General features: G+C 38.1%; 1 long non-coding RNA gene across 1 annotated transcript; it reads left to right on the top strand.

Moving 5' to 3' along the window:
• Window positions 1-42,476: 42,476 nt before the first annotated feature.
• Window positions 42,477-64,247, top strand: LOC128643492 (uncharacterized). Its single transcript, XR_008399824.1, has 3 exons — window positions 42,477-42,515; window positions 44,475-44,563; window positions 64,212-64,247. It is a non-coding gene; the product is annotated as an uncharacterized LOC128643492 (long non-coding RNA).
• The last annotated feature ends 7,842 nt before the right edge of the window (window positions 64,248-72,089 follow it).

The following is a 72,089-nucleotide window of genomic DNA, read 5'->3' as shown; positions in this document are numbered from 1 at the left end:
ACTATATTCAAAACCTTCGGCTAGATTTAGAGTTTGGCGTTAGCCGTCAAAAGCAGCGTTAAGGGGTCCTAACGCTGCTTTTGGCCGCCCGCTGGTATTTAGAGTCAGGCAGTAAAGGGTCTACCGCTCACTTCCCTACCGCGATTCCAGGCTACCGCAGATCCCCTTACGCCAATTGCGTATCCTATCTTTTCAATGGGATCTGCCTAACGCTGGTATTTGGAGTCTTGGGAGAAGTGAGCGGTAGACCCTCTACCGACAAGACTCCTAACGCCAAAAAAAGTCAGTAGTTAAGAGCTTTATGGGCTAACGCCGGAATATAAAGCTCTTAACTACTGTGCTCCAAAGTACACTAACATCCATAAACTACCTATGTACCCCACATCGCTGCCACGCTAATAAAATGTTTTAACCCCTAATCTCCCGACCGGACACCGCCGCCACCTACATTATACCTATAAACCCCTAATCTGCTGCCCCTAACATCGCCAACCCCTATATTATATTTATTAACCCCTAATCTGCCCCCCCAATGTCGCCGCTACCTATCTACACTTATTAACCCCTAATCTGCCGACCGGACCTCGCCGCCACAATAATAATTGCATTAACCCCTAAACCGCCGCACTCCCGCCTCGCAAACACTATAATAAATTGTATTAACCCCTAATCTGCCCTCCCTAACATCACCGCCACCTACCTACAATTATTAACCCCTAATCTCCAGCCCGCACCGTCGCCGCTACTATAATAAAGTTATTAACCCCTAAACCTAACTCTAACCCTAACACCCCCCTAACATAAATATAATTTAAATTAAACGAAATAATATTCCTAAAATTAAATAAATTAATCCTATTTAAAACTAAATACTTACCTATAAAATAAACCCTAATATAGATACAATATAACTAATAATTACATTGTAGCTATTTTAGGATTTATATTTATTTTACAGGCAACTTTGTATTTATTTTAACTAGGAACAATAGCTATTAAATAGTTAATAACTATTTAATAGCTACCTAGTTAAAATAAATACAAAATTACCTGTAAAATAAATCCTAACCTAAGTTACAAATACACCTAACACTACACTATCATTAAATTAATTAAATAAATTACCTACAATTACCTAAAATAAAATACAATAAAATAAACTATTCTATAATACAAAAAAATAAAAACACTAAATTACAAAAAATAAAAAAGAATTACAAGCAGTTTAAACTAGTTACACCTAATCTAAGCCCCCTAATAAAATAAAAAGCCCCCCAAAATAAAAAATTCCCTACCCTATTCTAAAATACAAAAGTAATCAGCTCTTTTACCAGCCCTTAAAAGGGCTTTTTGCGGGGCCTTGCCCCAAAGTAATCAGCTCTTTTACCTGAAAATAAAATACAATACCCCCACTAACATTACAACCCACCACCCACATACCCCTACTCTAACCCACCCAAACCCCCCTTAAAAAAAACCTATCGCTAACCCCCTGAAGATCATCCTACCTTGAGTCGTCTTCACTCAGCCGAGCCGAATTCTTCATCCAAGGTGTGCAGAGGAGGTCCTTGATCCGGTAGAAGTCTTCATCCAAGCGGGGCAAGAAGAGGTCCTCCATCCGGTAGAAGTGTTCATCCAGGCGGCGTCTTCAATCTTCATCCATCCGGAGCGGAGCCATCTTCAAAGGAGCCGACGTGGAGCCATCCTCTTCTACCGACGGACTAACGACTAATAAAGGTTCCTTTAAGGGACGTCATCCAAGATGGCGTCCCTTCAATTCCGATTGGCTGATAGAATTCTATCAGCCGAGCAGTCCTTTATAGACTGTTCACTATATTACAGAAGGGAGCCAATTTGCTAAGATTTCCTTAAGTGTTTCATGTGTTGGGGTGAACTGTACAAATACTGTCTCAATCATGGAGGCCGTGGACAAGTGGGAAAGCACAGTGACGCAGCTCCTAAATAATCATTTCCGGAGATTAGAAGAAGAACTGTGTAGAATACTCTTTAGTACCGGAGCTGCGGCAGTCCCTATGAGAGATACTACTGGACAACTTGTTTCCGCGGCTGGGCTGATTCAACCTTTCTTACCGGCCACTACACGATAAAAGAGCCCAACTGTGTGAAATTTACGCCTATCAGAGACGATCATCAGGAGAATGCCGCGACAGGCAACCTAGAGCTAACGCCTAACCACCGGCAGGGCTGGGAGATAGATACGGAGCCTAATATGGTATTGACAGAGGCACTGGACACCACATGGGACACCCGAGAGATGGAAATAGATGAATACAGGGGACAAACTTAAATCTTTATTGGAGATGGGAAGCCTGTTACGTTTGTGGCAGCAAGGAGAGGCTCGAGTGGCAAGCGGCCCCTCACCCACAGCATTAACGGCTCCATGTTGGTAGGACTAGCACCGGACTGTACCCTAGGATATGGTAGCAGACTAAACAGGAGTTTGCTATGCTTGATGCCTCCTTTAACAGACAATGAGTGGAAACGGAGACTTTTTGATCCAGGGGGGGAGGCATGCCCCGGCATGGCTCAGAGAGACAACTTCCTGGCATTATTGCTACAGAGTCATAGCTGGCTAGAAAAGTCTGCTTGCCGGACCAAGTCTGGGACATGTGTACTGATTTGACATCGGTGTTCACGGCATGTATGTATGAACAGTCGGATGGGAGTAGGGTGACACCTCAATTTGAACAATTTATGCTTGCACTCTGTTTTGTGTGCTCTCTTTGTGATGATTCTAAGATCAGATAAATGAGGTTGATATGTAACTGACTATACTCTATTCAGACACAAGACTACTCTTCATTGTACCCTCCTGATATTCGTTACTGTCTATGATATAGCCTTTATTTCCCAGTGCTGTATGGCTGATATATTTTAGACCATATCCTTAGTAATTTAGTCAGATGATAGTATCTATTAAATTATAGGATCCCCCCCCTACTTGTATTCATGTTCTGTTTTTTTTTTTGTTTGTTTTTTTTTAGGGGGCGCTACAACTAGTCCTTAACTTTTCCCATACTCCACAGCCTGCTCACTATCGACTAGATTTAGAGTTTTGTCGGTAACGACCCGCGTAGCTAACGCTGGCTTTTTTCTGGCCGCACCTTTAAAATAACTCTGGTATTGAGAGTCCACAGAATGGCTGCGTTAGGCTCCAAAAAAGGAGCATAGAGCATTTTTAACGCAACTGCAACTCTCGATACCAGAGTTGCTTACGGACGCGGCCAGCCTCAAAAACGTGCTCGTGCACGATTCCCCCATAGGAAACAATGGGGCTGTTTGAGCTGAAAAAAAACCTAACACCTGCAAAAAAGCCGCGTTCAGCTCCTAACGCAGCCCCATTGTTTGCTATGGGGAAACACTTCCTACGTCTGCACCTAACACCCTAACATGTACCCCGAGTCTAAACACCCCTAATCTTACACTTATTAATCCCTATTCTGCCGCCCCCGCTATCGCTGACCCCTGCATATTATTTTTAACCCCTAATCTGCCACTCCGTAAACCGCCGCTACTTACATTATCCTTATGTACCCCTAATCTGCTGCCCCTAACACCGCCGACCCCTATATTATATTTATTAACCCCTAATCTGCCCCCCACAACGTCGCCTCCACCTGCCTACACTTATTAACCCCTAATCTGCCGAGCGGACCGCAACGCTATCATAATAAAGTTATTAACCCCTAATCCGCCTCACTAACCCTATAATAAATAGTATTAACCCCTAATCTGCCCTCCTTAACATCGCCGACACCTAACTTCAAAAATTAACCCCTAATCTGCCGACTCGAGCTCACCGCTATTCTAATAAATGTATTAACCCCTAAAGCTAAGTCTAACCCTAACACTAACACCCCCCTAAATTAAATATAATTTAAATCTAACGAAATAAATTAACTCTTATTAAATAAATTATTCCTATTTAAAGCTAAATACTTACCTGTAAAATAAATCCTAATATAGCTACAATATAAATTATAATTATATTATAGCTATTTTAGGATTAATATTTATTTTACAGGTAACTTTGTATTTATTTTAACCAGGTACAATAGCTATTAAATAGTTAAGAACTATTTAATAGCTAAAATAGTTAAAATAATTACAAAATTACCTGTAAAATAAATCCTAACCTAAGTTACAATTAAACCTAACACTATACTATCATTAAATTAATTAAATAAAATACCTACAATTACCTACAATTAAACCTAACACTACACTATCAATACATTAATTAAATACAATACCTACAAATAACTACAATGAAATAAACTAACTAAAGTACAAAAAATAAAAAAGAACTAAGTTACAAAAAATAAAAAAATATTTACAAACATAAGAAAAATGTTACAACAATTTTAAACTAATTACACCTACTCTAAGCCCCCTAATAAAATAACAAAGACCCCCAAAATAAAAAATGCCCTACCCTATTCTAAATTACTAAAGTTCAAAGCTCTTTTACCTTACCAGCCCTGAACAGGGCCCTTTGCGGGGCATGCCCCAAAGAATTAAGCTCTTTTGCCTGTAAAAAAAAACATACAATACCCCCCCCAACATTACAACCCACCACCCACATACCCCTAATCTAACCCAAACCCCCTTAAATAAACCTAACACTAAGCCCCTGAAGATCATCCTACCTTGTCTTCACCATACCAGGTTCACCGATCGGTCCTGGCTCCAAAATCTTCATCCAACCCAAGCGGGGGTTGGCGATCCATCATCCGGCGGCTGAAGAGGTCCAGAAGAGGCTCCAAAGTCTTCATCCTATCGGGGAAGAAGAGTAGATCCGGACCGGCAACCATCATCTTCCAAGCGGCATCTTCTATCTTCATCCGATGAGGACCGGCTCCATCCTGAAGACCTCCACCGCGGACCCATCTTCATCCGGCGACGTCCAACTGAAGAATGACGGTTCCTTTAAGGGACGTCATCCAAGATGGCGTCCCTCGAATTCCGATTGGCTGATAGGATTCTATCAGCCAATCGGAATTAAGGTAGGAATATTCTGATTGGCTGATGGAATCAGCCAATCAGAATCAAGATCAATCAGATTGGTTGATCCAATCAGCCAATCAGATTGAGCTCGCATTCTATTGGCTGATCGGAACAGCCAATAGAATGCGAGCTCAATCTGATTGGCTGATTGGATCAGCCAATCGGATTGAACTTGATTCTGATTGGCTGATTCCATCAGCCAATCAGAATATTCCTACCTTAATTCCGATTGGCTACTAGAATCCTATCAGTCAATCGGAATTCGAGGGACGCCATCTTGGATGACATCATTTAAAGGAACCGTCATTCGTCGTTCAGTCGTCGGCCAGGATGGATGTTCCGCGTCGGAGGTCTTCAGGATGCTGCCGCTCCGCTCCGGATGGATGACGATAGAAGATGCCGCTTGGATGAAGACTTCAATCGGATGGAAGACCTCTTCTGCCCCGCTTGGATGAAGACTTCTACCGGATCATGGACATCTTCAGCCCCCCGCTTGGGCTTGGATCAGGACATCGGAGGAGCTCTTCTGGACCGATCGGTGAACCTGGTATGGTGAAGATAAGGTAGGAAGATCTTCAGGGGCTTAGTGTTAGGTTTATTTAAGGGGGGTTTGGGTTAGATTAGGGGTATGTGGGTGGTGGGTTGTAATGTTGGGGGGGGTATTGTATGTTTTTTTTTACAGGCAAAAGAGCTGAACTTCTTGGGGCATGCCCCGCAAAGGGCCCTGTTCAGGGCTGGTAAGGTAAAAGAGCTTTGAACTTTAGTAATTTAGAATAGGGTAGGGTATTTTTTTATTTTGGGGGGCTTTGTTATTTTATTAGGGGGCTTAGAGTAGGTGTAATTAGTTTAAAATTGTTGTAAGATTTTCCTTATGTTTGTAAATATTTTTTTATTTTTTGTAACTTAGTTCTTTTTTATTTTTTGTACTTTAGTTAGTTTATTTCATTGTAGTTATTTGTAGATATTGTATTTAACTAATGTATTGATAGTGTAGTGTTAGGTTTAATTGTAGGTAATTGTAGATATTTTATTTAATTAATTTAATGATAGTGTAGTGTTAGGTTTAATTGTAACTTAGGTTAGGATTTATTTTACAGGTAATTTTGTTATTAGGGGTTAATAATTGTAGGTAGGTGGCTGCGATGTTAGGGAGGGCAGATTAGGGGTTAATACTATTTATTATAGTGTTTGCGAGGCGGGAGTGTGGCGGTTTAGGGGTTAGTACATTTATTATAGTGGCGGCGATGTCCGGTTGGCAGATTAGGGGTTAATAAGTGTAGGTAAGGTAGCGGCGACGTTGGGGGGGCAGATTAGGGGTTAATAAATATAATATGGGGGTCGGCGGTGTTAGGGGCAGCAGATTAGGGGTTCATAGGGATAATGTAGGTTGCGGAGGTGTCCGGAGCGGCAAATTAGGGGTTAATAATAAAATGCAGGTCTCAGCGATAGCGGGGGCGGCAGATTAGGGGTTTATAAGTGTAAGGTTAGGGGTGTTTAGACTCGGGGTTCATGTTAGGGTGTTAGGTGCAGACTTAGAGAGTGTTTCCCCATAGGAAACAATGGGGCTGCGTTTTTTTTCAGCCCAAACTGCCCCATTGTTTCCTATGGGGATATCGTGCACGAGCACGTTTTCCCAGCTTACTGCTACTGTAAGCAACGCTGGTATTGAGGGTTGAAGTGGAGCTAAGTTAGGCTCAACGCCCCCTTTTTTGAGCCTAACCCAGCCCCTCAGACAACTCTAAATACCAGCATTGTTGGAAGGGTGCGTTGGGAAAAAAAAGCAGCGTTAGCTACGCGGGTCTTTACTGACAAAACTCTAAATCTAGCCGCTTGTTTCCTCATTGACTGATAGGACACACTATAGACAACACAACTAGACACACTATAGACAACACAGCTAGACACACTATAGACAACACAGCTAGACACACTATAGACAACACAACTAGAAAACACTATAGACAACACAGCTAGACACATTATAGACAACACAACTAGACACACTATAGACAACACAGCTAGACACACTATAGACAACACAGCTAGACACACTATAGACAACACAGCTAGACACATTATAGACAACACAGCTAGACACATTATAGACAACACAACTAGACACACTATAGACCCTGGTTTCTCAAAAGCCGGGCCGTGGCCCAGTACCGGGCCGTGATAGCCCTGCTGGTGGGCCCTGACCTGTCATGCCCCCACTGCACACAAGGGGCAGACTGAGACCAATCAAGGCCCCAGGAAAACTGTCTCACACTGACCCAAATGTATTCAAATTTATGCAAATTAACATGGTAGCCTCCCTGCCCTAACCCCAACAGGCCCATCAACCTCCAGAGCCAGGACCCCCAACATTAAGGGCCAAAGAAAGGGCCCCCAACCTCCAGGGCCAGACCTCACACTCCATGGCCCTCACAGCGACAGACCCTCGGCAGGACCCCCACACTCCAGGGCCCCCACTAAACCCACACTGAACTGCTTAGTTACTGATAGGACAAATCCCTATATATATATATATATATATATATATATATATAATAAAATAAAACTACCGGGCCCTGGACATGTCCAGCTAAAATTTACCGGGCCTTGAGGTCACTTTGGTTGAGAACCACTGCTATAGACAACACAGCTAGACACACTATAGACAACACAACTAGACACACTATAGACAACACAGCTAGACACACTATAGACAACACAGCTAGACACATTATAGACAACACAGCTAGACTCATTATAGACAACAAAACTAGACAAATTATAGACAACACAACTAGACACACTATAGACAACACAACTAGACACACTATAGACAACACAACTAGACACACTATAGACAACAGAGCTAGACACACTATAGACAACACAGCTAGACACACTATAGACAACACAACTAGACACACTATAGACAACACAGCTAGACACACTATAGACAACACAGCTAGACACACTATAGACAACACAACTAGACACACTATAGACAACACAGCTAGACACATTATAGACAACACAGCTAGACACACTATAGACAACACAGCTAGACACACTATAGACAACACAACTAGACACATTATAGACAACACAGCTAAACACACTATAGACAACACAGCTAGACACATTATAGACAACACAGCTAGACACATTATAGACAACACAGATAGACACACTATAGACAACACAGCTAGACACACTATAGACAACACAACTAGACACATTATAGACAACACAGCTAGACACACTATAGACAACACAGCTAGACACATTATAGACAACACAGCTAGACACACTATAGACAACACAGCTAGACACATTATAGACAACACAAATAGACACATTATAGACAACACAGCTAGACACATTATAGACAACACAGCTAGACACACTATAGACAACACAGCTAGACACATAATAGACAACACAGCTAGACACATTATAGACAACACAGCTAGACACATTATAGACAACACAGATAGACACACTATAGACAACACAGCTAGACACATAATAGACAACACAGCTAGACACACTATAGACAACACAGCTAGACACACTATAGACAACACAGCTAGACACACTATAGACAACACAACTAGACACACTATAGACAACACAGCTAGACACATTATAGACAACACAGCTAGACACACTATAGACAACACAGCTACACACACTATAGACAACACAGATAGACACATTATAGACAACACAGATAGACACACTATAGACAACACAGCTAGACACACTATAGACAACACAGCTAGACACACTATAGACAACACAGATAGACACATTATAGACAACACAGATAGACACATTATAGACAACACAGCTAGACACACTATAGACAACACAGCTAGACACAATATAGTCTAGACAGCTAGACACACTATAGACAACACAACTAGACACACTATAGACAACACAGATAGACACATTATAGACAACACAGCTAGACACACTATAGACAACACAGCTAGACACATTATAGACAACAGCTAGACACACTATAGACAACACAGCTAGACACATTATAGACAACACAGCTAGACACACTATAGACAACACAGCTAGACACACTATAGACAACACAACTAGACACATTATAGACAACACAGCTAGACACATTATAGACAACACAGCTAGACACACTATAGACAACACAGCTAGACACACTATAGACTACACAGCTAGACACACTATAGACAACACAGCTAGACACACTATAGACAACACAGCTAGACACATTATAGACAACACAACTAGACACACTATAGACAACACAGCTAGGCACACTATAGACAACACAGATAGACACATTATAGACAACACAGCTAGACACACTATAGACAACACAGCTAGATGCACTATAGACAACACAGCTAGACACATTATAGACAACACAGCTAGACACACTATAGACAACACAGCTAGACACATTATAGACACATTATAGACAACACAGCTAGACACACTATAGACAACACAGCTAGACACATTATAGACAACACAGCTAGACACACTATAGACAACACAGCTAGACACATTATAGACAACACAGCTAGACACACTATAGACAACACAGCTAGACACACGTTCTCCACTGTGACCCTGTTTGTACCCTAACATTGGATTGTACAATAAACATTTCTTACCATAACAGACGCTACGACTCATTGGTGCTATTTTCCTTTTCTGACCTGATGTTCCTAAGCGGTTGGGTTTACCGCTTCAAGCACCATATACCAGCATAAGCCACCTCCGGGTTACAGAGCCGTTATTATTCTGCCTTTACGGATCACTTCCCCCCCCCCCAGGAAACACCACTTGGTCCAGCCTTGCAACGTCACGGGTGAGGTACTGAGGAAACGTCCTTGCGTCGGATCGACTGACACGCCGAGAAGGGAAACACAGACTGCACCCCCCCGAAGGGGTTCACCGCCCATTCGAGGAGAAGTACAGGAGTGTTCCCAGGCACCCCACCATCGGATTGGAGGGTAAGAATTGATCGGAGACGCAATACTGTGATTTAACACTGCCACCCGTGACTACTAGGCTTTTGAGACACCTGGAAACTGTGGAACTTTACTTTCATTTCACTTTATACTTTGTCCATAAGGCACAACGAACTCTGTTCCTACCCCAGTGACTTTACATACTGACTTTTTTTGGTTCTTTACTAATACACAATTAATTTGGACCGAGAATTTCCCCACGACTGGGTGCTTTGTTACACGTTTTTAAGCACCAGGGGATCATTTGATTCTGAACACAGTTTTTTTTCCTTTGGATGATTTATTGACATTATAGACAACACAGCTAGACACATTATAGACAACACAGCTAGACACATTATAGACAACACAGCTAGACACACTATTGACAACACAGCTAGACACATTATAGACAACACAGCTAGACACACTATAGACAACACAGCTAGACACACTATAGACAACACAGCTAGACACACTATAGACAACATAGCTAGACACACTATAGACAACACAGCTAGACACACTATAGACAACACAGCTAGACACATTATAGACAACACAGCTAGACACACTATAGAAAACACAGCTAGATGCACTATAGACAACACAGGTAGACACACTATAGACAACACAACTAGACACATTATAGACAACACAGCTAGACACACTATAGACAACACAGCTAGACACATTATAGACAACACAGCTAGACACACTATAGACAACACAGCTAGACACATTATAGACAACACAGCTAGACACACTATAGACAACACAACTAGACACATTATAGACAACACAGCTAGACACACTATAGACAACACAGCTAGACACATTATAGACAACACAGCTAGACACACTATAGACAACACAGCTAGACACATTATAGACAACACAACTAGGCACACTATAGACAACACAGCTAAACACATTATAGACAACACAACTAGACACATTATAGACAACACAGCTAGACACACTATAGACAACACAGCTAGACACACTAAAGACAACACAGCTAGACACATTATAGACAACACAGCTAGACACACTATAGACAACACAGCTAGACACATTATAGACAACACAGCTAGACACACTATAGACAACACAGCTAGACACACTATAGACAACACAGCTAGACACATTATAGACAACACAGATAGACACATTATAGACAACACAGATAGAAACACTATAGACAACACAGCTAGACACACTATAGACAACACAACTAGACACACTATAGACAACACAGCTAGACACACTATAGACAACACAACTAGACACATTATAGACAACACAGCTAGACACATTATAGACAACACAACTAGACACATTATAGACAACACAGCTAGACACACTATAGACAACACAGCTAGACACACTATAGACAACACAGCTAGACACATTATAGACAACACAGCTAGACACACTATAGACAACACAGCTAGACACACTATAGACAACACAGCTAGACACATTATAGACAACACAGCTAGACACACTATAGACAACACAGCTAGACACATTATAGACAACACAGCTAAACACATTATAGACAACACAACTAGACACACTATAGACAACACAGCTAGACACACTATAGACAACACAGCTAGACACACTATAGACAACACAACTAGACACACTATAGACAACACAGCTAGACACTATGCAGGTAAAGACCAGGAGGAGACAATATGCAGGTTAGAACATATAAAACACAGACAGAAGAAGTATAGATGCTACCAGTGGGAGAGAGATGAATATGTTGAATTTCAGCTACAAGGCTGGGAAGTGCTCCACCTGACACACTGTAAACTATAAAGGGGAGAGAGAGGTTCTTACTCCCCTAGCAAGAGTGCCACTGGCAGCTTGGCACCCGCATAAAGAATGTGGTATTCCCCTGGCAGAATGACGTATAGACATTAAAATGTAACCTTTATTTCTGCACAACAGCTTAATATCTCAGTATAAATATAACTTAAATAAAGGAGTTGGAATAACATTGTCAGCATCAGATATGGTGACAGGATCTAATAAAATAGAACACAGGCATTTTAAATGATCTGCTAAAGGTATAATCAATATGATTATTTAACAGGACATGACATTCAATTTCATGATTCCAATAGAGACTTTTTAATTGACTTCTATCATTAAATGTACTTTGTTTAATGGTATTCTTTGCTAAAAAAAGCATACCTAGGTAGGCTCAGGAGTAGCAGTACACTACTGGGAGCTAGCTGATAAAAGGTGGATGTGCACATACTGTATGACTGTTGTTATTTTTCTACCAGTTTTGTTCAGCTAGCTCCCAGCAGTGCATTGCTTCTCTGTAGCTGTATTTAACTATGGCCTAGATTTAGAGTTTTGCGGTAGCCGTCAAAAGCAGCGTTAAGGGGTTCTAACGCTGGTTTTGGCCGGCCGCTGGTATTTAGAGTCGTGTAGGTAAGGGTCTAACGCTCACTTTCCAGCCGCGACTTTTCCATACCGCAGATCCCCTTATTCAACTGCGTATCCTATCTTTTCAATGGGATCGTCCTAACGCTGGTATTTAGAGTCTTGGCTGAAGTGAGTGGTAGAGCCTCTACCGACAGAAAAAAATCAGTAGTTAAGAGCTTTCTTGGCTAACGCCGGTTTATAAAGCTCTTAACTACTGTGCTCTAAAGTACACTAACACCCATAAACTACCTATGTACCCCTAAACCGAGGTCCCCCCACATCGCCGCCACTATATTAAATATTTTTAACCCCTAATCTTCCGACCGCACACCGCCGCCACCTACATTATCCCTATGAACCCCTAATCTGCTGCCCCTAACATCGCCGACCCCTATATTATATTTATATTAGCCAATCAGATTGAGCTCGCATTCTATTGGCTGTTCCGTTCTATTGGCTGTAGAATGCGAGCTCAATCTGATTGGCTGATTGGATCAGCCAATCCGATTGAACTTGAATCTGATTGGCTGATTCAATCAGCCAATCAGATTTTTCTTACCTTAATTCCGATTGGCTGATAGAATCCTATCAGCCAATCGGAATTCGAGGGACGCCATCTTGGATGACGTCCCTTAAAGGAACCTTCATACGCCGGATAGGATGAAAACTTCTGCCGCTCCGGATGTCATCTTTTGGTCCATCGGTGCCCGGCTGGGTGAACACGACTCAAGGTAGGGAGATCTTCAGGGGGGGTAGTGTTAGGTTTATTTAAGGGGGGTTTGGGTTAGAGTAGAGGTATGTGGGTGGTGGGTTGTAATGTTGGGGGGTGGTATTGTGATTTTTTTTACAGGCAAAAGAGCTGTTTACTTTGGGGCATGACACTCAAAAAGCCCCTTTAAGGGCTGGTAAAAGAGCTGGTTACTTTTAAATTTAGAATAGGGTAGGGACCTTTATTATTTTGGGGGGCTTTGTTATTTTATTAGGGGGCTTAGAGTAGGTGTAATTAGCTTAAAATTCTTGTAATCTTTTTTTATTTTTTGTAATTTAGTGTTTGTTTTTTTGTAATTTAGTTTAGTTTATTTAATTGTAGGTAATTGTAGGTAATTGATTTAATTTATTTATTGATAGTGTAGTGTTAGGTTAGGATTTATTTTACAGGTAATTTTGTAATTATTTTAACTAGGTAGCTATTAAATAGTAAATAACTATTTAATAGGTATTGTACCTAGTTAAAATAAATACAAAGTTGCCTGTAAAATAAATATAAATCCTAAAATAGCTACAATATAATTATTTGTTATATTGTAGCTATATTACGGTTTATTTTACAGGTAAGTATTTAGATTTAAATAGGAATACTTTAGTTAATAATATTTAATTTATTTTGTTAGATTAAAATTATATTTAATTTAGGGGGGTGTTAGGGTTAGGGTTAGACTTAGCTTTAGGGGTTAATACATTTATTATAGTAGCGGCGAGGTCCGGTCGGCAGATTAGGGGTTAATACTTGAAGTTAGGTGGTGGCGATGTTAGGGAGGGCAGATTAGGGGTTAATACTATTTATTATAGGGTTTGCGAGGCGGGAGTGCGGCGGTTTAGGGGCTAATAACTTTATTAGAGTAGCGGCGAGGTCCGGTCGGCAGATTTGGGGTTAATAAGTGTAGGCAAGGTAGCGGCGACGTTGGGGGGGGCAGATTAGGGGTTAATGAATATAATATAGGGGTGGGCGGTGTTAGGGGCAGCAGATTAGGGGTACATAGGTATAATGTAGGTTGCAGCGGTGTACGGAGCGGCAGATTAGGGGTTAATAATATAATGCAGGTGTCAGCAATAGCGGGGGCGGCAGATTAGGGGTTAATAAGTGTAAGGTTAGGGGTGTTTAGACTCGGGGTTCGTGTTAGGTGCAGACTTAGAGAGTGTTTCCCCATAGGAAACAATGGGGCTGCGTTGGGAGCTGAATGCTGCTTTTTTGCAGGTGTTAGGTTTTTTTTCAGCCCAAACTGCCCCATTGTTTCCTATGGGGGAATCGTGCACAAGCACGTTTTAGCTGCTTACCGCTACCGTAAGCAACGCTGGTATTGAGGGTTGAAGTGGCGGCACATTAGGCTCAACACACCCTTTTTGGAGCCTAACGCAGCCCCTCAGACAACTCTAAATACCAGCGTTGTCTTAAGGGTGCATTGGGAAAAAAAGCGGCGTTAGCTACGCGGGTCTTTACCGACAAAACTCTAAATCTAGGTGTATGTGTTTAATCCCATTAGCAGCTGCAAGCACAAAGTTAAATTCAAGCAATAGCGCTATAATAACATGCTCTATATAACATGTATTTATATATAATTACACAGAGGTGAATTCCCTTTTTACAACAATTATATATACAAACTGTGAACAAAGGCCGGGTACAGGAGCTGCACCACACTCGTGGGAGCTCATATATATGTATTGCAATGTGTATATATATATATGTGTGTGTGTGTATTGGAGTATATATATATATATATACATATATATATATATATATTTATATATGTATTGCAATATATATATATATATATATATATATATATATATATATTACACTATGTGGATTTATTAACTGCCAGCCTTTTCCTGGGGAAAAAAAAGATATTTTTAAAAAATTCTGAGAAAAAAAAGGGGGGTTAAAAGAGGAGGGGGTAGAATAATTTTGAGTGCCTACGGCAGCACAAAACCTAAATATGCCACTGCTATATATATATATACACACACAGGTGTACCTCATTTTATTGAGCTTTGCAGATATTTTTTTTAAATATTGAAGGTTAATGATTATGACTCACTAATGCCTCAGTGATTTTTAGCATTTTTTAGCAATAAGGTATTTTTAAATTAAGGTATTTACATTAATTTTTTTAGACATAATGCTATTGCACACTTAATAGACTACAGTATAGTATAAACATAACTTTATTAAGCAACGGAAACCAAAAAATTGCCGGTATATGTATATTGCCTGGTATTTTGGCGCTGGACTGACCGTAATAGGCGCAATCAGACTGATATACTACAGGAAAGTTCTACTCTGTGAAAAGCATTACTGCACCCAGGTGGTAAATCGCCATAGAACCGGCTAACAATGTTACTGAGCTGGTTGTTCATTCCTGTAAGTGCACTTCTCTGTGTGTAATAAGTCTCCCTAAGGGAAAAAGGGGCAACCAGACATGGATTCCTTGCTCAGTGTTGTGCTTAGAGGAATATGGCTACACCTCACTAACGAGGCCCAATGAAGGACAAAACGATCATCTGGGGTTGCTGTGTTCCTTGTTCAGAGAGGAATTGCCTGGTATTTCGGTGCTGGACTGACCGTAATAGGCGGCATCAGACTGATATACTACAGGAAAGTTCTACTCTGTGAAAAGCATTACTGGGCTAAAAAGAAGCTGTACCCATGTGCTAAATCGCTATAGAACAGGCTAATTGAGCTGGTTGTTCGTTCTTGTGAGTGCGCTTCTCTGTCTGTAATAAGTCTCCCTAAGGGAAAAAGCGGCAACCAGACGTGGATTCCTTGCTCAGTGTTGTGCTTAAAGGAATATGGCTACACCTCACTATATATATATATACACACACACACACATTATATATATATATATATATATATATATATATATATACAACTTTAACAGGTAAGTCCAGCACCTTTCTTAATGCTATTTTTTCAGCATTTTTTCAGCAACCTTTTTTAAGATTATAGCAGTGCACGACCACTGAGTGGGGTCTGCCAGCCCACATATATGGATATGATAAAGCAAGATAGCGTCAGCACTTCTTCATACAAAATTCCACTTTATTGAGGTTTCAGACAAAGATAAAAACAGCGACGTTTCGAGTCAACACAGACCCTTAGTCATGCAATGGATTATGGGAAAAAATCACCTTCTTTTATAACACCTGTGTATCAATTAACTTGATTTACCTGCATACATTCAAATTACCATTTTGGATTTTTGACCCCTAACAGGTCAGAATGGTCAGTAAATGATCTTTGTATCTAAATCACAGTTTTTCATTATATGATAAAAAGTTCCTATCTAGTGATTATAACCCAAGACTATATTACAACACATATTATTAAAAACATTTCATACAAAATTACAGGATTACTATACATTAATACTTATAAAAACAAATGAAGATCATAGTCTTTGTTTAGACCATTTGGACTAAGTGTTTTTAGATGCTGTATCCACCATACCTCTCTTTTCTTTAACAGTAACTCTCTGTTACCCCCTCTTCTTTGTTTTGGTATGTGGTCAATTACTTGGAATCGTAACTGGCTAACTGTATGTCCAGCATTGATAAAATGGGATGACACAGGCAGTGTCATATCCTTACATCTAATGGAAGACTTATGGGCACTTATCCTATCTTTAATGGGGTTAATGGTCTCTCCCACATAGCCCCGCCCACATGGACACTTAAGGATATACACCACATGATCAGTGTTACATGTATATAAGCCTTTAATTTCACGTTTTTTATTATCATTTATCTGTGCTATGTATTTCCCCTTGATCATGGAATTACATTGAGCACAGTTGAGACAGGGGTATGATCCTTTATTAGCTGTTGTAAGGTAATTTATAGTATCTTTCTTACTAGTACCCACATCTGATTTTACCACTAGGTCTCTAATATTTTTGACCCTCTTAAAGGAATTAATTGGTGGTTTACTAAATTCCTCAATATGTGGATTCATTTTATTTAGTATATACCAGTGTTTTTTAACAATTCTTGTGATGTTATTACTGAATTGATTATATACTGAAGAAAAGATAAGTTGTTTTTTATCAATCTGATTTTTATTTTTACTCTTATTTGATATAAGGTCATTAGTTTCTCTAGTTTTCAATTTAACTGTTTGTTCATTAGTGGTTATGACAGCTTGAGGGTAACCCCTATCAGTAAATTTTTTTCCCATTTGCTTTAGTCTTACTTCTTGCAGAACTTTTTCTTTTACATTGCGCCTCGTTCTAAGGAACTGGCTCTTAGGGATAGCATTAAATACCCTATCTGGATGGTAGCTGTCAAAGTGAAGTAATGTATTACGGTCTGTTGGTTTGCAGTATAGGTCTGTTACTAAATGGTCATCTTTTTTATATACCAGAGTGTCAAGATAACTTACTTTAGCTTGTGAGTAACTAATGGTGAATTGCAGACTTGTTGTACAATTGTTTAATTCCTCCACAAAGTTCTCAAGGGTCTCCAATGTGTCCCCCCATACGCCAAATATATCATCTATATAACGTAGCCATATCTTGCAGTGGCTTTGATATTTATTGCTAGGATAAACATATCTGTTTTCAAATTGACTTACGAATATGTTGGCGTATGAGGGGGCCACATTGGAGCCCATGGCGGTTCCCTTCCTCTGTATATAATATGTGTCTTGGAACAAAAAATAGTTAAGATGTAATATTATATTCAGCATATCTTCTATGAAGTCACATTGAGCATTAGTATATACCTGATCTTTTTTGATAAGATCCAATACAGATTGTACTCCTGATTCATGTGGGATTGAAGTGTATAGACTCACTATATCTAGTGTGAATAGTATATCATTTTCACTCACTCTTACTTCATCTATTCTAGTTAGAAAGTCCCCTGTATCTTTTAGAAAAGATTGCTGGCCTGCCGCTATTGGTTTCAAAATTTTATCTAGAAAAATTGCTATATTTGCAAAAACTGATTCCGTACTTGCCACTATGGGTCTACCCGGTGGCTCCTTTAGGTTTTTGTGGATTTTAGGAGTTGTATAAAATACAGGTGTGATGGGGTCTATTTTTATGAGAAATGTGGCTAAATTCTTAGTAATGACTTTATTTACTAAAGCCTTGTCAATTACTGCCGCTATTTCTTTTTTGATATCAGGTAAAGGATCATGGTCTAATATTAAATATATTCTACCATCTGATAGTTGAGACAAAATTTCCTGTATATAATATTCCTTGTCAAGCACCACTACCGCACCACCCTTGTCTGCATTTTTGATCTCAATTAGGTTATTATTAGATAAATTTTTCAAAGCTTTACGTTCTGCTGTGGTGACATTAGAACTCATTCCATGTTTAGGTGTTGTATATAGTTTATGAATATCCTCTTGAACTAGCTTAATATATGTTTCTACTCCAGAGTTGGAAGTACTGGGTACATACTTAGATTTGTTTGTCAGTCCTAACTGTCTGGTGTCAAATGTCTCCCTCTCATTCACTGTATTGCTAAATACTTTATCCTTATCAGTATCTACGATATTACCAAAGTATGCTTTCAGCCTTAAGTTTCTAAAAAAGCGATATAAATCCTTCTCTATGGTAAATTGATTAGCATATACAGTTGGACAACAGGATAACCCTTTATTTAGAACACTTAGTTCATCTTTAGTGAGTTCATATTTGGAAATGTTAATGACTAATGTCTCTGCCGGGACTGGCGTCTCGCACTGATTAGTGACGTTGCATATCGTATCATTTGATGTTATACTATATACGTTACCACTTTTACCACTCCCGGCAGTTTGTTGTAATACATCGAAAGTCCGATTTATTTCTTGCGGCCCTTCGGGAATCGTCTGTTCCTCAGCCTGTTGGATTGTCGGGGGTCGGGGTTTCCAACTCTTGTGTTTCCGTCCTCCCCTTCGGTATCGGTGTCTGTGACCATGTATAAAAAATCTTCCGATGAGGATGAATCAGTAGCTGTCGTTGTCTTTTCCATCGCGTGTCTCCTTCCTCGCCATGTTCCGCGTCCTCTTCCTAGTCGCCTCCTTCCGACGTCATGGACCTCTTCCTCATTGGTCCAGCGGTACACGTGATTTGCTTTGTAATCCTCGTCGTCTCGATTGAACTTATTTCTCTTAATATCTTTTAACTCCTTCTGGTAGTCGTCAAGGATCTTGTCTATCTCTTTCTTTGTTTTCAGCAAATCATCAGCAGAGAAGTGAGTATTTACTTTGTTTTCACTTTCAGATACCACTCTTTTTTGTATCTCGATTTCTTCCTGCAGGCATTCCACTGTCCAAACAATGATATCGAATGAACACTTATTCAGTATACATTCAAATCTTTTTTTATATTTATCATTATTGGTCATAATTGTCGGTCTCAGCTTTATTCTTAAGCCCCTTGGGATTCGTCTTACACGGAAATATTCCGCAAGGGTGACACTGTGTAGTTCATATGACAAAAGCTTTTTCCTTGCCTTTTCCCACACTTTAACAATGCTGGCATTTGATATTCCTTTCAAAAAGTCTCTTGGACCTCTGGCTAAAGCCGTAATTCGTGAAGCATCTAAGTCCGAATATGAAAAAACATCCGTGTCTTCATCTGTTACCTCCATTCTGTTCCCAGGTGCACGTAACTTGTAGCAGGAAAGTATAGACACAACTTTAACAGGTAAGTCCAGCACCTTTCTTAATGCTATTTTTTCAGCATTTTTTCAGCAACCTTTTTCAAGATTATAGCAGTGCACGACCACTGAGTGGGGTCTGCCAGCCCACATATATGGATATGATAAAGCAAGATAGCGTCAGCACTTCTTCATACAAAATTCCACTTTATTGAGGTTTCAGACAAAGATAAAAACAGCGACGTTTCGAGTCAACACAGACCCTTAGTCATGCAATGGATTATGGGAAAAAATCACCTTCTTTTATAACACCTGTGTATCAATTAACTTGATTTACCTGCATACATTCAAATTACCATTTTGGATTTTTGACCCCTAACAGGTCAGAATGGTCAGTAAATGATCTTTGTATCTAAATCACAGTTTTTCATTATATGATAAAAAGTTCCTATCTAGTGATTATAACCCAAGACTATATTACAACACATATTATTAAAAACATTTCATACAAAATTACAGGATTACTATACATTAATACTTATAAAAACAAATGAAGATCATAGTCTTTGTTTAGACCATTCGGACTAAGTGTTTTTAGATGCTGTATCCACCATACCTCTCTTTTCTTTAACAGTAACTCTCTGTTATCCCCTCTTCTTTGTTTTGGTATGTGGTCAATTACTTGGAATCGTAACTGGCTAACTGTATGTCCAGCATTGATAAAATGGGATGACACGGGCAGTGTCATATCCTTACATCTAATGGAAGACTTATGGGCACTTATCCTATCTTTAATGGGGTTAATGGTCTCTCCCACATAGCCCCGCCCACATGGACACTTAAGGATATACACCACATGATCAGTGTTACATGTATATAAGCCTTTAATTTCACGTTTTTTATTATCATTTATCTGTGCTATGTATTTCCCCTTGATCATGGAATTACATTGAGCACAGTTGAGACAGGGGTATGATCCTTTATTAGCTGTTGTAAGGTAATTTATAGTATCTTTCTTACTAGTACCCACATCTGATTTTACCACTAGGTCTCTAATATTTTTGACCCTCTTAAAGGAACTAATTGGTGGTTTACTAAATTCCTCAATATGTGGATTCATTTTATTTAGTATATACCAGTGTTTTTTAACAATTCTTGTGATGTTATTACTGAATTGATTATATACTGAAGAAAAGATAAGTTGTTTTTTATCAATCTGATTTTTATTTTTACTCTTATTTGATATAAGGTCATTAGTTTCTCTAGTTTTCAATTTAACTGTTTGTTCATTAGTGGTTATGACAGCTTGAGGGTAACCCCTATCAGTAAATTTTTTTCCCATTTTCTTTAGTCTTACTTCTTGCAGATCTTTTTCTTTTACATTGCGCCTCGTTCTAAGGAACTGGCTCTTAGGGATAGCATTAAATACCCTATCTGGATGGTAGCTGTCAAAGTGAAGTAATGTATTACGGTCTGTTGGTTTGCAGTATAGGTCTGTTACTAAATGGTCATCTTTTTTATATACCAGAGTGTCAAGATAACTTACTTTAGCTTGTGAGTAACTAATGGTGAATTGCAGACTTGTTGTACAATTGTTTAATTCCTCCACAAAGTTCTCAAGGGTCTCCAATGTGTCCCCCCATACGCCAAATATATCATCTATATAACGTAGCCATATCTTGCAGTGGCTTTGATATTTATTGCTAGGATAAACATATCTGTTTTCAAATTGACTTACGAATATGTTGGCGTATGAGGGGGCCACATTGGAGCCCATGGCGGTTCCCTTCCTCTGTATATAATATGTGTCTTGGAACAAAAAATAGTTAAGATGTAATATTATATTCAGCATATCTTCTATGAAGTCACATTGAGCATTAGTATATACCTGATCTTTTTTGATAAGATCCAATACAGATTGTACTCCTGATTCATGTGGGATTGAAGTGTATAGACTCACTATATCTAGTGTGAATAGTATATCATTTTCACTCACTCTTACTTCATCTATTCTAGTTAGAAAGTCCCCTGTATCTTTTAGAAAAGATTGCTGGCCTGCCGCTATTGGATTCAAAATTTTATCTAGAAAAATTGCTATATTTGCAAAAACTGATTCCGTACTTGCCACTATGGGTCTACCCGGTGGCTCCTTTAGGTTTTTGTGGATTTTAGGAGTTGTATAAAATACAGGTGTGATGGGGTCTATTTTTATGAGAAATGTGGCTAAATTCTTAGTAATGACTTTATTTACTAAAGCCTTGTCAATTACTGCCGCTATTTCTTTTTTGATATCAGGTAAAGGATCATGGTCTAATATTAAATATATTCCACCATCTGATAGTTGAGACAAAATTTCCTGTATATAATATTCCTTTTAAAGAAAAGAGAGGTATGGTGGATACCGATTTATTTCTTGCGGCCCTTCGGGAATCGTCTGTTCCTCAGCCTGTTGGATTGTCGGGGGTCGGGGTTTCCAACTCTTGTGTTTCCGTCCTCCCCTTCGGTATCGGTGTCTGTGACCATGTATAAAAAATCCTCCGATGAGGATGAATCAGTAGCTGTCGTTGTCTTTTCCATCGCGTGTCTCCTTCCTCGCCATGTTCCGCGTCCTCTTCCTGGTCGCCTCCTTCCGACGTCATGGACCTCTTCCTCATTGGTCCAGCGGTACACGTGATTTGCTTTGTAATCCTCGTCGTCTCGATTGAACTTATTTCTCTTAATATCTTTTAACTCCTTCTGGTAGTCGTCAAGGATCTTGTCTATCTCTTTCTTTGTTTTCAGCAAATCATCAGCAGAGAAGTGAGTATTTACTTTGTTTTCACTTTCAGATACCACTCTTTTTTGTATCTCGATTTCTTCCTGCAGGCATTCCACTGTCCAAACAATGATATCGAATGAACACTTATTCAGTATACATTCAAATCTTTTTTTATATTTATCATTATTGGTCATAATTGTCGGTCTCAGCTTTATTCTTAAGCCCCTTGGGATTCGTCTTACACGGAAATATTCCGCAAGGGTGACACTGTGTAGTTCATATGACAAAAGCTTTTTCCTTGCCTTTTCCCACACTTTAACAATGCTGGCATTTGATATTCCTTTCAAAAAGTCTCTTGGACCTCTGGCTAAAGCCGTAATTCGTGAAGCATCTAAGTCCGAATATGAAAAAACATCCGTGTCTTCATCTGTTACCTCCATTCTGTTCCCAGGTGCACGTAACTTGTAGCAGGAAAGTATAGACACAACTTTAACAGGTAAGTCCAGCACCTTTCTTAATGCTATTTTTTCAGCATTTTTTCAGCAACCTTTTTCAAGATTATAGCAGTGCACGACCACTGAGTGGGGTCTGCCAGCCCACATATATGGATATGATAAAGCAAGATAGCGTCAGCACTTCTTCATACAAAATTCCACTTTATTGAGGTTTCAGACAAAGATAAAAACAGCGACGTTTCGAGTCAACACAGACCCTTAGTCATGCAATGGATTATGGGGAAAAATCACCTTCTTTTATAACACCTGTGTATCAATTAACTTGATTTACCTGCATACATTCAAATTACCATTTTGGATTTTTGACCCCTAACAGGTCAGAATGGTCAGTAAATGATCTTTGTATCTAAATCACAGTTTTTCATTATATGATAAAAAGTTCCTATCTAGTGATTATAACCCAAGACTATATTACAACACATATTATTAAAAACATTTCATACAAAATTACAGGATTACTATACATTAATACTTATAAAAACAAATGAAGATCATAGTCTTTGTTTAGACCATTCGGACTAAGTGTTTTTAGATGCTGTATCCACCATACCTCTCTTTTCTTTAACAGTAACTCTCTGTTACCCCCTCTTCTTTGTTTTGGTATGTGGTCAATTACTTGGAATCGTAACTGGCTAACTGTATGTCCAGCATTGATAAAATGGGATGGCACGGGCAGTGTCATATCCTTACATCTAATGGAAGACTTATGGGCACTTATCCTATCTTTAATGGGGTTAATGGTCTCTCCCACATAGCCCCGCCCACATGGACACTTAAGGATATACACCACATGATCAGTGTTACATGTATATAAGCCTTTAATTTCACGTTTTTTATTATCATTTATCTGTGCTATGTATTTCCCCTTGATCATGGAATTACATTGAGCACAGTTGAGACAGGGGTATGATCCTTTATTAGCTGTTGTAAGGTAATTTATAGTATCTTTCTTACTAGTACCCACATCTGATTTTACCACTAGGTCTCTAATATTTTTGACCCTCTTAAAGGAATTAATTGGTGGTTTACTAAATTCCTCAATATGTGGATTCATTTTATTTAGTATATACCAGTGTTTTTTAACAATTCTTGTGATGTTATTACTGAATTGATTATATACTGAAGAAAAGATAAGTTGTTTTTTATCAATCTGATTTTTATTTTTACTCTTATTTGATATAAGGTCATTAGTTTCTCTAGTTTTCAATTTAACTGTTTGTTCATTAGTGGTTATGACAGCTTGAGGGTAACCCCTATCAGTAAATTTTTTTCCCATTTGCTTTAGTCTTACTTCTTGCAGATCTTTTTCTTTTACATTGCGCCTCGTTCTAAGGAACTGGCTCTTAGGGATAGCATTAAATACCCTATCTGGATGGTAGCTGTCAAAGTGAAGTAATGTATTACGGTCTGTTGGTTTGCAGTATAGGTCTGTTACTAAATGGTCATCTTTTTTATATACCAGAGTGTCAAGATAACTTACTTTAGCTTGTGAGTAACTAATGGTGAATTGCAGACTTGTTGTACAATTGTTTAATTCCTCCACAAAGTTCTCAAGGGTCTCCAATGTGTCCCCCCATACGCCAAATATATCATCTATATAACGTAGCCATATCTTGCAGTGGCTTTGATATTTATTGCTAGGATAAACATATCTGTTTTCAAATTGACTTACGAATATGTTGGCGTATGAGGGGGCCACATTGGAGCCCATGGCGGTTCCCTTCCTCTGTATATAATATGTGTCTTGGAACAAAAAATAGTTAAGATGTAATATTATATTCAGCATATCTTCTATGAAGTCACATTGAGCATTAGTATATACCTGATCTTTTTTGATAAGATCCAATACAGATTGTACTCCTGATTCATGTGGGATTGAAGTGTATAGACTCACTATATCTAGTGTGAATAGTATATCATTTTCACTCACTCTTACTTCATCTATTCTAGTTAGAAAGTCCCCTGTATCTTTTAGAAAAGATTGCTGGCCTGCCGCTATTGGATTCAAAATTTTATCTAGAAAAATTGCTATATTTGCAAAAACTGATTCCGTACTTGCCACTATGGGTCTACCCGGTGGCTCCTTTAGGTTTTTGTGGATTTTAGGAGTTGTATAAAATACAGGTGTGATGGGGTCTATTTTTATGAGAAATGTATTTCCCCTTGATCATGGAATTACATTGAGCACAGTTGAGACAGGGGTATGATCCTTTATTAGCTGTTGTAAGGTAATTTATAGTATCTTTCTTACTAGTACCCACATCTGATTTTACCACTAGGTCTCTAATATTTTTGACCCTCTTAAAGGAATTAATTGGTGGTTTACTAAATTCCTCAATATGTGGATTCGTTTTATTTAGTATATACCAGTGTTTTTTAACAATTCTTGTGCGGCAGGCCAGCAATCTTTTCTAAAAGATACAGGGGACTTTCTAACTAGAATAGATCTTATCAAAAAAGATCAGGTATATACTAATGCTCAATGTGACTTCATAGAAGATCCACATATTGAGGAATTTAGTAAACCACCAATTAATTCCTTTAAGAGGGTCAAAAATATTAGAGACCTAGTGGTAAAATCAGATGTGGGTACTAGTAAGAAAGATACTATAAATTACCTTACAACAGCTAATAAAGGATCATACCCCTGTCTCAACTGTGCTCAATGAAATTCCATGATCAAGGGGAAATACATAGCACAGATAAATGATAATAAAAAACGTGAAATTAAAGGCTTATATACATGTAACACTGATCATGTGGTGTATATCCTTAAGTGTCCATGTGGGCGGGGCTATGTGGGAGAGACCATTAACCCCATTAAAGATAGGATAAGTGCCCATAAGTCTTCCATTAGTCGTAAGGATATGACACTGCCCGTGTCATCCCATTTTATCAATGCTGGACATACAGTTAGCCAGTTACGATTCCAAGTAATTGACCACATACCAAAACAAAGAAGAGGGGGTAACAGAGAGTTACTGTTAAAGAAAAGAGAGGTATGGTGGATACAGCATCTAAAAACACTTAGTCCGAATGGTCTAAACAAAGACTATGATCTTCATTTGTTTTTATAAGTATTAATGTATAGTAATCCTGTAATTTTGTATGAAATGTTTTTAATAATATGTGTTGTAATATAGTCTTGGGTTATAATCACTAGATAGGAACTTTTTATCATATAATGAAAAACTGTGATTTAGATACAAAGATCATTTACTGACCATTCTGACCTGTTAGGGGTCAAAAATCCAAAATGGTAATTTGAATGTATGCAGGTAAATCAAGTTAATTGATACACAGGTGTTATAAAAGAAGGTGATTTTTTCCCATAATCCATTGCATGACTAAGGGTCTGTGTTGACTCGAAACGTCGCTATATATATATATATATATATATATATATATATATACAGTGGATATAAAAAGTCTACACACCCCTGTTAAAATGTCAGGTTTCTGTGATGTAAAAAAATGAGACAAAGATAAATAATTTCAGAACTTTTTCCACCTTTTATCTGACCTATAAACTGTACAACTCAATTGAAAAACAAACTGAAATGTTTTAGGTAGAGGGAAGAAAAAATATAAAAATAAAATAATATGGTTGCATAAGTGTGCACACCCTTAAACTAATACTTTGTTGAAGCACATTTTGATTTTATTACAGCACATAGGCCTAGATTTGGAGTTTGGCGTTAGCCGTGAAAACCAGCGTTAGAGGCTCCTAACGCTGGTTTTAGGCTACCGCCGGTATTTGGAGTCAGTGATTAAAGGGTCTAACGCTCACTTTTCAGCCGCGACTTTTCCATACCGCAGATCCCCTTACGTCAATTGCGTATCCTATCTTTTCAATGGGATCTTTCTATCTCCGGTATTTAGAGTCGTTTCTGAAGTGAGCGTTAGAGCTCTAACGACAAAACTCCAGCCGCAGGAAAAAAGCAGGAGTTAAGAGCTTTCTGGGCTAACGCCGGTTCATAAAGCTCTTAACTACTGTACCCTAAAGTACACTAACACCCATAAACTACCTATGTACCCCTAAACCGAGGTCCCCCCACATCGCCGCCACTCGATTAAATTTTTTTAACCCCTAATCTGCCGACCGCCACCTACGTTATACTTATGTACCCCTAATCTGCTGCCCCTAACCCCGCCGACCCCTGTATTATATTTATTAACCCCTAACCTGCCCCCCACAACGTCGCCGCCAGCTACTTACAATAATTAACCCCTAATCTGCCGACCGCAAAGCGCCGCCACCTACGTTATCCTTATGTACCCCTAATCTGCTGCCCCTAACACCGCCGACCCCTATATTATATTTATTAACCCCTAATCTGCCCCCCTCAACGTCGCCGACACCTGCCTACACTTATTAACCCCTAATCTGCCGAGCGGACCTGAGCGCTACTATAATAAAGTTATTAACCCCTAATCCGCCTCACTAACCCTATCATAAATAGTATTAACCCCTAATCTGCCCTCCCTAACATCGCCGACACCTAACTTCAATTATTAACCCCTAATCTGACGACCGGAGCTCACCGCTACTATAATAAATGGATTAACCCCTAAAGCTAAGTCTAACCCTAACACTAACACCCCCCTAACTTAAATATAATTTAAATCTAACGAAATTAATTAACTCTTATTAAATAAATTATTCCTATTTAAAGCTAAATACTTACCTGTAAAATACATCCTAATATAGCTACAATATAAATTATAATTATATTGTAGCTATTTTAGGATTAATATTTATTTTACAGGCAACTTGGTAATTATTTTAACCAGGTACAATAGCTATTAAATAGTTAAGAACTATTTAATAGTTACCTAGTTAAAATAATAACAAAATTACCTGTAAAATAAATCCTAACCTAAGTTATAATTAAACCTAACACTACCCTATCAATAAATTAGTTAAATAAAATACCTACAATTACCTACAATTAACCTAACACTACACTATCAATAAATAAATTAAATACAATTGCTACAAATAACTACAATTACATAAACTAACTAAAGTACAAAAAATAAAAAAGAACTAAGTTACAAAAAATAAAAAAATATTTACAAACATAAGAAAAATATTACAACAATTTTAAACTAATTACACCTACTCTAAGCCCCCTAATAAAATAACAAAGACCCCCAAAATAAAAAAATGCCCTACCATATTCTAAATTAATAGAGTTAAAAGCTCTTTTACCTTACCAGCCCTGAACAGGGCCCTTTGCGGGGCATGCCCCAAGAAAATCAGCTCTTTTGCCTGTAAAAAAAAACATACAATACCCCCCCCCAACATTACAACCCACCACCCACATACCCCTAATCTAACCCAAACCCCCCTAAAATAAACCTAACACTAAGCCCCTGAAGATCTTCCTACCTTATCTTCACCTCACCGGGTTCAACGATCTGTCCTGGCATCCGGTGCTGAAGAGGTCCAGAAGAGGCTCCAAAGTCTTCCTCCTATCCGGCAAGAAGAGGACATCCGGACCGGCAAACATCTTCATCCAAGCGGCATCTTCGATCTTCTTCCATCCGGTGCGAAGCGGGTCCATCTTGAAGCAGCCGACGCGGATCCATCCTCTTCTTCCGGCGTCTCCCGACGAATGACGGTTCCTTTAAGGGACGTCATCCAAGATGGCGTCCCTCGAATTCCGATTGGCTGATAGGATTCTATCAGCCAATCGGAATTAAGGTAGGAATATTCTGATTGGCTGATGGAATCAGCCAATCAGAATCAAGTTCAATCCTATTGGCTGATCCAATCAGCCAATCAGATTGAGCTCGCATTCTATTGGCTGTTCCGATCAGCCAATAGAATGCGAGCTCAATCTGATTGGCTGATTGGATCAGCCAATAGGATTGAACTTGATTCTGATTGGCTGATTCCATCAGCCAATCAGAATTTTCCTACCTTAATTCCGATTGGCTGATAGAATCCTATCAGCCAATCGGAATTCGAGGGACGCCATCTTGGATGACGTCCCTTAAAGGAACCGTCATTCGTCGGGAGACGCCGGAAGAAGAGGATGGATCCGCGTCGGCTGCTTCAAGATGGACCCGCTCCGCACCGGATGGAAGAAGATCGAAGATGCCGCTTGGATGAAGATGTTTGCCGGTCCGGATGTCCTCTTCTTGCCGGATAGGAGGAAGACTTTGGAGCCTCTTCTGGACCTCTTCAGCACCGGATGCCAGGACGGATCGGTGATACCTGGATGGTGAAGACAAGGTAGGAAGATCTTCAGGGGCTTAGTGTTAGGTTTATTAAAGGGGGGTTTGGGTGGTGGGTTGTAATGTTGGGGGGGGTATTGTATGTTTTTTTTTTACAGGCAAAAGAGCTGATTTTCTTGGGGCATGCCCCGCAAAGGGCCCTGTTCAGGGCTGGTAAGGTAAAAGAGCTTTTAACTCTATTAATTTAGAATAGGGTAGGGCATTTTTTTTATTTTGGGGGTCTTTGTTATTTTATTAGGGGGCTTAGAGTAGGTGTAATTAGTTTAAAATTGTTGTAATATTTTTCTTATGTTTGTAAATATTTTTTTATTTTTTGTAACTTAGTTCTTTTTTATTTTTTGTACTTTAGTTAGTTTATGTAATTGTAGTTATTTGTAGCAATTGTATTTAATTTATTTATTGATAGTGTAGTGTTAGGTTAATTGTAGATAATTGTAGGTATTTTATTTAATTAATTTATTGATAGGGTAGTGTTAGGTTTAATTATAACTTAGGTTAGGATTTATTTTACAGGTAATTTTGTTATTATTTTAACTAGGTAACTATTAAATAGTTCTTAACTATTTAATAGCTATTGTACCTGGTTAAAATAATTACCAAGTTGCCTGTAAAATAAATATTAATCCTAAAATAGCTACAATATAATTATAATTTATATTGTAGCTATATTAGGATGTATTTTACAGGTAAGTATTTAGCTTTAAATAGGAATAATTTATTTAATAAGAGTTAATTAATTTCGTTAGATTTAAATTATATTTAAGTTAGGGGGGTGTTAGTATTAGGGTTAGACTTAGCTTTAGGGGTTAATACATTTATTAGAATAGCGGTGAGCTCCGGTCATCAGATTAGGGGTTAATAATTGAAGTTAGATGTCGGCGATGTTAGGGAGGGCAGATTAGGGGTTAATACTATTTATGATAGGGTTAGTGAGGCGGATTAGGGGTTAATAACTTTATTATAGTAGCGCTCAGGTCCGCTCGGCAGATTAGGGGTTAATTATTGTAAGTAGCTGACGGCGACGTTGTGGGGGGCAGGTTAGGGGTTAATAAATATAATATAGGGGTCGGCGGTGTTAGGGGCAGCAGATTAGGGGTACATAGGGATAATGTAAGTTGCGGCGGTTTACGGAGCGGAAGATTAGGGGTTAATAATATAATGCAGGGGTCAGCGATAGCGGGGGCGGCAGAATAGGGGTTAATAAGTGTAAGGGTAGGGGTGTTTAGACTCGGGGTACATGTTAGAGTGTTAGGTGCAGACGTAGGAAGTGTTTCCCCATAGGAAACAATGGGGCTGCGTTAGCAGCTGAACGCTGCTTTTTTGCAGGTGTTAGGTTTTTTTTCAGCTCAAACAGCCCCATTGTATCCTATGGGAGAATCGTGCACGAGCACGTTTTTTAGGCTGGCCGCGTCCGTAAGCAACTCTGGTATCGAGAGTTGCATTTGCGGTAAAAATGCTCTACGCTCCTTTTTTGGAGCCTAACGCAGCATTTTTTGGGACTCTCGATACCAGAGTTAATTTTATGGTGCGGCCAGAAAAAAGCCTGCGTAGCGTTAACAGCCCATCTACCGCCAAACTCCAAATCTAGGCCTTAGTCTTTTTGGGTATGAGTCTATCAGCATGGCACATTTTGACTTGGCAAGATTTGCCCACTCTTCTTTGCAAAAACACTCCAAATCTGTCAGATTGCAAGGGCATCTCCTGTGCACAGCCCTCTTCACCCCACAGATTTTCAATCGGATTCGGGTCTGGGCTCTGTCTGGGCCATTCCAAAACTTTAATCTTCTTCTGGTGAAGCCATTCCTTTGTTGATTTGGATGTATGCTTTGGGTCGTTGTAATGCTGAAAGATGAAGTTCCTCTTCATGTTCAGCTTTCTAGCAGAAGCCTGAAGGTTTTGTGCCAATATTGACTGGTATTTGGAACTGTTCATAATTCCCTCTAGCTTAACCAAGGCCCCAGTTCCAGCTGAAGAAAAACAGCCCCAAAGCATGATGCTGCCACCACCATGCTTCACTGTGGGTATGGTGTTCTATTGGTGATGTGCAGTGTTGTTTTTGTGCCAAACATATCTTTTGGAATTGTGGCCAAAAAGTTCAACCTTGCTTTCATCAGACCATAACACCTTTTCCCACATGTTTTTGGGAGACTTCAGATATGTTTTTGCAAAATGTAGCCTGGCTTGGATGTTTTTCTTCGTAAGAAAAGGCTTTCGTCTTGCCACTCTACCCCATAGCCCAGACATATGAAGAATACGTGAGATTGTTGTCACATGTACCACACAGCCAGTACTTGCCAGATATTCCTGCAGCTCATTTAATGTTGCTGTAGGCCTCTTGGCAGCCTCCCAGACCAGTTTTCGTCACTGTGTTCCATGGTATATCTAATGCCTTGGAAATTCTTTTGTACCCTTCTCCTGACTGATACCTTTTACAAATGAGATCCCTCTGATGCTTTGGAAGCTGTCTGTGGACCATGGCTTTTGCTGTGGGATGCGACTAAGAAAATTTCAGGAAAGACCAACTAGAGCAGCTGAACTTTATTTGGGGTTAATCAGAGGCACTTTAGATGATGGCAGGTGTATGCTGACTCCTATTTAACATGATTTTAAATGTGATTGCTTAATTCTGAACACAGCTAAATCCCCAGTTATGCAACCACATTATTTTAGTTTTTTTTGTTTTCTTCCCTCCATCTAAAGATTTCAGTTTGTTTTTCAATTGAGTTGTACAGTTTATTGGTCACATTAAAGGTGGAAAAAGTTCTGAAATGATTTATCTTTGTCTCATTTTTTTACATCACAGAAACCTGACATTTTAACAGGGGTGTGTAGACTTTTTATATCCACTGTATATATATATATGTTATGGGTAAAGTTAGAAATCCGGTAAAACGGACATTACCCAAGCGGTTCAAGGATGGCGCCCCACCGATCCTCTGGTAGCCACCAAATGAACCTTGGGGAATGAGGTTTACAAGGGGGCTTTGCCCACGTTGAACCCACGAGTGGGACGGCAAAAAAAGATAGTGAAGATGGGGGAATTACAGTGCATGCTACATATGTTTTATATGGTGACCCTGCACTCTAAGGGATTTAAGAGCACACATCGGGCCTTACTCACAGTCGCTTGGGTAATGTCCGTTTTACCAGGGTAATCCTAGGATTACCCAATATCTGACTTTACCCACAACATATACTGTATATACACAAAGTTGTTGCTATGTTATTGAAAACTAGTGTTAGTGATAGTGTTAATAGGAAATGGAACTCTTTGACATTAAATATAAAGCGTAGAATATACATTCCTTATTTACTTTCCTCATTATTTGTGGGCTTTCCAAATTCTATAAGTGTTGGAAGTATAGACTCCAGTCTTCACAAGCTTAACACTGCTATATTCAGCACAGCCATTGTTTTAACTACAGTAACTCATTTATATCTGTCTCTAACTAGCCCCAGCGCAAGAGATAAGATAAGGGAATCTTAGGTTAGAATTTGGTGGGAAAAATTGCTTTATGGAGACTAAAACTTTACACTCAATATTTAAACAAATCAGAATTCAATCCTCGGTCAGAAATTGCACGCGCTTGCAATTTCTGACCGAGGATTGAAATCTGATTTGCTTATCATTTGAAGAAGAAGGCAGCTACGTAACAGTGGGGGGAGTTTGGCTGCCATATTTACCCGGTATTAGAGAAGTTAGCCACTCTGATTAGTACAGAAGCAAGGCGGCAAGGCAGAAGGGGTATAGTGCAGCAGGCGGATCATCTGGTTTTAATTTTCAATATGAAATAATGTTCATTGTTCACGGAAGTGTTGACTGTCCCTTTAAAAGTAATGCTAATGCTAAGTAATGCTAATACCCTGTAAAGTCATACATGTGATGTATAATTGGACTACCTGGCATTAAATTATCTGTAAATTTTAATGTTTACAAAATTCTCTTAAATATATGATAAAAATTTGCCTTTGAACTGCCCTTTTAATTTTTGTGTCTCTTGTTATAAACTTGCATATTTGTTTTTACAAATGAAAAAAAAATCAATACCGTAATTTAATGTGTATATTCAATTAGTACAAAGAAAAGCACAAATTACAACAAAATCAATGGCATTAAACTAAATGTAATGAAGCACGGTATTCTCAACTATCTTTCCTCAACTGGTTTATCACTAACAATTCTGCTTGTCCAAAAAAACTATGTGACTGCTTTGGGTGTGTTACTATCCATTTGATTTAATTTACTATAGACTCATCGATTCATTGTCATTGGTTTTCAATATATTTTACTTAGTAACAGGCTGCCATGAAATACAACTGCATCTTTTTAAATATGTGTGTCATGTATTGACATTTAATTTTATGTAAAATAAATACCCGTTAGAGAATGTGATGCTTCCATTTTTATCGACAAGGGATGACAATGTTCTTAACGCAACTTAAAGGGAGATTATACACTAGATTTTCTTTGCATAAATGTTTTGTAGATGATCCATTTATATAGCCCATACAGTTTAGTTTGTATTTTAAATGGATAGTTTTGCTTATTTTTTAATAACATTGCTCCGATTTTCAGACTCCTAACCAAGCCCCAAAGTTTTAGGAGAATACCGATGTATACCTACTCCAACTTGCTTCTGTTTGTGTAAAGGGTCTTTTAATATAAAAAGGAATGGGGAGGGGGGAGTGTCTGGTATTTCCCACTTGCAGTGGGTGTTCCAGTAACCTTTTAAACAGAGCTAAACTGGAAGCTTCTAAGTAAGATTTTAAACAGTTTTATACTGGATTTTTATATCAGTATCTGTCAATCTTATTCTTTATAGTAGTGTATATTACATGCAGTTATATGAAAATCAGTGTATACTGTCCCTTTAAAGGGACTTGAAATAGTCTGTTTCATTATTATAATGAAAAAACACTAAGCAATAGCTCATACTTAAAGTGAAGGTAAAGTTTTAAGATTTGGAAGACATCAATGCATTATTTAATCTCACCATAATCTAATCGCTACCTTTTTTTTATATATTACTTTTATATTTATCAATTTATATATATTTATCAATCCCTACCATTTCTAGTGTGACTCCTCCCAACCTCTATTTTCGGCTTTGCAGGTCTGTGACATATAGAGCGGTCCCACCAGCTCTATACGTCTCTGAAAAGCGCGTTCACAATGCTAAGTTCAACTGCGCCTGCACAAATCACAATTGCACTCTCTATTGCGCATGCGCAAATTGGCAAACCCCTTATCCAATGCGCATGCGTTAATCTGCTTGTAAACATAGTATTTAATGAATAACTATATTCATTCAGTACTATGTTATGTGAGACAGAAAGCAGCTGCATTCTTCATATCGCTCAGCCGATGACATAGTATGGGAATTCCAACATTATACAAATACGCATGCGCGAAACGGGAGCGCACATGGATTCCTATGTGTTGGGAAAAAAGGATAGCGCATGCGCAGAAGCAGATGACGTGGAGTGACGGCCGCCTAACGGCCAGATTTTCAATTGGGTAATCTGAAAACGTGATTGAGACAAAAAAAAAACACGGGTTGAATTTGCGGAGCTTAAAAAATTGATTTATTACAGTGATTACTTTATTTACACTGAAATTTAAAAAAAATTATGAATGAAAGTCATATTGATTTGGGACAAAGAATGTTTTTCAAGATCGACAATAAGGTAAGTTTACCTTCACTTTAATATTAATCATTGCAACACGTATTATTTATAATTTTAAATTTTACCTTTTATTTCTTTTTTTTATAACTTTTTTTGTGTCATTTACTTTCTGTCACTGCCCTAAAAGAAGGCTGTTACTTCTAGAGTAACATGACCTGGTTTACTATTAAGTGAATAAGCTAGATAAACAGGGAGTCAGATTTGTTCATGCTCAGAACAGGCAGAATGCAACCTAAGTTGTCAACATGTTAGCTCTCTTATCACCCTGAGGGCAGTGGCTACACTGATAATTTCTAAGTGCTAATTTTGCAAAAAAACAATTAAGTTGTTTGCTATTTTTTACACACTCTGGGGCCCATTTATCAAGCTCCGGATGGAGCTTGAGGGCCCGTGTTTCTGGCGAGCCTAGAAACAGCAGTTATAAAGCAGCGGTCTTAAGACGACTGCTCCATAACCTGTCCGCCTACTCTGAGCAGGCGGACAGACATCGCTGCAATTCAACCCGATCAAGTACGATCGAGTTGATTGACACCCCCTGCTGGCGGCCGATTGGCCGCGAATCTGCAGGGGGCGGCGTTGCACCAGCAGGACACAAGAGCTGCTGGTGCAATGCTGAATACGGAGAGCGTATTGCTCTCCGCATTCAGCGAGGTCTGGAGCACCTGATCCGCACTGTTGGATCAGGTCCGCCAGACCTTTGATAAATATGCCCCTCTGTTTCTTTTTATGTTTAATTCTGTTTTTATTTTATCAAAGGAGCACTGTTTAATATCCCTTTAACTTCTGAAGAGAATGTTTGCTGCAGGAACAATATTCTGACCGAAAACTTTCATCCAAACACAATAATATTGAATGATAAATATTTAAAGAAATAGTCTAGTCAAAATTAAACTTTCATGATTCTGATAGAGCATGCAATTTTAAGCAACGTTCAAATGTACTCCTATTATCAATTTTTCTTTGTACTCTTGGTATCTTTATTTGAAAAGGCTGCAATGTAAGCTTAGTAAATGGCCCATTTTTGGTTTAGCCCCCGGTAGCGCTTGTTGATTGGTGGCTACATTTAGACACCAATCAGCAAGCGCTACCCAAGTGCTAAACCAAAAATTAGCCGGCTCCTGATCTTATATTCTTGCTTTTTCAAATAAAAATACCAAAGAACAAAGAAAATTTGATAATATGAGTAAATTAAACAGTTGCTTAAAATTGCCTGCTCTATCTGAATCATGAAAGTTTCGTTTTGAAATTGTGTATTGGCTAATTGTGCAACACAAGTATGTATTTGTATGCCCTCTACATGTCTCCAGGTTTGCTGCTTCACGTCATTGGCTTCAAAGCACAGTATACACTTGCCTTTGCCTCCTGACTGGAGAAACTATTTAATGGCATTTATGGTTGACAGAGCTGTCTGTGTTGTATGATGATTGAAAGACTTGCTAAACCTTAAATCATATATTTGTATAGAAACATAGATTTTGACAGTAGGTAAGAAGTAGAAGGCCTGACAGATCTGCCCATATTTCCTTTCAAAGTGTAAGCTTAAAGGGACACTGAACCCAATTTTTTTCTTTCAGGATTCAGATAGAGTATGCGATTTTAAGCAACTTTATAATTTACTCCTATTATCAATTTTTCTTCCTTCTCTTGCTTTTTTTTTCTATTAAAAAATAGAAAAATTATTGAATCAGCCAATAGAATGCGAGCTCAATCCTATTGGCTGATTGCATCAGCCAATAGGATATTTTCTACCTTAATTCCGATTGGCTGATAGAATTCTATCAGCCAATCGGAATTCGAGGGACGCCATCTTGGATGACGTCATTTAAAGGAACCTTCATTCGTCGTTAGTCCGTAGGCAGAGGAGGATGTTCCGCGTTGGAGGTCTTGAAGATGGAGCCGCGGATGGATGAAGACTTCTGCCGGATGGAGGACCTTTTCTGGCCCGCTTGGATGAAGACTTCTGCCAGATGGAGGACCACATCGCCCAGATTGGATAAAGAATTCGGCCCGGCTGGGTGAACATGGCTCAAGGTAGGGTGATCTTCAGGGGGTTAGTGTTAGGTTTATTTAAGGGGGAATCGGGTGGGTTTTAGAGGAGGGGTGTGTGGGTGGTGGGTTGTAATGTTGGGGGGGTCTTGTATTTTTTATTACAGGTAAAAGAGCTTATTACTTTGGGGCAATGCCCCGCAAAAAGCCCTTTTAAGGGCTGGTAAAAGAGCTGATTACTTTTGTAATTTAGTATAGGGTAGGAAATTTTATTATTTTGGGGGGCTTTTTATTTTATAAGGGTGGATTAGATTAGGTGTAATTAGATTAAAATTCTTGTAATATTTTTTTATTTTTTGTAATTTAGTATTTGTTTTTTGTACTATAGTTTAGTTTATTTAATTGTATTTTATTTTAGATAATTGTAGTTAATTTATTTAATTAATTTATTGATAGTGTAGTTTTAGGTGTATTTGTAACTTAGGTTAGGATTTATTTTACAGGCAATTTTGTAATTATTTTAACTAGGTAGCTATTAAATAGTTATTAACTATTTAATAGCTATTGTACCTAGTTAAAATAAATACATAGTTGCCTGTAAAATAAATATAAATCCAAAAATAGCTACAATGTAATTATTAGTTATATTGTAGCTATATTAGGGTTTATTTTATAGGTAAGTATTTAGTTTTAAATAGGATTAATTTATTTAATGATAGTAATTTTATTTCGTTTTATTTAAATTATATTTAAGTTGGGGGGGTGTTAGGGTTAGGGTTAGACTTAGGTTTAGGGGTTAATAACTTTATTATAGTAGCGGCGACGGGGGCGGGATATAAGGGGTTAATAATTGTAGGTAGGTGTCTGCGACGTGGGGGGGGGGCAAATTAGGGGTTAATAAAATGTTTTATAGTGTTTGTGAGGCGGGAGTGCGGCGGTTTAGGGGTTAATACATTTATTATAGTGGCGGCGATGTCTGGTCAGCAGATTAGGGGTTAATAAGTGTAGGTAGGTGGTGGCGACGTTGGGGGGCAGATTAGGGGTTAATAAATATAATGTAGGTGTCGGCGATGTTAGGGTCAGCAGATTAGGGGTTCATAGGGATAATGTAGGTGGCGGCGATGTCCGGTCGGCAGATTAGGGGTTAAATAATTTTATTACAGTGTTTGCGATGTGGGGGGGCCTCGGTTTAGGGGTTCATAGGTAGTTTATGGGTGTTAGTGTACTTTGTAGCACTGTAGTTAAGAGCTTTATGTTCCGGCATTAGCCCATAAAACTCTTAACTACTGACTTTTAAATGCGGTAGGAGTCTTGGAGGTAGAGGCTGTACCGCTCACTTTCTCCAAGACTTGTAATACCAGCGTTAGGCAAATCCCATTAAAAAGATAGGATACGCAATTGACGCAAGGGGATTTGCGGTAGCCAAACGTTGTGGAAGAAAAGTGAGTGGTAGACCCTTTCCTGCCTGACTCGTAATACCAGCGGGCGTTAAAAAGCAGGGTTGGGACCTCTCAACGCTGCTTTTTAAGGCTAGCGCAGAACTCGTAATCTAGCCGAGAGTTATTTGATGTCTTATTTTATATCAGAAAATGCAGGAACGCAAGTAACTACTGAATACCACAAGGAAAGTACCTTTAACTTGCCAGACGTACTTGGACGTACTTGGAAGTGGAGAGGCGTAGGTCACTGCTGTACTATTGTTACTAGTTGAAACGGTAGCCACCGGAAGTCCTTGAGAGGAGAAGTCATAGACAAAAACCTGAGGTTAATATGAAAGATTACGTCACAACTGGAGATCGTAAGAAACAAACAAAAGTTCTTAATTAAAGCCAGATGGATTAAGGTAGGTTGAATATTAGGCAAACATTAAGCGCAACATAGTAGCTTCGTATGAATAACATTAAAGGAATACTTGCGTTCTTATTTCTGAGTCCGTGAACTACCAACAGCTGATTGACAACGAGCGATGTTGTTACTATGGGGCATATGTATCAAGCTCCGTATGGAGCTTGATGCCCCGTGTTTCTGGCGAGTCATCAGACTCGCCAGAAACAGCAGTTATGAAGCAGCGGTCACAAAGACTTCTGTTCCATAACCTGTCCGCCTGCTCTGAGCAGGCGGACAGACATCGCCACAATTCAACCCGATCGAGTACGATCGGGTTGATTGACACCCCCCTGCTGGCGGCCTATTGGCCACGAGTCTGCAGGGGGCGGCGTTGCACCAGCAGCTCTTGTGAGCTGCTGGTGCAATGATGCATACAGCGAGCATATTGCTCACCGTATTCAGCAAAGTCTGGCGGACCTGATCAGGTCCGCCAGACTTTCATAACTAGAGGCCAATGTATCCAAGTAATTTTCAAGGGATAAGGTTCATGTAAGTGGCAAGACTTCGGTGTAGGAAGTTTGGTGCAAATAAGGAGACGTAACTCCTAGCAGGTTTGCAGAAATTGAATAGAATATCAGCTCAGGTCCAGAGGAGAATACTAAGCAATGTGTGATAGTTAGTTGGTGGTTTTAAAGGAGCAGTAACCAATCAAACACGTCAGGAAGAATGAAGGCAGTTAAAGAGACAGTGACAGAGGTCCTGAGAAGTTTTACTGTCTCCACAACTCTTCTCCAGACACTTGGTTGTTTTGAGCAGCCCCTTACACTTTCAGTTCCTGTAGTGATCCGGATACGCTTAGGAGTGCCAAAGGGATCGGGTGATTTGTAACACACTCTCAACTACCTACGGAAGGAGCCGGATGTGGTGACTTACTTGATTAAGTTCATGTCTGTTTGTTTTTTTTACATTGTACGTGTGTTTTTATTTGCGCACAAGTATTGTATATTAAAATACAGTTTTACCCTTAGAGTGGTTTGCCCTCTGGTTTGCACTCTGTCTCGTTTGTTTCTATCTCTACAGCCTCTTTTGGGAATCAGATCACAGTCTTCCCTGTAATCTCAGAGCAGCAGCCGTTTCTCATTTCACCCTTGGAAGCGAATTTTCGCCAGTTATACCATTTCCTCAGTGCTGTAAGGTGGTATGCTATACCAGTTAATCTCTTCTGGTTTATAGCACGTTATATGGACATTTTTTTAAAAGTTTCATTTGTTGGACTTTTCTTGGAGATATTATTCAATGATGTGTGCAGACTAAGTTTAATTGTTTTATTTTATTTTTGTTTATCCATTACTAATTCCTTTCGAATACTAGTGAGAGAAGCGCAGCTTATTTTTCTTTTGTATCTTTTAGCTACAATATAACTATTATTCATATTGTAGCTAGCTTAGGTTTTATTTTACAGGTATTTAGTTTTAACTAGGAATTATTTGGTTAATAATATTAACTTTTATTTAGATCTAATTTCATTATGTTACAGTTAGGGGGTGTTAGGGTAAGGTTTAGGGTTACGTTAGGGTTAGGTTTAGGGGTTAATATAGTTTAATTTAGGTTGCTGCGATGTTGGGGGCTCGCGGTTTAGGGGTTAATAGGTATTATTTAGTTAATAATTGTAAGTTTAATTTAGATCTATTTTAATTATGTTAGGGGTGTTAGGGTTACGTTAGGGTTAGGGGTTAATAGTTTAATATAGGTTGTTGCAATGTGGGGGGCTGGCGGTTTAGGGGTTAATAGTTTTATTTAGTGGTAGTGATGTGGGAGGCCAGAGGTTTCGGGGTTTATAGCTTTATTTAGGTGGCGGCGATATCGGGAACGGCAGATTAGGGGTTATTAACTTTAATATAGTTGCAGCGATGTTGGGGTGCGGCGGATAAGGGGTTAATAACTTTAGTATAGTGGCGGCAATATTGGGAGTGACAGATTAGGGGTTAATACCTTTATTTAGATGGTGGCAATATCGGGAGCGGCAGATTAGGGGTTAATAACTGTAGGCAGGCGTCGGCGATGTCAGAGGCAGCAGATTAGGGGTGTTTAGATTTGGGGTTTATGTTAGGGTGCTAGGTTTATACGTTAGTTTTATTTTCCCCATAGATATCAATGGGTCTGCGTTACGGAGCTTTTGTTTGAGCGATCGCAGGTGTTAGATTTTTTTTTGCCGGCTCTCCCCATTAATGTCTATGGGGAAAGCGTGCACAAGCAAATCAAAACACCCCTGCTTTTGTGTGCGGTATGGAGCTCAACGCAGCCATATCGCCCGCACAAGCCGTTTTTTTTTAAACTTGTAATGGCAGAGCTATAGGAAATTAAATAACGTAACTTTTGTTGCGTTCGTTAATTTCTCTAGTGTTCAAAACTCGTAATCTAGCTGTATGTGACATCTGAAGGTAATTGGTTGTGCAAGATCTTATTTAGGGGCTTCATAGCAAAGGGGGTGAATACATACGCACCACTTTTCAGTTTTTTATTTTTTAGAAATTTTTAAAACAAGTTATTTTCTTCATTTCACTTCACCAATTTGGACTTTTTTGTGTATGCCCATTACATGTAATCCAAATGAAAATACATTTTTATTCCAGGTTGTAATGCAACAAAATAGGGAAAATGCCAAGGGGGTGAATACTTTTGCTAGGCACTGTAATAAGATAAGCTGCATGCATCAGTGTGTCTAAACAGAGAGCTGGTTGTGCCTTGTATTACATTGATAATTACTTAATTTACATGATAGAAGTCAGTATTGGTTCTCTGAGCGGACACACTGGTGTATGAAGTATATTTAGATATGCTTCACATGCATATTAACCCCTTAAGGACCACAACATACCCGTTACGACGCTGGTCAATAAGGTTTTTTTTTTTATATAATTGCGCTATTATACCCTCCCTCCAGCTGGCCACCAGAAATAGATGCTGGCAGCGAGACCACGCTATTAAAAATCCAAACCCTATAGAAAAACCAGCAACATACAGGGTACATCGCCGGTCTTTAAGGGGTTAAAAGCCCTCATTGAAAACAGTGATAGCTTTTATTAGAGACATTTCTGCTGTTACAAAAGTATTGCAAAAATACATATATTGAGAAATAAAATGTATTGATGTGCATTATAATTTTGGCTGGAAAATGTCCTTCAAAAAGTGTTTCCATAAATTATTACAAAGTTTACTGTGCTCCAGTTTGACATCATAACCTTTTGTTCTGGTGTTGTGGTCTCTGTGAAAAATGCTTCTATTTTACCATCTCCGTCCTTTCTCTACTCTGATATATATGACAAGCCTTGACAAATCCTGGGAATATGATCCGATTCCTTAGCAGGGGGAGAGGTGATTGGCTTGCAGTTTAACGTCTTCCCTTCATACAGCACGCACTAGCACAGTTATGCATTATGTCCACCCTGCTGCTTAGCATCCTCTTCTTTTGCTCTGTCTCACTTTTCAGTTACCCCACAAAGAACTGGCAGAAGCAGCATAGCACACAGGGCTAACTTGGATCTTGTCTTACAGAAGCAGCATACAACAGAAGGCAGACCAGGATATGGACTCATGAAGATAAATATCAGTGAAGGGGTTAAATTGCTTGTGCGTGAGTTCTGATTAATAAAGGGATTACATTTCTGTCAAGTGTGTAGCCAATCAAGGGATATGTCACATTTTAATTGTATTTACATTATTAAAATCCAAAAATGATTACTGTACGAGATGCCACTTCAGTAAGTCAGTAGTACAGATCATGCTTCTGATTTCAAGCATACAAAAACAAAATGTATGCTTACCCGATAAATTAATTTCATTCATGTTGGTAAGTCCACAATCCATTACTCTTGGGATTTAACTGCTGGCCACCCGGAGGAGGAAAAAATACCCTAACATTCTAAAATCTTTTAATGCCTTTTCTACCTCTCTGTTTTCTCAGTCTAACATATAGCCAAGAAAAGATAAAAAACAGAAAAGTAGGAAAGGACAAAGCAGAGTAAATGAGGTGCAAACTAGAACTGCCGCCAATTGAAAGTATAAATGTGGGCGATCTTGTGGATTCTCACCACCATGAAATTAATCAGGCAAACATACATTTTGTTTTCTTTCATAAGCTGATGAGAGTCCATCAGATATTACTCCTAAAAAATAATAACCAAGCTGTGGAGTCAACGAATAGATGGGTGGGACAAAAGTAAGGCAGACAGGCTCCAATTTGCCAAAAGCTGCCTTTGAAGAGACAAAAAAAACATTAAATTGATAGAACTAAGTGAAAGTGTTAAGGAAGACCAGGTTGCAGCACTGCAAATTTGATCAATAGAATCCTAATTTTAAAACGCCCAAAAAGAGGAAACTGATCTAATAGAAGGGGTTGTAATGCATTTTGGGGGAGACTTTCCCACCTCTAAACTATGTAAAAGTCTCTTTATATAATTCTTAGGATTAGGACAGAAAGAACAATCTCTAGATGAAATGTTTCAGAGGAGGCCATTTTAGGTAAAAAAATATATAAGATTCTTAAAACCGACTTATTTTGACAAAAACTAGACATGTGAATGGGCAAATTGTTCAGTTCTGCTGAATTTTTCATTCTGAATATTCAAAATACTTTGTATTTAAAATATTCGCTACCCCGTGCTATTCGATATTCGCCTTGTTTAAAACTAAATGAATATCGACCATTTGTGGAACATTTACGTTGATTTTCATTAAAAACAAAGCATGTTGGAGAGCAGTGCTAAACCCCTCCTCTTCTTCACAGAGCCCCTGCTTCACTAAAATTGAGATTAGCACTGCAGTTCCAAGGGCCTGCACAAAGGCAAAGTTTTTGTTCCTCTGACTTTTCAGTCCCTAATGGTACCCACCAAGGGTGTCCTTTATCCCCACTCATATTTGCCTTGGCAATAGAACCATTGGCCCAAGCTATAAGACTTTCTAAATTGGTATGGTGAGTCCAATTTGGTGACTCCTCTGAAAAAAATTCTCTCTTCGCAGATGATATTACTTTAACCCTATCGAATCCCATAGGATTTCTCCCTGCTGTTTTTTTATATTATCAATAAATTTAGTCAAATTAGTTATTATAAAATTAATGTTTCAAAGACAGAAGCTTTACCAATGAATATACCCCAATTTGAGCTACAAGTTTTGAAAGCATCATATGACTTTATTTGGTTCAATGAAAACAAAAAACTTTTAGGGGTTTTCTTGGGACCAGACCTTCAGACCGTTAAGAGCAAAAACTAAGATGATTAGTTGCAAGAAGTACAGAAACTATTAAACTCCTGGGACCTTAGGGAAGTCTCTTGGCTTAGCCGGATAGTGTCTATTAAGATGACTATACTCTCCAAAATCCTATATTTATTCAGATGTCTTCCGATTAATCTACCCAAGGAAATGCTAGACAAATTTCATTCCCTGTTCATTCAATATAGTTGGCAAACCAAAAACTGAGAATAGTCTTTCAAAAAAAGGTTCAGTCAAGGGGGTATTTCTTTAACAAATATATACATATATCTACTATGAAGCAGCTAGACTAACCCATATTTCTGCCTTGAATTACAGGAGAAGCTCCTCGATGGAAGAAAATTGATCAAGCCTCTTTTCCGCAAGGGATTGTTCTTCCGTGGATTCCATACTACCTATGGTGGTCTGTAGGTATCTTTAATGATGTTATTCTAAATGCCTATTTTTGTGGAAATCAATTAGGCATTATTCTGAGGTCTCTCCTCTTCCATCTCCAATACACCTTCTATGCGGGAGGCTTACCGAACTCACATGTAACCCATTGGGACACCTGAGGATTTATAACTGTTGCCCAACTATATGACCAGGTGTGACTTCTAAAACTGACCAGCTTCGCAGTCACATAACTAATCCACCGGTATGGTTTGAATTTAAATCTTATAGATTGCTTTGCTTCATTCAATCTTGGGGATTCCCAAGGTCTCCAATTAGATCTTCAACAGTGTGGGAACAAAGGTTGATTAGGGGAGATAAGATTTACAAACTTCTATCTAATCATTATGGTCTTATAATTACCGATATTACAAAAGGCAGGTCATGGCAGCTCAGGGCTTGGGAGACAGATCTGGAAATTAGTTTTACCGACAAAAAGTTAAATTCTGCTATTTCCCTAATGAAAAAACTCTCCATTCTGCAAATTCTAATGAATCATACTTTTAAATTATATTACGTTGGCATTAAATTCCATTGAGACTAGCCAAGATCTCGTCCACACATTTGTCGAAATGTTGGAGGAATTGTGGGGAAGATGATACAAATATACACATTTGGTGGTCATGCCCTAAGATGATCTACTTATGAGAGCAAACATTTCATGTTTGTATGATTCTTAGAATCAACGTTTCTCTTTCCCCTGAGATTGGTCTATTTAATATTATGAATTGCTACATGGAGTCCACTACTTTGCTCATATGAAAAAAAGGGTTTCTATCATACATTAAATAAATTAGTTTCATACTGGGATATTTGGGAGCCTTGGGTTATCAGATGGGAGAATGAATTAGCTATACCTGTCTAGCTCTTTGGTTAAACTTTGACACCAATCCCTCTTTCCTCCTCCCTAAGTTTCTCCTATTCACCAGACTGTTGACCTGGATTTAAGTCAAAAGTAAGATCTAGAATTTATGTGCTACACTTGATTCCTTACTTGTGGATAATTTTCCCGATTACATTTGACATTTTTGCTAATTTTATTCCCATTATTTCATGACATTACTCTCCAAAATCTGATATTTATTCAGATGTCTCCTGATTAATCTACCCAAGGAAATGCTATTCAAATCCTGTTTGGATTTTTTTCTTTAGTTTTTGGTACAAGATTATATGTTTATGTTAATATGCTCAGACAAATGTTTACTATATAATTTTTTCTTTTTTTGTGCAAAGATGTGCTTTAACTAGGTGATTATTCTGTATAGGCCCCTACATGAAGTAAGCTTGCCGTTCAACTTATTCACATAGGCGGATTATACCTGACAAGTATGGGACTGTTATATCTTTCCTTTAGGACTCTCCATTTTTTCAGCTATTACCCATAAGCTTTCCATCACAAAGCCATATCTGTGTTTTACTTTATTAGATGTACCATACCTATATTATAATCATATTGTTATGTTTATCTTTTCATAAAATAAATAAAAATAAATATTAAAAGCAAAATTATGAAGGTGGAGATAAAGCGGGCAATTGCTGGCTAGACTAATTAAGCGGCAGCAACTCAAATCTTATGTATATACGATCACAGACAACTGTGGCAAAAAAGTACCACAATAGCAGAAGCCTTAAAGACTTTCTACGCAAACATATATACTCTGCATTTGCAGAGACATCACAGGAAGTTTCAACTGTAGCAGCAATGAGAAAGTCTGCAGTTCTCTTTCCCCACTGTACTGCAAGGATCTTTATTGGAAGGGCTACCAACAAGGAGGTTATCTCTAATTTGCCTTATCTCACAGCACAGTTGTAGCAGTATATGGTTTAATAAGTTAAGGGACTTATTTCATTGGGGGGTTGTGGTGGTGTAGGGGTTAATAGGTTAGGCGTGGTTAGGTCTTTAGGTTATGGCAGATGGTTAGAGGTTAACAGTGTAGGTTGCGCTGGGGGTGGAGGTGCGTAAGGGGTTAATAGTTTCTTTTAGTATTGAATTTATATACAATGTCAAAATTATGTAATTTAATGATATATTAATGTTTAAAATAATAAAGTGAACAATCAAAAATAACTACATTATAAATTAGATACAATACTTATAATATGCATTACACATTATTAAAAAAAAATTGTATACTTTATTAGTCAGGGGAATGTAGCAAGACATGATGTAGGTGAAGGCGATATTAGGGAGTTAGCTGGGCGTTCCAGGGTTAGTAGAGCTAGAGTATTATGTAGGTGTAGGCATTCTGTGGGAGTTAGCCGGGCGTTCCAGGGAGAGTAACTTATACTTTGATTGGGATACATTGCAAGCAGTGTGATATAGTCCAATCTCTGAAGTACAGGTTACGAGTAGGGTGTCATCCATGTTTGTCTCACCACCTTTTCATTAGCAAGACTTTCCAGTGTGAGGCAGGTAGTGTAGGTGCACTTACAGTTAGGTCACACAGGCATTATTTGAAGTGTTATGACATAGAAACCATGGGCTAGATTACGAGTTTTTGTCGGTAAGCTTAAACTGCTAACGAGCAGTTTAAGCTCACCGCTCACCTACAGACAACGCTGGTATTACAGGGTTTTTTAAACCCGGCGTTAGCCGCAAAACAGTGAGCGAAGAGCAAAATTTAGCTCCACATCTCACCTCAATACCAGCGCTGCTTACGGTAGCGGTGAGCTGGCAATACGTGCGCATGCACGATTTCCCCATAGGAATCAATGGGGCCGATTCAGCTGAAAAAGAAACTAACACCTGCAAAAAAGCAGAGTTTAGCTCCTAATGCAGCCCCATTTATTCCTATGGGAAAATACATTTTATGTCTACACCTAACACCCTAACATGAACCCCGAGTCTAAACACCCCTAATCTTACACTTATTAACCGCCCCGACATTGTCGCCACCTGCATAATATTATTAACCCCTAATCTGCCGCTCTGGACACCGCCGCCACTTACATTATACATATTAACCCCTAATCTGATGCCCCCAGCATCGCCGAACCCTACATTATATTTATTAACCCCTAATCTGCCGCCCCCAATGTCGCCACAACCTAACTACATTTATTAACCCCTAATCTGCCGCCCACAACGTCGCCGCCACTATAATAAATATATTAACCCCTAAACCTAAGTCTAACCCTAACCCTAACACCCCCTAATTTAAATATAATTTAAAATAATCTAAATAAAATTACTACAATTAACTAAATTATTCCTATTTAAAACTAAATACTTACCTAAAATAAACCCTAAGCTAGCTACAGTATAACTAATAGTTACATTTGTATCTAGCTTAGGGTTTATATTTATTTTACAGGCAACTTTGTATTTATTTTAACTAGGTAGAATAGTTATTAAATAGTTATTAACTATTTAATAGCTACCTAGCTAAAATAAGTACAAATTTACCTGTAAAATAAAACCTAACCTATGTTACAATTACACCTAACACTACACTATCATTAAATAAATTAACTAAATTAACTACAATTAATTACAATTAAATTAAATAAACTAAAGTACGGGGGGAAAAAAAACAAAATTACAGAAAATAATAAAATAATTACAATTTTATTAAACTAATTACACCTAATCTAATCCCCCTAATAAAATAAAAAAGCCCCCCAAAATAAAAAAAAATCCCTACCCTATACTAAATTATAAATAGCCCTTAAAATGGCTTTTTGTGGGGCATTGCCCCAAAGTAATCAGCTCTTTTACCTGTAAAAAAAAAATACAATACACCCCCCAACATTAAAACCCACCACCCACACACCCAACCCTACTCTAAAACCCACCCAATCCCCCCTTAATAAAACCTAACACTAACCCCTTGAAGATCACCCTACCTTGAGACGTCTTCACCCAACCGGGCAGAAGTTGTCCTCCAGACGGCCAGAAGTCTTCATCCAGGCGGCATCTTCTATCTTCATCCATCCGGAGCGGGTCCATCTTCAAGACATCCGACTCGGAGCATCCTCTTCTTTCTGACGACTAACACTAAATGACGGTACCTTTAAGTGATGTCATCCAAGATGGCGTCCCTTCAATTCCGATTGGCTGATAGAATTCTATCAGCCAATCGGAATTAAGGTAGAAAAAAATGATTGGATCAGCCAATAGGATTGAGCTTGCATTCTATTGGCTGTTCCAATCAGCCAATAGAATGCGAGCTCAATCCTATTGGCTGATTGGATCAGCCAATAGGATTGAAGTTCAGTTTTTTGCAGCATACAGATATCCTAGATCTGTAATAGGGGAGGTGAGGGAAAATTGAGTGGGTTATATTGATCTAAACTTAAGGGATAAATCAAAATTATTTATTATATATTTGTGACCCTTAAATACCAGAACCATTAACAGTAATATACATCAAAATGTACAATGAGATGCAAAAAAAGAGAGAGATTTTGCAGCGCAAAGAAAAAGACTGTTGGTTACTGGACTCGTTAAATACTGAGACCCACTGTAAGGATATTCTCAAAGTGAGTAATATCAAAATTGAGATTCTTAAAATAACACAGACAACTGCATTCACACAAAATAACTTTATTGGGAGAAAAAAATAGTTGTAGTCCGGCTGGACTAGTACTCACGCACACACACACACATACAGTTAAAACTTGCTGGAACTCAGACAGTGCAGTTAATCTAGAATGCACCTGTTTAATGCAAATCACTTCCTTACAAGAGATATTTTAATATATGTGTTTATACAAGTAATTAACTCCTATAGGTAAGTGAGTGTATCGTTAGCAGTTATAGTAGAGTGTGTCCGGTATATACATTTACAGAAAAGCACATCACTGTTGTATATAATACACAATCAAATTTTTTTAGTTTGTGTGCTAAAAATGTAAAGTTGCAAAAATAGTCTACAGCACACTCCGTGTGTGTATGTTGGTAAATCAGTCGTAAATAAAACTAGTGGTTACTATGTTGCTAAGGTTTTGTAATTGCCAATATTACAAGCTGTGCTGATTTGGCATCAAAAGGACCCAAGTTAAAGCAAAGTCGTTGGCAGCTCTAAGGTACGGTATATACCTTTAAAGTCAGAGAGTGTTACCAGTTATATGTTAGCACAATTAATATTCCTTATGTTATTTTCTATATATAACTTAATGTTGCAACGATTATACTTGTTATAATAAACTATAGGCTTAATAATGTTATCCAACCATATTGTATTTATATATTAGCTAAAGCCATGAGTTATACATAAATGCAACAAACACAGGTAGTTATTTAGGAAATCAAATGCACTATTTTTGCGCAAAACAAATGTTCACCGCTGAGTACGGTTTGAAATCTCGGTATACCGCTTGTACAAACAATTGTTCACTTTGCCATAGAGAAAAAGATAGAAATTAAAGCTTAAGTTCAACTTGGCTAGGTAATAAAAACCAACAGGTTACCCACGAATGGAAAGATATCTACTGAACTGAACTGAAAAAGGTCTCTTCTATAGCGGAGACCTGACTTAACGTTAACTGCCACTGTATATAGAAGCTATAACTGAGGTGCTATTCAATATTTAGACTGAGTCAGCTATATTAAAATAGAGGTTCCATAACCTCGTGCTGGTGCCCCTGACGCACGTTTCACATAACGCTTCGGACAGAGCGGGGTATATCACGGTTTAAATCCCGCCCCTGTGTTGAGATTGGTACGCTCCGGTTAGACTTAGCTTTGTTTGGATTGGTTGACATCAATCATCACTGTGACTGACATTGATCGGATCCAATTGGATCATGAGCTGGCTGTTATGAGTGTATGAACAGACAAGACATGGGGTTTCAAGAATGAGGACGGCTAAATGTGTCAATCATACAGTGCGTGAACATACTAATATGCAGAGACAGGGAATAAAGAATGTATCAATGTGTTGATTTACTGATAACATCGTATGTTGGGTTACCTGTAGCAGTGTTGACACTAATAATCTTGCAAACTAAGAAACAGATAACGTGAACGATATCTAGATGTCCTTATGTATGAAGCAATCACAGTGTCCTTAAAATGTGATTTAACATGAAGCTAATATTAGTAGCATGAAATAAAAATGGCGTGATGTTACCAGAATCTTTTCTTTTGTACTGGAACAGTGATATAAGTTATAAGGGAATTTATTGCAGAATTATATACACTTGTGTCATAACTTATCAACTTTCAGTTGGTGTGAAGATTAATATCATATATCTAAAATAGTGACATATGAAAAAAATAAAAAAAATAAAAAAATAGAAAAATATTACCGTGTTGGACTAAATGAAAAATAATAAATAAGCTTTATATGAGATGTGATAATGGTGCTGAAAACACATGGTGAGAAGTGTGAAGCATAAAAACAATAAGATAAAATGTTGAAGTGCTTAAGAGTCATATAAGACAAATAAGTGAAGGGAAAATCTGTGTTTGCATAGGTATTCTTAAATAGACATCATATTTGTATTTTACATAAGTATCCTTAGACTACAACTATTTTTTTCTCCCAATAAAGTTATTTTGTGTGAATGCAGTTGTCTGTGTTATTTTGAGAATCTCAATTTTAATATTACTCTCTTTGAGAATATCCTTACAGTGGGTCTCAGTATTTAACGAGTCCAGTAACCAACAGTCTTTTTCTTTGCGCTGCAAAATCTCTCTCTTTTTTTGCATCTCATTGTACATTTAGAAATCCTAGATCGCCTTAGCACTAGATTAACTCACCCCTGAAATACTCTGAAAGTCTCCCACTGGCACACCAACAGCCTCTGGAGCGGCATTGCATTACATTACACTTCATTACTGCATTGCAATTCACTGTAAAACCAGTGAATAAATTCATTATAACCCTGTGAATACTAAGTAAGCATTGAGGCACAAACGACGCACCTCTCAGGTTTAACTAAGACCTAAACAATAATAAGTATTATATGCTATATGATGTGGGGCTATTAAGGATTCCAGGGGACTGCGCTAACAGGACCCTGATAAAACTAAAAATAAAGCGCTAAATGTACTCAGGGAACACTGAAACCCCAACAACAGTAGCAGTGATGTGCAGTCACTAGAGGCAGGTGAGGCAGTGCTTCACCTCTCATATGGGCAAAAATATATATTTTTTTATTGGCTTTAAAAAAAAAATTGTAATTTTTTTCCCCCAGCATTTTTTTTTCTCACAGCTACATGTTGTGCAATGGAGAGGCACAAGCAGGTCTGCCCACCATTACACAACATGCTGCGCCACCTACTGGATGCAAGTGGTTAAGCTCATTGCATGGCCCATTAACTGCTTATTTGAGGCAGTCCTATTTGGGCTGAACCAATCCAGCGAGAGGCATTAGTAAGTGGAACATACGGTTGGGGCTGGATGTTAAATCATATAAAACAAAACAAAAACGGAAAAAAACAATTTTCATATATTTTGTTGCTGTCCTGTGAACCTGCTAGCATTGCTAAAGTGAAAAAGAGAGTTCTGTTCTTCCCCTCTAAATGCAGTGGAATGTGCCACTGTCACTTCCTGAATCCTTACAAAGCAGGAAAAGAGGCACAGAGAGCAGTGTTTCAGCCACATCTTATTAAAGTAAGATTTTACTGAAAGGGATTCTGTTAGTGAAAATGATAATTTAATGAATGTGGTTTAGTGTTTTTTTACTCTTTTACAGCAGGGTAGTTTTTGTATTTTGTTTACTCAAACTTTACACCCACTAACTTAGCAGCTTGCCTCTGTACTTTACACTAAATTATAGACTAATTTTCTGAACTCTCTGTAGCTCTGCTGTTTTATTACTTTAAAATGCAGTGGTCCCTCTCCCCCCCACTTGTGTGTGTGTGTGTGTGTCTCTCTCTCTATCTATCCATCTCTCTCCTTATGTGTTGTTCTCCCCATGGTCTCTTTCTCTCTCTGTCTCTCTTCCTCCCCTTCTGACTCTCATCCCTTATGTAATGAAAGAATCTATAAGCATAATTTTCAGCATTAAAGTAAAAAGTATGTTTTAAACATATTTTAATGGGCATGGATTTCTAGATCTCATAATCAGAGCAAGCATTGTGTTATCTGGCAAGAGTTTCTGTTACAATCCTTTTAGACTAAAATCAGATGTTTACTAAGTTGACCAGTTTTCCAAGACACCATTTAAAGGGACATGAAACCCATATGAAACCCATATGCAAATTTAAATAACTTTCCAATTTACATCTAATATCTAATTTTCTTCATTCTTTTGATGTCCTTTGTTGAAAATCATATCTAAATATGCTCAGTAGCTGCTGATTGGTGGCTGCACATAGATACCTCATGTGATTGGCTCACCCATGTGCATTGCTATTTCTTCAACAAAGGATATCTAAAGAATGAAGGTGTATCCTAGCCACTGCCTCACCAGCCTCTGACGTCACTGCACGTCACTGAACAGTAGCAATAAAAACTATATAATATTGTCTGGGGTAAAAATTACAATGAATGGTAAGATCAAAGCACAATTAGATAGAGCTAGAAAAAATGTCTAGGCTTACAGTCCCGTGGGCTGAACTCCTAGGACAGTAAGAATGACAAAGCATATCCTAAAACTGCTAGTAGGGAAAAAAAACTAGTAATAAAGACTAGTGGGGAAAACTACCTAAACTAAATATAGCTAATATGGGCAACCTAAATTCCCTGAAGTTATAGCATTATAACAATATAAGCACCCTCAGCATTACTGATGACCATATAGGATACTACCACAAATGGCCAATTCAAAAAGAACTGATGGAGATGTGCAGGCAACACTCCCCACATGAGTATTCAAAGATAGCCTAACAGTTGTAAGATGGCCTAGCAGTTATAGAATAGGGGATACTAACAACCCAAACACGACTATGGGAATGGATAGTGGACACTCAACCCAATCATGGGACCCAGCATATACCCATTATTGGAACTGGGTGTACAAAATTGTGACCTAAGACTCTCATAAAAAGTCACTGGTAAGGGGATCCCAACAGCAAATCACAAGAAACAATGCCAGTCAAACATGGTGTTGAGTCCATGGGGTTGTAAGGTGTTTGGCCAGTAGATCCACTTCGCCTCTACTTGTAGGAGGAGCTTCTTCCTATCTCCACCAGTCTAAGCGGGGGGACATGATCAATCAGTGTGAATCGAAGATCTTGTACCCCATGGCCTTGTTTCAAAAAATGTCTAGCCACTGGTTGGTCGCTGGTTCTTTTCTTTAGGGCACCCCTAATGGAAGATCTATGGTTGGCAAACCGTGTCCTTGCGTCGTCAGTAGTTTTCCCCATGTAAAATCTGCCACAACTACAGTTCAGCAGATACACTACAAAGGTAGTGGTACAGGTGAGGAAGTGTCTGATCTGGTATCTCTTTTGCTGATGAGGGTGTCCAAATGTGTGTCCTTGAATCATAGCACTACAGGTGGTGCAGTCAGTGCTAAAACCGTGTTTCTTTCTCTGGTACAGCCAGGTATCCTGTTTGTAGCAGTGGCTGGGGTCGGTAATTATGAGCGAGTCCTTCAAGCTTCTATCAAGCTTATAGCCCACTCTCGGATTCTGCCATTGTTGGAACGGGAGTGAAGGGTCACTCTGTATTATGTGCCAGTGCTGCCTGAGTGCCTTCCCTAATGGCCTAGTAGTCAGACTATATGTGGTGGTAAAAATCATTCTTGGCTCAACATCTTTCTTAGTTGAATTATATGGTACTACCCCACTCTCCGCTGAAGATCTACTTTGACAAATCAAGCGTGGGTTGTATCCCCTCTGGGTAAATCTTTGTTCCATATCGGTAAGTTGTTCACCCCTCACTAAGGCATCACTGTAATTTCGAATGACACGGCGCATCTGCGCTTTAAGAATTGCTTTTAGTAGAGCTGTAGGGTGGTTGCTAGTAGCGTGTAGTATCAAATTCCTATCTAGAGGTTTCCTGTAGAGTGAAGTCCCCAATTGCTCGTTCTCCAGTTTGAAAATTCTGAGATCCAAGAATTCAATGGACGTTGCACTGTGTGTCATCTTGAACTTTACCGGATTCTGTAAAGAGTTTAAATGTGTGAACCATGACTCAAGATGTACCAGTGACCCCCTCCAAATGATCAAGAGGTCATCTATGTAGCGTCTATAGAAAAGTACCTCTGGTTTGCTGTAAATCTGCATGACTGTAGTTTCATATTGCTCCATGAAAAGGTTTGCTAATGAGGGGGCACACGTTTGATCCCATGGCCATACCGGACATTTGCTGGTAAAATTTACCCTCAAATCGAAAATAATTCAACCTGAGACTTAGATCAAGTAGTTGTATCAAAAAGTCTCTCGGGGGACCAATATAGGGATACCTATCCAACGCTTCAGTTACGCAAAGTTTCCCTGCTTCATGGGGGATAATGGTGTAAAGACTATTTACATTGGCAGTTAGCAGGATATACGGTTCCTCAATAGAGGCTGATTTCAGCTCTTCAATGAGTTGTGATGAGTCCCTCAAGTAAGACCTCATATTCCTCACCAATGGCTGAAGGAAGTGGTCAACAAAAATCACCAATCTTGAGGTGATGGAGTTTCTGGCCGAAACTATCGGTCTTCCAGGGGGCCATTTGAGATATTTGTGAATCTTTGGTAATGTGTATAAAATTGGACAAGCCGGGTGCTCAATCAACAAAAACGTAGATATCTCATCATCAATCCAGGCCTCTTTAATACCCATCTGTACGACTTGGTCAATCAGTGACTGAAATTCCTTCGTAGGGTCCTTCTTTAAGGATTGATAGGTGTAAATATCACTCAGCTGTTGTTTCATTACTGTAATCCCTGTAGTTGAGCACTACCACAGCCCCGTCTTTGTCAGTCGTCCTTATCACAATGTCTGGGTCCTTAGAGAGTGATAAGATGGCCTCCCTCTCTGATTCTGACAGATTATTGCAGAAAGAATTAGCTTGTAGGTCACTTAAATCCTTATTGATCAACCTCATAAAGGTTTTTATGCTAGAGTTACTACTTTGGGGATCAAAAGAACTCTTGGTCCTGAAAGGTTGCCGTTCATCTGAATTCGGGCATCTCTGAAAAACTCTTTAAGTTGTAATGACCTATGGAACTTCTGGCAGTCGATAAAGACATTAAACTCATCACCTCTGCAAGATGGAACAAAACTTAGACCTCTATTCAACACATTCAACTCAGATGTGGACAAGACCCGATCGTTGATGTTAACCACCAGTTCTTCTGTGCCCCCAGTGTTGGGTGTTACCTGGGTGGTAGAGGCGGCTTTCTCTCTCCAGCCTCCCCTGCGAACATGGGGCCTCCCCCTCTTCTTCACTGTCCGGCTCTGGTGGTGAGCCCCTGAAAAACCTGATGTCCAATGGGCTGGCTACTAGTTGGACCACTCGCACCCTGAGGTGCATCCGTGTCAGATACAGAGCTACTGTCAACCGTCTGGAGTGACTGTTTAGTGTAGTATCTTTGTCTCCTTTTTCTCTGCATGAAAGATCTCCTATTGTCACCCCCACTCAACCACCGGTATACAGATTTTTCTTTGTGGTCTTTACACACCGTATGCAGCTTCCTGTTCTTAAACTGTACCAGAGTGTCCTTATATTTTTTTATCTGTGTGGCCAGTTTCTCAAGACATTGCTCGGAGGTATCTTCCACCATAATCATTGTCTTATGATTCTCACATTCTTGAATCTCAGTTTTGATTCTATCAAGTAGATTCCTCACTTCTTCAGTGTCCAAAAGAATAAGATCAAGTGAGCACTTGTTTAGAATCGCGCACCAGCACTTACAGAACTTGGGGTTATTACGTCCAATAGTCGGTATATTGTGGATTCTGAAACCCCTAGGAATCAGCTTCCTCCTATAATATTCGACAGGTAGACCCCGTGGAGTCTTATGTCTACCTCTTTCTTCTTTAGCTTCAGGAAAGCAAGATAGACGGCTTGTGCAGTATCACCTCCTGTAGTCTAATCCTCTGAATTGAATTGACTGCTATTGTTTCTTGTGATTTGGTGTTGGGATCCCCGTACCAGTGAATGTTTATGAGAGTCTTAGGTCACATTTTTGTACACCCAGTTCCAATAATGGGTATACGCTGGGTCCCATGATTGGGTTGAGTGAGTGTCCACTATCCATTCCCATAGTCGTGTTTGGGTTGTTAGTATCCCCTATTCTATAACTGCTAGGCCATCTTACAACTGTTAGGCTATCTTTGAATACTCATGTGGGGAGTGTTGCCTGCACAACTCCATCAGTTCTGGTTGAATTGGCCATTAGTGGTAGTATCCTATATGGTCATCAGTAATGCTGAGGGTGCTTATATTGTTATAATGCTATAACTTCAGGGAATTTAGGTTGCCCATATTAGCTATATTTAGTTTAGGTAGTTTTTCCCACTAGTCTTTCTTACTAGTTTTTTTTCCCTACTAGCAGTTTTAGGTGATGCTTTGACATTCTTACTGTCCTAGGAGTTCAGCCCATGGGACTGTAAGCCTAGACATTTTTTCTAGCTCTATCTGATTGTGCTTTGATCTTAACATTCATTGTAATTTTTACCCCAGACAATATTATATAGTTTTGATTGCTGCTGTTGTTGGGGTTTCAGTGTTCCCTGAGTACATTTAGCGCTTTATTTTTAGTTTTATCAGTGTCCTGTTAGCGCAGCCCCCTGGAATCCTTAATAGCCCCACATCATATAGCATATAATACTTATTGTTTAGGTCTTAGTTTAGACCTTAGAGGTGTCTACGTACTGAGTTGTGCCGCTCAAGGGGCTGTCAGTGTGCCAGTGGGAGACTTTCAGAGTATTGCAGGGTTGAGTTAATCTAGTGCTAAGGCGATCTAGGATATCTGTATGCTGCAACATATCATTTCTGCTTGCATTATCAGGTTGTAGCGGCTCTGCGGTCCCTGTTATTTACTGGTCCTGTTATGTACATCAAATTAATGTGCCTTTGTGAGGTTAGGCACTATGCCGTCCATGTCTGTATCCCATGCTTCCTATATTTTTCTACATATAAATATGAGTCACTATCACTTAAGAGAAGTATGTACTCAGACAGTTTATTTATTATGTTACTAATCAATGCACTTTTGTTGATATTGTGACATAGTGGTCACCTTGACAACCACCTGTGGCAGTTTTTATTCTAATTAGGGGGTGGGGTTATTAATTGTTTGCCTATAAATGTATTTGACTTTGTATCACTTGTGTCTGAGGAAGGGGATACATTATCCCCGAAAACGTTACACGGTCACAGTAAAGATTTGTTGAAAAGTACCAGTGAGTGCAAGTTTTTTTCATTACTATTATTAATATCCACTAGCACCCTGGCAAACGATACGGAAGTGAGAGTGCACATCCCTGCTACTGTGTATATATATATATATATATATATATATACACACACAGGTAGCCCTCAGTTAGGTTAGGTTCCAGGAGGAATGGCTGTAAATCGAAACCGTTGTAAATTGATTCCCAGTTTATAATGTAAGTCAATGGGAAGTGAGGGAGTTAGGTTCCAGGACCCTCTCAAAATTGTCATAAGTAACACCTAATACATTATTTTTAAAGCTTTGAAATGAAGACTTTAAATGCTAAACAGCATTATAAACCTAATAATATAGATTGTTTTATCATCAAACTAAGTTTAATGAACAAAAACATTTGCTAACAGCACCTAATTAACTAATCACACAACAGACTGCATCATCATCAAACTAAGTTTAATGAACAAAAACGTTTTTTTTACTTGCATTTTTCTGCAATCAGTTCTCTGCATTGTTAGCATGTTAGATAATATTGGGTCTGGACCTATTCTATGCATTTCAATCTGCAGTGATTAATAGGCAGTTAGGCACCCTCACCTCAAGCAGCTGGACAGGAAGATAATAGAGAAGTGGCTGCTAAATCTTGTTGCTCGATAGCTAATGTCTGCTCTGTGTACACAGATCAATTTCAGTCTGTTAAGTTGCATAAAGCTCCACCTACTGGCTATTTTAATTAGTGCACTGCTTTCCAAAGCTTTTCAATAGCAGTCACATGACTGAAAAAAAGGTTGTTATTCTGAAACGGCGCATATTGAACTGGCGTAAACTGAGGGCCACCTGTATATATATTTTATATATATATATATATATATATATATATATATATATATATATATATATTAATTAAGAAAAGCAATTAGATGGTTTAATCCAGCACAAACTAATACTAACCACAATTTACAAAAATTATAGAGAGCCACCAGGTCAGATCAGAAAAAAGGAAAGTATTTATTAGGTCTAAACAGTCCTAACCTGTAAACTAACATATATTTATAGGTTCAGATAACCAAAAGATAAATATAATAAATGTGAGCAATCCTAAAACTTGGAAAAATTGGGCCATATATAATTAAATATACCGGTATATAATAAAATATATTAATAACATAAACCCATGGGTCTGAGCAATACCACAATTTTGCATAGCTAATATCTTGTAAATAGAGACAAAAACATGAGTGCACAGAAATAGCTATAATCAATATTAGATATCATACATCTCAGCGATGATCATATGTTATTAGTTGTAACGTTATAACATTACAAGTTGTATAAAGAACCGTTCCACACTCTAATTAGAGTTAAATGCTGATATCCTGAGAAACATATGCACACAGTCCCCAGCATGCTAAGGTGTCAACATATGAAAAACAGTTCCATAGTCTAGCGAAGATAAATGTTAATATGCTGAGGTATAAACAAAAGCACGCAGTCTCTTATTAGTTGTCCTATGCAGAAACTTGTTATTGCATTAGTGGTTGTAAGTTAGAATCAGGCAGAGAAGCACAGAAGATTCTTAATGCATAAGCGGACAAAAAGAAAACAGTCTATCAGCACAGCGTCCGTCGGTTAATAAGCAAGAGACCGGGTATATCAAGGCTAAGACAGCCTACAGCTCACCAGACCATAGTGTACAGTTCACATGAAGATTCAGCGGTTACCGAATAGACTGTTCGTTCCACTTGAATTCACCTGTTCCAACAATACAGGCCGATATTTTCCAAGGTTGGCGTCCCAGGTTGAAAGTCACGCCTCTGTGAAGTCTGTGAAATATTAGATGTATGATATCTAATATTGATTATAGCTATTTCTGTGCACTCATATTTTTGTCTCTATTTACAAGATATTAGCTATGCAAAATTGTGGTATTGCTCAGACCCATGGGTTTATGTTATTAATATATTTTATTATATACCGGTATATTTAATTATATATGGCCCAATTTTTCCAAGTTTTAGGATTGCTCACATTTATTATATTTATCTTTTGGTTATCTGAACCTATAAATATATGTTAGTGTACAGGTTAGGACTGTTTAGACCTAATAAATACTTTCCTTTTTTCTGATCTGACCTGGTGGCTCTCTGTGATTTTTTACACAACAATATAATTTTTGTAAATTGTGGTTAGTATTAGTTTGTGCTGGATTAACCCATCTAATTGCTTTTCTTAATTAATTCATATTATAGTTTCTGGGTTCCGTGCACTGGTACAGGTGTTCCATAACTATTCATTTTATATCCTTTTTGGAGTGGGTACAAACTTTAAAGGGACACTGTACCCAATTTTTTTCTTTTGTAATTCAGAAAGAGCATGCAATTTTAAGCAACTTTCTAATTTACTCCTACTATCAATTTTTCTTTGTTCTCTTGCTATCATTATTTGAAAAAGGAGGCATCTAAGCTTTTTTTTTGGTTTCAGTACTCTGGACAGCACTTTTTTATTGGTGGATGGATTTATCCACCAATCAGCAAGGACAACCCAGGTTGTTCACCAAAAATGGGCCGGCATCTTAACTTACATTCTTGCAGTTCAAATAAAGATACCAAGAGAATGAAGAACATTTGATAATAGGAGTAAATTAGAAAGTTGCTTAAAATTTCATGCTCAATCTGAATCCCAAAAGAAAAATTTTGGGTACAGTGTCCCTTTAAATATATATATACATATTTAGTTAGACATGTATATGTATGTTTCCCTATGTTAAAGTCCTTTGCCTGCCTTTGCCTGAGACCTCATACCTTTTATCCCTTATAAGTTTTGTGTGCAAATTTTTTTTTATATAATTTTTATTAGATGTAGTTATTATGAGTGTAACTTTACTTTGTAATTTATTTTTGATGGGTTTTGTGCAACTTTTTTGTTTTGCAGTTATTATTCTAGCATAAATCGTGATTGCACTCAAGCGATCACATTTACTTTTAATATGAGCGATAAGCCCGATGAGCACAAAACCCCACCATAAACCCCTTATTGCTTGTGCGCAAATGTTTGCGCTCCACTTGTAATCTGGCCCAGTGTATTTGAATATAGAGGGGAAAACCTTCATATCTTACTTGTCAAAAGTTGTTTTCGCAAGTGTAAATGCCACTAATCTAAGAATATAACAAAAACACAAATATTTGGCTAAATTGATATTATTGTTCTGATTATGATATGCTATTTTTTTAGAGTCAGTCAGGAAAGGGTCTAACGCTCACTTTCCAGCCGCGACTTTTCCATACCGCAGATCCCCTTACGTCAATTACGTATCCTATCTTTTCAATGGGATCTTTCTAACGCCGGTATTTAGAGTCTTGGCTGAAGTGAGCGTTAGAAATCTAACGACAAGACTCCAGCCGCAGAAAAAAGCCAGGAGTTAAGAGCTTTCTGGGCTAACGCCGGTTTATAAAGTTCTTAACTACTGTGCTACAAAGTACAATAACACCCATAAACTACCTATGTACCCCTAAACCGAGGCCCCCCCCGCATCGCCGCCACTCTATTAAAAATTTTTAACCCCTAATCTGCCGACCACACACCGCCGCAACCTACATTATCCCTATGTACCCCTAATCTGCTGCCCCTAACATCGCCGACCCCTACATAATATTTATTACCCCCTAATCTGCCCCCCCAACGTCGCCGCTACCTACCTACAATTATTAACCCCTAATCTGCCGACCGGACCTCACCGCTACTATAATAAATGTATTAACCCCTAATCCGCCTCACTCCCGCCTCAAAAACCCTATAATAAATAGTATTAACCCCTAATCTGCCCTCCCTAACATCGCCGACATCTAACTTCAAGTATTAACCCCTAATCTGCCGACCGGACCTCGCCGCTACTCTAATAAATGTATTAACCCCTAAAGCTAAGTCTAACCCTAACACCCCCCTAAATTAAATATAATTTAAATCTAACGAAATAAAATAAATCTTATTAAATAAATGAATCCTATTTAAAGCTAAATACTTACCTGTAAAATAAACCCTAATATAGCTACAATATAAATAATAATTATATTGTAGCTATTTTAGGATTAATATTTATTTTACAGGCAACTTTGTATTTATTTTAACCAGGTACAATAGCTATTAAATAGTTAATAACTATTTAATAGTTACCTAGTTAAAATAATTACAAAATTAACTGTAAAATAAATCCTAACCTAAGTTACAATTAAACCTAACACTACACTATCAATAAATTAATTAAATAAACTATCTACAATTATCTACAATTAAATCAACTAAACTAAATTACAAAAAAAAAAACCCACTAAATTACAAAAAAAAAAAAACTAAATTACAAAAAATAAAAAAAGATTACAAGAATTTTAAACTAATTACACCTACTCTAAGCCCCCTAAAAAAATAACAAAGCCCCCCAAAATAAAAAAAATGCCCTACCCTATTCTAAAATAAATATTTTACAGCTCTTTTACCTTACCAGCCCTTAAAAGGGCCTTTTGCGGGGCATGCCCCAAAGAATTCTGCTCTTTTGCCTGTAAAAAAACATACAATACCCCCCCCCAACATTACAACCCACCACCCACATACCCCTAATCTAACCCAAACCCCCCTTAAAAAACCTAACACTAAGCCCCTGAAGATCTTCCTACCTTATCTTTACCACGCCGGGTATCACCGATCCGTCCAGAAGAGGGTCCGAAGTCTTCATCCTATCCGGCAAGAAGAGGGCATCCGGACCGGTAGACATCTTCATCCAGACGGCATCTTCTATCTTCTTCCATCCTATGTAATAATTGTGACTGAGAGATGGCTATTTTAGAGGAAGAATTCTGGCACAGTGATTCAGGATGTGATAACGATGTCTGCTGAGTAGTATGTATTTCCTTGTAGAGTTGCGCCTAACTTATCAGACCAATCAGCAAACTAACCTCTGAGCACAGGTATGTGTTCTTCCTGTTACATTAAAAGGTAAGAGCATCAGCTACTCAATTTTTGCACATAGACGTCTTAAAAATGTTTTTAAACACCAATGATGTGGCCAGCTGAAGGTATTAACTAATGGTGGGTGATCTACCCATATTATTTTGTAATGTAACTGCCTTGATGGAATATTTATGGGGCTAACTACATTGAGAGTGTGAAAAGAAAGTGGAGAACTTGCAGGTGCTATATGCCAGATAACAATCGTCTCTAGTACATGTTGAGTTTTAAGATAGCAAGCTATTATTTTATGGCATCTGGACAGTTATTTGACCTACATACTTTAGTTTTTACTAAAAGCTTACATATCTCCATCCCTATAACAATAATTGTATCCGCTATTTCCTATAAAACAGGTACCTATAAAATATTGATACATAATTACCTTTTGGGGGTGGTATATAGTTAGTTGTGTATCGGAAACCACGTGTGATTTCTGTGTTTAACTAACAACGCTGGGAAATAAATAGTTATGTACGCATGATTGCATTTGAGTAAACCAATTAACAATTATTTTTAGTTTAAAAGAAAAATGTATCACTATGTCAAAAGACCACCAGTTTAGAACCAAGGTGGCCCTCTTTTTCAAAGTTTTCTTATCTGGGAGTTTTTTTGCTTATAATAAAAAATAAAAAAACATAATTGTTATTAAATATTTATTCTTTCCTTAAAAAAACAACAGATTTTTCTCCTAACAAGGGGCCAGATTACAAGTGGAGCATTATTTTGTGTGCGTCAGGTATCGTTTGTATTACAAATTGAAAGTATGCAGTTTTCGCTTGCACGCCAATTCGAAGCGCCCAAAAAGCAGAACTTCGAATATTGAGATCGCATTAACGTATTACATAAAAGTCAATGGAGCAAATATAGAAGGGGGAAAAAATTAACACCCTACTCACACAAAAACACGGTCGCGTATTCTCAAGTGCGCTAACCTGAAATTAAAATTTTAGTATTTCACATTCCAATGTTCTTCACATAGCAGAATATGTTCTATTTATTTCATAAATATATATTTATACATATATCCGATGGTATTTTGGTACAATATATATCTATAACTAGATACATAGATGATTATATATAGGTATAGATGTATACAGATAAATATAGGAATATCTATTTATAAATACTTAAAACGTATTCTGCTATGTACAGAACATTGGAATCTGAAATTCAGTAAATACACAGTAAAACACTTTATTAAATATAAATATTGCATAAATATGATTTTACGTGTTTCCATCTACTTGACTGCAAAGGGATCCAATGCACTTATATATATATATGTCTATATTTGTGTACATATGTAGTATGTACGTGTTTATATGTGTATATATGTCTGTAAGTTCAGAATGTGGAGCTACACCCAATTGACCCTTTAAAATATTGCAATATCACAGGTCAAGGATATCTTTAATATCCCGCTTGAAGATACCGCACAACTACACGAGTGGAGCATCGATAGAGGGGTGAGAATTTTGCTTATTTACATCAATATACACCTATGGTTGTTTGTAGACTTTTATTCTGCTTGCCTGGACGCAGACTACATGCACATGAATTGTGAACTGTGGATGGATGTATTTACTAGCCACTAACTGGGATAACAGAACTTTTCATTTAATTTGATTGTGCTTTCTATATCGTCTGCCTGGTACAGACGCATTGCCAATGAGGATTGACTTGAATACTGTTACTCATTTGAGGATGTTTTTCTACATTTGCTAAGCCTTATTAAGTCGTGTGTCTTTTTATCTATTTTTCATAGCCTGCCCTACTCACAATATTTTCAATAGTCAGCTCACTATATCAGCTCACTATATATATTATGGCTATATTTTTGCAATATTTTAAAGGGTCAATTGGGTGTAGCTCCACATTCTGAACTTACTCTATTATTGGGGTACTACTGGCAGTACCAGGAGCTAGCCCACAAATTGTGCAATAATGGAAGAAACACAAATTGCATCGCAACAGAATTTTTTTTTCACTTAGACCAGATACTGCACGTTATAACAGTAATGTTGACTGTGACCTAATCTTCTCAAAAGACAAGGGTGCTTTGACTCTGGGGACATTATTTGACCAAATGGAGATCCTACTGCTGAAAGAGCTGAGGGCTCAATGGGATGTATGGACATTCAAGAGCTATATGAAGGCTGGAATGATACCAAGGGGATTGAGAGTCTATAAATTCCCAACCTTTGAAATTGATATCAATGACAAGGAATTTATAAACACATGGAATGACATTTTATCTGAATGTTCCTCTCGTTAAATGCTTATGTTGGTTAAATATAGATCACAGGATTTAACTAAAATCAGAAAGGATATTGGGGATTTACAAGTAGAGTTAAATAAGAGATGCTTGGAGCCAAATTTTGGTAAATATGATTCTATTTTGCAACAATCAGTGGCACAAGGTAAATCAGAGATTATGGAGAATAAACATCTGAAGTACATGAGAGACAAATTTGATTATGACACAGAATCTGTATATATATGGAATAAGAGAAAAAAAGAAATGAATTTAGACTAAATCAACCACAGTCTAAGAATAATAAAAATAAGAACAAAAAGGGTAGAAGGAACAGGAGGGGTAGCAAGACAGTCACATTTTCTGACACGGATACTGATTATTCCTCAGATGACAGCAAGGTTGTGAATGATTCACAAAGTACACCAACCGATGATAATATGACAGCACAAGGAGTTACCATTGGTGCTATGGGGGGTGTACCTTTGCTGCCCACTGAGGAAGGTACCAACATTACCATTATGAATGTGGCAGCCAAACCAAGAATACAGACTAATACACAGACACAGGTACATCACTCCAACAGCTCACAGCAGCCTCCTAATGTTCCAATACTATTTGATGCCCGACAAACAGATATTGAACAGGTTTTTCCATTAGCTCAGGCCAAAACAGGGGAGGGAACGAGTCAGTCCAAAACTCAAAATCAGGAGAGATACCAGCTAAGAACAAGCCGCCCACAGAGCAAATACAAATGAACAATATAATCAATTTGTCTAGTATAACACTGACCAATGAAAAAGAATATGTATTGGGTTTGGGCTTGGGTTTTGCACCATTAGTTTACTTTAATGCCTTTCAAACTTTGCTAGACGTTAATAGATTGGTAAGAAATCTCACTCTTAAAAAACACTTTGGCAATTCTGATACAATGCTAGATTGTTCTGCTACCCAGACTCATCCTCCAATAACATCCAGTCACACTCTTGATTTCTCTGAATCTTGTGATGTCATTTCATTACAAATGTTGGAGTCTGAAACAGCAAGTGAGTATGATGGAGCGGATCCCAAACCCAAATTCAAAAGTAAGTCCAGTTTCTATCCACTGCAGTCAAGAGGTCCTATTATACAAACTTTTCATGCTAGAGTGGAAAATGATCTAGTGGCCTTAAAGCAATCCATAAGACAGAGGGACACCAAAAAGAAATTCAATCTCAATAGGTCTCAGAGAGAGGCATTAGCGTCACTGGAACATAATACCACACTAGTAATACGCCCAGCTGATAAGGGCGGTTCCGTTGTAGTGATGGACAGGCAAATTTATATCTCTGAGGCCTATAGACAATTGAATAATGAACATGATTATGTTAAACTTTCCAGAGATCCTACAAGTGTGTTCAGAGGTGAATTGATGGATTTATTAGATGATGGGATACATGAGGGCCATTTGGACCCACAAACTGTGGAATATTTACTAGTTGAGTTTCCAAAGACCCCCTGGTTCCATCATCTACCAAAAGTTCATAAGACCTTGACTAATGTCCAAGGCAGACCTATAATAAGTGGTATCGATTCACTTCTGGAACATACATCGGAATGGTTGGATGCTATACTACAACCGCTAGTTGTCACACACCATTCCCACATACGAGACACAAAACATCTTCTAAACATAATACAAGACATTAAATGGGACGAAAAAAGTACATGGTTAACTGTGGATGCGGTGTCTTTGTATTCATCCATACCGCATGAGAGAGGCTTGGAAGCTATAGAATTCTTTTTGTCACATTTTACTAACTATGACTTAAGATTTCAGAAATTTGTAGTCAGACTAGCAAGATTTCTTTTGACCCATAATTTTTTTCGTTTTGAGGGGGATTTCTTTCTCCAAAGATGTGGTACGGCCATGGGTGCTAAATTCGCACCATCATATGCCAACTTGTACTTAGGGTGGTGGGAGATGGCACACATCTTTGGAGATGGAAATCCCTTCAGACATTTCATTGGAATCTATAAACGTTTCATTGATGACTTGTTATTTGTGTGGTGCGGACCAGAGGAAACAATTACTCAGTTTGTGGGATTTCTAAACAACAATGATGTGGGCCTGCGGTTCACATTTGAATATGACAAATCTTCTATTAATTTTTTGGATGTGACCCTAATAGGAAATGGTGATGGTACCATAGATTCTACTGTTTACAGGAAGCCTATCTCTGGAAATACTCTTCTCCACGCCGCGAGCAGCCACCCAGATCACGTAAGATATGCAGTGGCTAAGGGCCAGTTTACGAGACTTAAACGTAACTGTAGTAGCCCAGTAGATTATGGGGTGGCTGCTGGTGACTTGGAGAGGAGATTACGTGAGAGGAAATACTTAAAGAGAGATATAGAAAGGGCCAAGAAAGAGGTAGATGCCATTGATAGACAGACACTAATAGCTGAACGTCGTCCACAGACAAATCGTTCACAAACACAGGGAGTCTATTTTGTAACTGGGTACAGCTCCCAATATCAAGAGGTCTGTGCAATAGTCAAAAAACATTTCTCTATTTTATCTGCAGACGATGGACTACAAGAAGTGGTAAAAAATGGGTTGAAATGCTCATACCGCAAAAGTTGTACTTTGGGATCCAGATTTAGCACCCACACAACTCAGGTCATTGAGCAACCCTAATAGCTCTTGGTTGAAACATCTGGGTATGTTCAGATGTGGACATAGGAAGTGCAGGCCTTGTGAATTTGTACAAATAACACCTAAATTTAAATCCTATGTAACTGGAGAAACATTTGATATTCAATCATGTTTAAATTGTACATCTGAGCGAGTGGTGTACCTGTTGGAGTGTACTTTATGCCACATTCAATATGTGGGGCTCACGGGGAGAGATATAAATATTAGGATTAGAGAGCATTTGTCCACACTCACACAAGGTAAAGCTGCCACTCCTTTGGTTCAACATTTTGCTAGGAAACATGATAAGGATGTGGACTCTTTGAAGTGGTGTGCTATTGAGCAAATTAGACCACCTAAGAGAGGGGGAAATCTAGACAAATTGTTAGCTAAGCGGGAGATGTACTGGATCTTTAGACTGGGAACACGCATTCCCAAAGGTCTAAATTCAAAATATGACCTTATCAATTATTGGGAATAATTGATCTGAATACCAGTACATCTCCCTCACTTTATGTTTCTATCTCTCTCTCCCCCCTCTCCCCTCTGATCTGTCTCTTCTTCTATTCCTATATATCCCTTTATTGTCAGGTAATATCTACATATGGTTTGACCGATATCTAGATGTACTTTGAATTTACAACATGCAAATATTTACTAAATATTTATAATAGTTTTGAAATAACCAATAGTCTTACCAATTAGTTTAGCATATATTTTCATATTAGCGACCGAATTAGGTTTACTTTTGGTATTTTAGTTTCATGACACATTATATTTGTTTTTCATTTAACATACATGTTGATTAATTTCAGGGATTGTATGTACAATAGAAGAGTCTTGGATGATTTATACAGAAGATGGACATTACACTATTCCAATACTTATATATGTAGGTTAACTTACAAGAATCAGGTACTGATTTATATATGTATATATGCACTTGGCTAAACTGATTAAATCTTTAGTTAAAGGCCTTAACAGTAAAGAGCATATGTTTAATGTTTATTAAACATTATATTATACTATTGAGAAATGCAGGTCTATGATAATGGATAATAGGCTCCAGTATAGTATGTTCATTATTAGTTTGTTTGTTATATATCACACAATATATGAGTCCTTGAGTCCTAACTATATAAACCATAAAAATTCTGCTATGTCTCTTTAAATCTACATAAAAGAAATCGTATATTGTAATGAACAAAAGGTTTAACCATCTGTGAATTTTCTAAATATACCCACTGTATGACAACTAAGGTTTTAGAATTTAAACATTTGCTTTACTTGATAACCATTCCTAACTTATGTTAAATACTAAACCTATTTACAATCTGATTATTGTATGAAATGTCAGTATTCTAAGTGTTAATCAGGCAAGTAGGCGTACTTGTTGTTTTTAAATTTGTTGACCAATCAAATTTTAAGTTGTTCTTTAAAAGAAGGGGGAGTAGACCCAGCACCTATGGCTATGACTACGGCAACAGCCGAAACGCGTAAGCCAGTCTAGGTGTGAGCCTACTCTGCCTACTTGAGCTTGTGCTTTTTCCATGTATTTTAAATTTCCTAATAAAATTCTTTTTGTTTTTAAATGGACTGTCCGCACCTCTTGTATTTTGATATCTATATATGTCTGTACACATATAAATACATACTGTATATATGTATGTATCTCTATGTTAAAGCCCTTTGCCTGCCTTTTTTTCTAACACCTGAGACCTCATATCATAAAGCCCTTATAATTTTTTCGTGCAATTTTAAAAAAAATAATTTTTAATATTAGTATGAGTGTAACTGTACAATGTATTTTTGATGTGTTTTGTGCAACTTTTTTTGATTCGCAAAACAATTAACCAGAGCTCTGAGAACTCGTAATCATTCTAGCGTAAATCGCGCTTGAGCTCATTCATTCGCATTTACTTTCAACTTTTAATACGAGCACTAAACCCAATGCATTCAAACACCTGTGATAAACCTCTTTTCGCTTGTGCGCAACCGTTAGCGCTCCACTCATAATCTGGGTCGAGGAGTATATTGCCCACAATAATCTTTTTTTTTTAATTGTTGTTCAAGAAGTGTCAAAACATTCCATAGTGATATGTGATCCCTGCAGAAAAAAAACAAATATGTTTTAACCAAATTGTAGAAAAACATGTATCACACCACAGTGGCTAAGCTATTATTACATCCAAACAACTGCACCTATATCATATATAACATCCACTGCACGTGGAAATTGTTCTACATGCCAATTAAATTGTCTTTTTAATTAAACCATTTTCATCACAATGACACCCAAGTCTCTTGCTTACACACTCAGCTCCTCCAAATCTTCCCTCTGAGCTTCACAGTTGGATATCATCTCGCTTCCTAATAAGCACCCTAGTTAATTAGTTTTTACCTCCCGGTCGTAATTTTTGTATATATAAATTCATAGTGTTAATACATACAGTCAAGAAATAGCTTCCATAGCCCTCTGGAATTAATGGGCACTGTTGCTTTCATGAATACATTTTAATATATTTTTTTTTATTACTAAAACTGATTTCATGCCAAAAGTATAGTTAATCATATACAGTTTGGGGAATCTTGAGGTTATGGTAATACAGAAATTTAAATATATCCTATTGGAATAATTCTGTATAAATTCACTTTAATGTTTTAGAATATATAAACTGTTCTACTTCAATTTTCCACGCGAAAACTAATGTTATAAAATGTGATATAAAAATTATATTTTGTTATATTTTAACAAATATATTGATTTGTATTTATTTGTCCTGCTACACTACCTCCCTAAATAGTATAATATTGTATTTAAACCATGGTTTTATTTTTTTTACAGATTTGTACAGATCTGTCAGATCACATAATAATAAAGGGCCAATTTCCCTAAAGCTCTCCTGTGAGGCAAAATTATCTTAAAAAAAAGACCTGTCTGTGTTATGAGGTACTTCACAGGATTCTAAAAAGGCACATCTTAACTTGGGAGCTGTGTATATTAATAAAAGGTATACCCTACATTGTTGCATGTAAACGAGAGACAGACACATAAATAAAAGTAATGCTTGATAAAATCAACATCTTATAAAGACACTAAAAGTACAAGGGCCCGATCCGATATGCAGCGTTGCCCGCAAAAGCCGGCGACGCCGAAATTTGCGCTGGTTTGGTATCACATATACGGCGTAACCTAGAAGTTACGCCCGTATATTTCTGCCGTCGCCCGTAGTTTTTTGGGCCATAAGCAAGTATACCAAACCAGCGCAGTTTGGTATCCAATATACAGCGATAGAGGTAAAGGAAAGGGAATTGGGACAAGAAGGGGTTTAATAGCACTCATTCCCTGTGAACATTAGTTACAGTGTTGAAAACCATTCAACTCCTTAATAGTTAAATTTGTTTAAAAAAACATTATTTTATTAATCACTATTTAAAAGTAAAAATGAACAATACAAAAATCACCCCTAAGAAATCGCTATATAGAATAAACTGCAGTAATCCGAGACAAAAAACACAGCCCAAACCACCCCCCTGTATTCCTGGCCGGTAACAGGATACGCCGGTTTCAGGTGACAGGGATGGCTGGGAGACTATATGTTTAAATCTCTTGCAGTCTTATTGTATTCAAGCGTAGGAGCGATATAATATTTTAAAAACAAAATTGCCACACTAGCCAACTAAGTACTATTAGGCTAGGTTTAGCACACAAACGCGTTTCGGCCGAGTAGCGGCCTTTCTCAATGTGTTTTTAGAAAAATGACAAGCCGAGTGTAGAACTAAGCGCGCTTTAAATACCCCAGTGATATGTGTACATGGCCAATGGTATCGCGATTTTCACTCACGCCCATCTTTAGGCCAATCACAGCTGCCGTTAGGCTAGAGTACATTCTGTTAATAACTGGTTCTTGAGTGGCTGCGGGTACGCCATTATTGTCCAATCAGAGTTCACCTGCATTGCATATGTTACTCTCCGTGACGCTGTCATACAAATTTGACTGGTAATAGTGCGATTGTTCTTATCACTCGTCCAAGCCCCCAATACTAGCGTGCACTATGAAGTAATTAAATACTTGTAATGGTATTGCATACAGAACGGGTAAGACTGATAAAGACGGACTATGTTAACCCTGCAGCAGTCTGTTCCGTTCTACTCAATACCCTCTTTTCACCATCCCTGTTAGTAGCAGCATAAAGGAATAGTACACCTAATAAAACATTTAATGTAAGTCAGACAATGTTTATGTTAGCTGTAACTCAAAGACACCACCTACATAAACGTTGTGAAAATAATGTATTAGCATACATAGTGTATATGATTATTTGAATTGTAAAGAGGCAATG

Source organism: Bombina bombina, chromosome 1, assembly GCF_027579735.1.
Source record: "Bombina bombina isolate aBomBom1 chromosome 1, aBomBom1.pri, whole genome shotgun sequence".
In the NCBI taxonomy this organism is placed as follows: Eukaryota; Metazoa; Chordata; class Amphibia; order Anura; family Bombinatoridae; genus Bombina; species Bombina bombina.
Note: the sequence above shows the minus strand (reverse complement) of the source record. Positions and strands in the feature narration are given on the sequence as shown.